This window comes from Salvelinus sp. IW2-2015, linkage group LG9 (genome assembly GCF_002910315.2).
Source record: "Salvelinus sp. IW2-2015 linkage group LG9, ASM291031v2, whole genome shotgun sequence".
In the NCBI taxonomy this organism is placed as follows: domain Eukaryota; kingdom Metazoa; phylum Chordata; class Actinopteri; order Salmoniformes; family Salmonidae; genus Salvelinus; species Salvelinus sp. IW2-2015.
Genome location: NC_036849.1, coordinates 2343883 through 2415742, shown reverse-complemented (window position 1 = coordinate 2415742; position 71860 = coordinate 2343883). Strand labels below are relative to the sequence as shown.

The window sequence follows — 71860 nt, the reverse complement described above, 5'->3', positions numbered from 1 at the left end:
AACAACCCTGACCTCGTCAGTGTCGCAACCCTGACATTTCCACCATGACCCAAAAACCTTAATTAGGGAATGGGTCGAAGCAGCTCCTAACAACTGTACTTGTCATTGTCAGGTCAGGAGGCTTCCATCCCATCCATAAATCACCCATAAGTAATCAATAAATCCAACAATGACTATTATTACTCCTGGACTATAAATAGACCTAGTGGTTTTCACAGGGTCAGAGATAGGGTAAGGGATAATCCCTCTGACCCTATGCTACATAACTAATGGAGCGGTGGGGTGCTCGGTGTGTTTGTGTGTGCACGCGTGTCCTGTTTCTGTGGGGGCGTGCACGTGAACGCACTTACGCTATGTCTTGGACAAACACAGCCGTTTTGTTGCCTGACTGTAACTTCAGTTAGAGGAGTCCATGCTGGATGATGGGAACAAGCAACACAACATAGTTAGAGACGCATGTGGGTCGTTCCACAAAAAGAATGCCTTCTAAGTAGAAATGTTGACATGTCCCTCGGTGAATCCTCTGTGACTTCTAGGGAGAGTTTAACCCCCCAAAATTCTCACACTTTTCAATGTCATCGTATGCCCTAGCTATTTTGTTGCTTTGACAAAATCATCTCTGAAGATTATTATTTATTCCATCAGTGATTAATTTATGTTTGTCCCTCATTTTAAGGTCAACACTGTTAACTGAACTCTTGTTTTAATATGGTAAAACTATTCCTTTAAAAAAAAATTTTTTTTCAAAAGAAACAGTTAACATCTAATAGTCAAATCATAGTGTAAAAGCAGATGAGCCAGTTCTACTGTTTTTGGCAATTTTCTGGAGTTTTGTGGTGGAAAACTGAGTGGGTTGAGCATAACACATCAACCCAGTTACCCATAGATTAAGCTAACATAGCAGGTGTAAAAGAAACACCTGAAATTAGATTCCCTACATTCATAAGTAAGTGGACGCCCCTTCAAATTAGTGGACTCAGCTATTTCAGCTACACCCATTGCTGACAGGTGTATAAAATCCAACACACAGCCATGCAATCTCCATAGACAAACATTGGCAGATGAATGGCCTGTACTGAAGAGCTCAGTGACTTTCAAAGTGGCACTGTCATAGATTGCCACCTTTTCAACAAGTCAGTTCGTCAAATTTCTGCCCTGCTAAAGCTGCCCCGGTCAACTGTAAATGCTGTTATTGTGAAGTGGCTCAGCCGCCATACAAGCTCACAGAACGGGACCGCCGAGTGCTGACGCGCGTTAAAATAATATGTCCTCGGTTGCAATAAATCACTACCGAGTTACAAACTGCCTCTGGAAATAAAGTCAGCACAAGAACTGTTCATCGGGAGCTTCACGAAATGGGTTTCCTTGGGCGAGCAGCCGCACACAAGCCTGAGATCACCATACGCAATACCAAGCGCCGGCTGGTGTGGTGTAAAGCTTGCCACCATTAGACTCCGGAGCAGTGGAAACGTGTTCCTGGAGTGATGAATCACGCTTCACCATCTGGCAGTCCGACAGACGAATCTGGATTTGGCAGATGCCAGGAGAACGCTACCTTCCCTAATGCATAGTGCCAACTGTAAAGTTTGGTGCATGAGGAATAATGATCTGGGGCTGTTTTTCATGGTTCAGGCCCCTTAGTTCCAATGAAGGGAAATCTTAACACAACCGAATACAATGACATTCTAGACGATTCTGTGCTTCCAACTTTGTGGCAACAGATTGGTGAAGGCCCTTTCCTGTTTCACCATGCCAATGCCCCCGTGCACAAAGCGAGGTCCATAAAGAAATGGTTTGTCAAGATTATGTGGAAGAACTCGACTGCCTGCATAGAGCCCACAGAGTTGGTTGTGCGTAAATTAGCTTTTTGGAAAGAAATGAATATATTTGTTGTCTTAAGGGGGAAGGTGTTACAGGCTTTGGTTTTTCCATTTATATTTAGAGTTTGGACGTTAGCACGTTGGGCACACCGATTGGTGTCACCTCGTTAGTCAGTATGTGTTACACTTGTGCTGGCTTGTCATCTCAGAAGGTGAACCTGCCAGCATAGTTAATATTTAAGAGCGGCTGGCCCAATGCTCCAGATGGCTTGAGAGATATGGAAGGTTAACACATTTGAGTTGGTTTCACCCTATTTTGATTTCTAAAAAAACCAATCCCTTAACTGATCTTCCCTGTTTTCATTTGCTCCACTTTTTGGTTTGCTTCCTGTCTTTAAGTTTGGTGTGGTTTTTATTTAGTTTGCCTCTTATTGGGCAAATGTAGTGGGTGCTTATGTCTTTTAGGGCCCAGTTGTTGCTAGTCAACTTTCAGTGGCCACCCTCATGAGTGTCTTTCAGAACCTCTACAAAACCCCACCTGCTTCGTTTTAGTTAGTGACTTTTTGTTAGTTCCCTCTTCTGTTTGAGTGACAATTTTTGGTTTCTTGCTGAGAGGCAACTAGAGGCTGTATGTGGGAAGAACAGTCAGCTGACTGGCCAAGAGCAGTATGACTACAATTTCTTTCAAACAGGAAACCAGCTGTGATAAAATGCGGATTAAAAACATTACAAATCTGACCTTTTTCAGTAATGATACAGTCTAAAATGACTTGCAGGGAAGTAGAGAAATTACACCAGCTTCAGTGAATGAACAAACGGTTTTCCAGAATTTAGAGTGATCACTAATAGCGCTAAGGAAGTAGTTTGTTTTAGCCTGTTTAATCGAGGCAGTGCACCTATTTCTCAAGTGACTAAATAGCCGCCAATCAGCTAACTAGCCAGTTTGTCGATGGCCATCGCTCGATTTCTTATCAAGAGGTCTGCGAGTACAGGAGAGAACCTTGGGTTAGTTTATCAGCCAGAGGTAAAAATGGATGAGAACCATGGGTTAGTTTATCAGCCAGAGGTAAAAATGGATGAGAAAATGTAGTGTCAAAACAGGGTCTGGTATGCAGCTAGTAGAAAAAAGCTCTGAATAATGTAGATCACAAAGGAACTCCTGGGGCGAGAATGTTTATACATTTCTCTTCACAATTATACTGAGGGTCAGAGTTTTTAAGTTTGGTATCTAATGTAAGCAATAGGGCAGGGGTATGGGGTCAATTTCGCGCCATATGTATTGAATTCAAAATAAAATAAATCGTGAACATGAAAAATAAAGTTGAGAATGTAAACATTATATTTTCAAGGACGGGTGAAATAATGGATGTTAAAATCAAAAAACAAACAAATGAAAGCCAAATGGATAGAATTGTAAACAAAAATAAGACAAAACAAAACCCAAAAACTTTTAAAGCGAGAGCAAAACTCTATGACAAATGATAAAAATATATATTTGAACGATTGCAAAATTCGTTTTCGGTTAAACTTTCCCAGCAACAAATCCTATTGAAGACATTTTGCCTACACTCTTGCCTGCATATACTACCTTTTGGTTACGCTACTCATATTTTTGCTTTCGATGTCTGTTTCTTTGCTTTCACTGCCAGTCTTTTCAATTGCGAGTTTTGGCATTATTTTCCCGTGAAGGGAGGCGTAGACAATGAGTCTCCATTGGTCCGCTAGTTTTGGAGTGACGGTTTGTCTTAACCCAATCAAAGAACATGATACACAGGCTTTTTTTCTATTGCCTACTTAAGAAGATGGTCTGACGTTACCTCGTTTTACGGTTTTAGCTAACGTACTTCAAAATTGTCAGTCATGGGTCAATAATGTACAGATATTAGAAGCATGTCTATCTAATACTCCTCCTCCTCCTCTGGCCGCGTCTCCTTCCAGTTCTCTGCTGCCAATGACTGGAACGAACTACAAAAATCTCTGAAACTGGAAACACTTATCTCCCTCACTAGCTTCAAGCACCAGCTGTCAGAGCAGCTCACAGATTACTGCAAATGTACATAGCCCATCTATAATTTATCCCAAACAACTACCTCTTCCCCTACTGTATTTATTTATTTTGCTCCTTTGCACCCCATTATTTCTATTTCTACTTTGCACATTCTTCCACTGCAAATCTACCATTCCAGTGTTTTACTTGCTATATTGTATTTTCTTCGCCACCATGGCCTTTTTTTGCCTTTACCTCCCTTATCTCACCTCATTTGCTCTCATTGTCTAGAGACTTGTTTTTCTACTGTATTATTGACTGTATGTTTGTTTTACTCCATGTGTAACTCTGTGTTGTTGTATGTGTTGAACTGCTTTGCTTTATCTTGGCCAGGTCACAATTGTAAATGAGAACTTGTTCTCAACTTGCCTACCTGGTTAAATGAAGGTGAAATAAAAAAATAAAATTACATTTAATGACAAACCATCTAACTACTTGGGTAAACATATTAATTACCTGTTACACAAAGTTCGGCACATGTGTTGGTAAATGGTTCGCCATACACCTGCGCCGAACGTTGTGCAAAGGGTAATTCATATGTTGGCTGTGGGCTACGCTAAATGAGTGTAGCCCACAGCCAACATATGAGGCAAAAAAAGGCCACGGTGGCGAAGAAAATACAAAATAGCAAGTAAAACACTGGAATGGTAGATTTGCAGTGGAAGACCGGGCAGTTTTTTGCATGACAATCACCGGCTGACAAAATGTAATGACCGCCACAGCCCTACTTAAGACAGATATTCTTAAACTGATCTGAGGCTTATGTAAGCCCATCTATATTTATATCTCTTATACAATGGGTTAAAGTTATGTATAGAATAATGGGTTAAAGTTATGTATAGTAAAATAGTATAGGTGTAAAACAGGATGCACCTGAGCTCAATTTCGAGTCTCATAGCAAAGGGTCTGAATACTTAGGTAAATAAGGTATTTCTGTTTTTTCTTTGTAATAAATGTACAAACATTTCTAAAAAACAGTTTTCGCTTTGTCATTATGGGGTATTGTGTGGAGATTGATGAGGAACATTTTTATTTAATCAATTTTAGACTAAGGCTGTGACGTAACAACATTTGGAAAAAGTCAAGGGGTCTGAATCCTTTCCGAATGCAATTCTATTTTACTGAGTTACAGTTCATGTAAGGAAATAAGTCAATTGACATAAATTAATTAGGCCCTAATCTCTGAATGTCTCATGACTGGTAATACAGATATGCATCTGTTGGTTACGGATACCTTAAAAAAAAGGTAAGTGTGTGGATTAGAAAACGAATGGTGTGACCACCATTAGCCTCATGCAGCACGGCACCTCTCCTTTGTATTGAGTTGATCAGACTTTCGATTGTGGCCTGTGGAATGCTGTCCCACTCCTCTTCAAAGATTGTGTGAAGTAGCTTGATATTGGCGGGAACTGGAACACGCTGTCGTACACGTCGATCCAAAGCATCCCAAACATTCTCAAATTGTGACATGTCAGGTGAGTATGCAAGCCATGGAAGAACTGGGACATTTTCAGTTTCCAGGAATTGTGTACAGACGCTTGGGACATGGTGCCGTGCATGATCATGCTGAAACATCAATTTTCTGCAAAGTTGCAAACTAGCTAGCATATGGAACAACTTTCTACATAATGTGTCCTACCTGGTCGGAAAAGTGACTAACATAACATGTGCCACCCCCTTCAACGGGCGTGTGGGGCACAGGAGGCTGCTGAGGGGTGAACGGCTCATAATAATGTCCGGAACGGCGCAAATGGAATGGCATCAAACACCTGGAAACCATGCGTTTGAGGCATTTTTTACCATTCCACCGATTCCGCTCCAGTCATTAGAAAGAGCCCGTTCTCCCCAATAACGTGCCACCAACCTCCCGGGGTTGTGGGGTGAGGGTTATCAATGGCAGCCGACCTTTCAAACCATTTTTGCAATACAAAATCCTCCAGACCCCCAAGGGAGGCGTGACAACGATGTGATTTTGGAGGTATGGCAACGTGAGACTACACCTATCCTACCTGCCACTGGTAATAGAACAGTGTGTGTACTGTATGTGTTCACAGATGCATCTATGGACCCAGCACTTGGAGACTTGATCGAGAGATAGGCACTTAACACATCCACAATGTAGGACTAAAGGTAATTACTAATAATACAGGACAGCAGAAATGCCCAGTATTTCAAACTTCCACATAGTACCTGTTTGTGTGTCAGATATCATCTATCCTTACTGCCATTGGTAATAGAACAGTGACTATGTGTGTATGGTTCACAGAAACATTATTGGAGCCAGCACGTGGAGACTTGCAAGATGATGTGTGAAGTCCAGACTGACAGACGGGCTTGATACTGATGTCTCTAAATGGAGAGAGACCTGCCACTCGGCATGACAATTTTACTAGACACAACTTTTACTTCAATTATTGAACTGATTATTGAATTGAATGGTATCGGTCAATATTGGGAGGGAGAAACCCTGTGTATTCTGCACAAGGATCAGGGAACTCCTGTTGTATACGGGACACAACACAGGAAGGTATGACCACTCTGACATGTTTGCCAAGGTGGCCCCATTACCACCACACAAAATGCAGATAGACACATTATTTGTATCTGCTGGGAATGACAATGAAAGGTGGACATTGTTATATTAGCTGAAAACTGCTTCTATGGTATTATGTAAAGTGTTGTTTATTCTGCACGGACCTGTTATTACATTTGAAAGTTATCAAAACACTTACTTTAGAATATCTAGATAAATTACACAACTGCATTCTTCTCATATTACTCTGTAGGATACTGACCTATTCAAAGCTTCCTCTGGCATCTCACCATACATCTTAATTTTTTATTTAACTAGGCAAGTCAGTTAAGAACAAATAATTTTTTACAATGACGGCCTACCCCGGCCAAACCCTAACCCGGACGACGCTGGGCCAATTGTTCGTCGCCCTTTGGGACTCCCAATCACGGTCGGTTGCGATACAGCCTGGAATCAAACTAGGGTCTGTAGTGATGCCTCTGGCACTGAGATGCAGTACCTTAGACCAATGTGCCACTCGGGAGCCCCAACTACATCTGCCTGTAGTTATTGAACTCAACCTATATCAAGCCAACTCACGTTCTATGAAAAATGACCTATAATTACTTACAATATAAGTGACATTTTATCCTTTCAAAAAAAAAATCCTTATCCTCCTCTAGACCTCTGATTGGCCAGCTCATCCTCCTCATGACATCATACTATATTAGGAAATAGCAACCATTTTTAAAATGGTCTGTTTTTGATACAAGTTTGAGGTGGGGGTTTTTATGTTTTTTCTCCAATTTATGCTTTGACCACACATACAGATGAGTCAACAACATTATTTGGGTATGAGTTAACAGAGTATTAACTTCTAAATGTTAGATTTTCACAGGACAGTTACTTTAATTATTTTTATTGAGTGAAAAACTTTTGAGATTGTGTAGCTAGCTAGCTAGCTCACTTTTGTATGCAAGTCAATTAGAACAAGATGGCATTTTGGAAGATTTAATATTTTCCATTATAAATGTTTTGGCTCTCAAATGTTTTTTTATTATTATTTTTTATACAAATGAGGGCTCATATTGAGTGTATTTACATGTGTACATATGAACCATGCTCATGATATATATTTTAGAATGCTACTTTTTATGACATTTGTATCTAATTGTCGCATGCTATTTGCTAACTGCTAGCTAGCTTACTAATAGGCGATCCATTTTGTCCTAACTAGCTATTTTTTGCTTCTGTTATTGTTAGCTGTCCATTGGTTTTTTGTTACATTTAACACACAAGCCGAAAAGGAATTTTAATCTATTTGAAAATGTATGAACGTTTGCTATTGGAAAAAATGTAAACAGATACTTTAATTGTATGGTCTGAAAGTATTAAAAACACCCAGAAAACATCAAAAATACATTATCTATACAGCTAAAAATTACAATGCCATGTCAAAACAAATTGACATTGATAAAAAAGTGTGCTTTATCAATTTACCAGATTTTGCTATCCATTACTTTGAAAAAAATCAAGATGTCAATATTCTTGTAATGCTTTTTACATTAAAAAAATATAGAATTACAGCTCAATCTGAGCAGAATTTTGTATATGCGAATAACTAACATTTTTTAACGTTTGTTAATTGAACAGTCAATATTATGAGATTGAGAGAAATGTATAATAGAAAAGAAACACTGCATTGGCCATCTTGGTTTAATGGTCAAGACATTGGCTTCTCCCATTGGAGACCCAGATTGGGTACATGGTAGGTCATGAGATGCTACGCGAGCCAGTCCAAGAGGTGGCCTTCCATGTACCCATTCAAGGGGTCTCACCTGAGCCTGCCCAAGTGGCTTACTCTGCCATGCCTATACCGCTCCTGACCAACAAGTGGTCCTAACATGAGGAGGCGGCCCACATATGCCAGCTTATCACTGTAAACGCCCACCAGGGTCGCACACCAGAAAGCCACAGAACGGGTCACTTTAGCCATTAGATTAGTCAGTAAAGTAAACGACTGCATTGAGCTTTTACCAATTAGAAATGTGCAACACACATTAGGGACGGCTGTACAAAATCCCTCCAAGTGGAGCAGAATACTGCTGAGACGGACTTGATCAAGCAAGTGGATTTCACCTGTTGACTCTCATGCAATCACACACCTGTCACTAATTATCAGGACTGCCCTGATAGGATCACCTATTGATAGAGCAAAGTCTGATGGGCTGGCTCAACTTCAGAGAGAGATGGATGAAAATGAATCTCAATGAGCACATGTGAGGAAAAGAGAGCAGAGAGGCAAAGGGATAATGGAGGAGAGAGAAGAAAGGCAAAGGGATAATGGAGGAGAGAGAGCGGTGAGAGAGATAGGAGAGCGAGAGGGCTATAGAGTGGTGAGAGAGAAGAGTTAAGCTTCAGTTATGTGGTGATGTCTCTGAATGGAATTCCACTGAATGGCTGAGTTGGTTTAGCTCAGCCTATCCAGTGAGCTGTGTGTGTGTCATAAAGTGGAAAAGTGACAAGTTATTTTGGATCTGGTTTTAACAGGCAGAGTGAAGTAGGCTGAGTTTACATCAGCAACCCAATTCTGATTTTCACCAATCACATCAGATCTTTTTCAGAGCTGATCTGATTGGTCAAAAAAAAAAAACATTAGTGGGGAAAAAGATCAGAACTGGGCTACCTGTCTAAATGCAGCCGTTCACAGACATCAAGCTCCAGTTTCAAACATTTAATAAATGAAGGCATGGTTTACATAACTGTTCTCAGAATGTGATATGTAATCTTTAGTTTTATTTTCACACATCAAACCCGACCAATAAACCTTGCATATTAAAGTCTAACCAAAACCAAAGGCACAGGAGGAGGTGGTGCAGCCTAGGAGGCAAGAGTTTGTTCCTCAAACTCACAAGCCTCCATTATACCATGCCCCCTGGAACAACCATACCTCCTTTGCACAAGCGTCACAGCTGTATGAAACAGAAAAAAAGGGGTTACATACAATACAAGTAACACAGTTAATCAATGAAATGTCTTGGGGTGTTAAAAAGGAAATTAGTCACACCTGATGTGTGTGTTTATGATGAGTAGAATTTCACCATTGTTCAATTCTGTGAGGAAAACGTACCACAAACCTTCCCATCACGCACACACAAACACGTGGCAGTTTTCAAAACGCTTCCACGATAAGGAGCTGAGATACACTTGTGCTTCTTTGGTAGGAGGAGGACACTCCTTTGTTCACCTACTAACAAATTGGCACTCTCCTCGACCACTTATCGGTTTCTGGGTCACGGAGGACGGAAGAACAAGGAGAGAACAGACTTTTGCCCAATTGGGATTATCCCTAGGAATTAGGCTAACGGCACTCAATTTTGACCCCAATGCAACCTGGGAGCAGGAAATTAGACAACGATGGTTCTCTCCCCAAGGAGCCATTATGGGGTCAGGAGGTTACGTCTCCACAGAGTAACTGATGAGTACTAGAGGACCCATCTCTCACAACCTGCAGTCCCCATGGTTATATCCGCAGGGTGGGCGGGTTTAGGGCCCTGAAATATTGTGTGGATAAAGGGCGGGTGGTTTGAGTAAAGAGAAACCAATGCATTCAAAATCCATAAATGTAATATTCTTGTGCAGTTCATACCTGTAGGATACATTGAGGTGTATCTTTTACTATCTGGCATTAGTGTGTAGCCTTAGCTTAATTTTCAGATTTGTCCTGTTTTTCAATTTTTCAGATGTGAAATTCATTTTCTAAACTACATTTTTAAGCCCACATTATATCATAATTATTTATTAAAAAGATCTGTCAGCTGTGGCCTCCTGAGTAGCGCAGTGATCTAAGGCACTGCATTGCAGTGCTAGCTGTGCCACTAGAGATTCTGGGTTCGAGTCAAGGCTCTGTCTCTGTATTGTTTACAATACAATTATTTAGCATCTGGCTACATAGATGGTTGCCCACTGTCCCGTTTTAGCCGGGATGTCCCTTATTTTGGGCTAAATTGGTTTGTCCCATACGGGACCTCCCTTGTCCCGTATATTCATCCAATCACAGTATCGCGTAAACGCTCCAATTCCTGCAAAGTAATTTCTGTTGTTTTTCGGTCGGTTTGGCACATCAAGGAAATATGGATAAACCTGCAAAAAAGAAAAGACTGTGCGGCTACAACAAACAATGGGAAGCAAAATAGACGTAGGTTAAGTCCGTCAGTGGTGACCCGATGAAAGCTTTCTGTACTTTATGCCATCGGGAATTCTCAATAGCCTTGGAGGGGAAAATGACCTAACTCAGCATGCATCCACAGAAATGCACAAGACGGCCACGCTAGCTAAAGGTGCTAGCAATATCGGTGCATTCTTCGTGACGTCTACTGCGGGAAATGATGATCTGCCCCCTACGGAAGGTGAGCCCGTGTATTTCTCAGTGATGCCTCAAACAAGGGAAATAGATGTTTCCAGTGTGCGTGAGATATTTCTGTGTCTGATGGAGTGCAGTGCAAGTTACTTAACTTTTACGAAGACAGTGATGAAACTGCAAATGGCATACATCAAGCTCTGATGAACTGTCTGGAAAAGCATGAACTGGATATGAGACACATCACAGCCTATGCAGCAGATAATGCCAATGTCAACTTTGGAAAAAAAACACTCCGTTTACCAGTTATTGAGCAGTGCCAACAATCGCATGCTGAAAGCTAATTGCCCTGCTCATAATGCCTTTCCAATTGAATATGAATATACACTGTATATGCATTCACACAACACCATACCCACACCGCCGTGGCACCGTGCACTGGCACGCCACCGTGTGTCCCTTATTTCGTAGTACGTCACGAAAACGATGTGCGCGCTTCCATGGGGCAGAAGTCAGCCTGTTGTGATTTTGGATGGCCAGATTGTGAGCAAGAATGACACTGCCATGTGGGTTATCGTAAGTGACTTCTTTCAGCATGTTTATGATTTTTCATGTCAATGCAAATATGACTAATATTCGCTAGCTAGCAAACCAACAACTGTAATGATGTACAGTACCAGTCAAAAGTTTGGACACACCTACTCATTCAATGTTTTTTCTTTATTTGTACTATTTTCTACATTGTAGAGTAATAGTGAATACATCAAAACTATGAAATAACACATGGAATCATGTAGTAACCAAAAAAGTGTTAAACAAATCTGTTTATCTAGATTTTTAGTTCCAACCACTGTATCTGTGTGACGTAGAGTAGGTGAACAGATGATCTTTGTGTCAGGTTTTGGCCAGGACTGTTCTGTTTTTTTGTCACTAGATGTCCCCATTGCACCTTTTTTGTACCTTTTGTTTTTCCCTTGCTCTATTATTGTTTGCACCTGTATGTYGTTCCCTTGTTAGTATTTAATCCCTGTGTGTTCCTTAGTTCCTTGCTCAGTGTTTGTATGTTAGCACCCAGCCCCAGCCCAAGCCTTGTTGTGAACATATATTTTTCTCTTGTTGGATTTTCCAGAGGTTCTCTGGTTTTGTTCTTTTGTATTTTTGTATTTTTTCTTTAGGTTTGTTTTTCCCTTGCTGTTTTACCACTTTGTGGATTTTCTTTGTATTTTGGAAGTTATCTATTTTTTATTAAACCACCATCTCTAGTACTGCTGTGTCTGCTCATCTTCTGTGGTTCTGCCGATTTAGTGACTTTTTCTCGCACCGGGTCCTGACAGAAACACGTAGCCATTAAAATGAACCCAGAGGCGCCAGTACCAGGACTTTTTTCCCATGCTGTCCACCACGAGGGGACTGTCCAACGTCACGAAGCTGCTCTGGTTCAGCAAGAGGCCTTAATGGCTGGACATTCTCAACTTCTGTCGGAGTGATGACTTCCATAAAGCAGATTTCTGTCAACTTTCTCCTGCAACCGCTTCTGTGCCAGTTCATCAGATTCAAGTGCCGTGGCAGTTAACCCCCTGGCTGAACCTCGTCTGCCGCCTCCCCAACGGTTCTCGGTGATCCGAGTGGTTGTAAGGGGTTTTTCACCAATGTTTCTCTCTCCTTCGAGCTGCCACCCTCGTCATTCCCACCGACCGGTCCAAGATGCATATATCATCACCCTGCTGTCGGAAAAAGCCCTAGCCTGGGCTTGCTGTGTGGGATGCCCAAATAGTCCCTGCTGTGCCAGCTCTCTACCTTTGCTGATGAATTCAAGCGGTGTTCAAGGTCCTACCAGCGGTCCTGACTCAGCCAAACAGGCTCCTGACTCTCCGCCAAGGTCGGCGCGAGTGACGGACTATGCCATCCAGTTCCGCAGCGGTGGCGCAGCGAGTGGCTGGAATGACGAGTCACAGTGTGCTTTTTGAAGTCTTTCCGACACCATCAAGATGAACTGGCCACTCGGAAACACCGGACAACCTCGAGTCCCTGATCAGTTGGCTTCACGCATAGACCAGCGTCTGAGAGAGAGAGAGCTCAACCGTAGATCTCTCACCCTAGCTCCTATCGGTCCCAGCTCGCAGTCTCCACCTTTTTCCCCGCTGACTCCACCGGAACCCCTGCAGGTTGGACGCATCTCCCAGGCTGAGAGAGACCGCGGATGAGGGAGGATGCTGTCTATATTGCCGCAAACCGGGCCATTTCCTCTCCACGTGTCCGGGCTCCAGGGAAAACGCACTCCCTGCAGGCCTGGGAGGACTGTAACGGGAAACATAACCTCCTCCATCCATCCAACTCCCGCCTGCTGCTCATTCCAGTTACCCTTTCCTGGGACAACCACGAGCTTCCCCTTCAAGCCTTGGTAGACTCTGGAGCCGCAGGTAACTTCATGTGGTGTCTGGGCGAAGGAGAATGGCGTTCCCTCTGAACCTCTAAGTGACCCCATAAGGGTTACTACGTTGGATGGAAGCCCTTTGGGATCTGGCTTGTACTCGTGTCACTACTCCCCTTGCGTCTTCAGTTTCCCAACACCAGGAAGTGATGAATTTCATCTGACCTCGTGTTTCCGATTTCCCTCTCGTCCTTGGTACCCTGGCTTCACAGCCATAACCCTCACATCGACTGGTCTGTGGGCACTATCAAGCAGTGGGGTCTACGTGCAAGCCACTTGTATCTTCCCAAGTTCCCGAGTTCCCCTCCGAGTCTCTAGATCCATCGACCTGTCCCGAGTTCCCGAGTGTTTACCATGCCTCAAACCGGTATTTAGCAAACAGAGGGCCACCAAACTACCACCCATAGACCTTACGATTGCCCCATCGACCTGTTTCCGGGCACCTGCCCCCCAGGGGTCGGTCTTTTCCCTATCTCCTCCCGAACGAGCTGCTATGGATCCTACATCAAGGACGCTCTGGCAGCAGGCCTCATGCGTCCATCCACCTCGGCGGCGGGAGCAGGGTTTTTCTTTTGTGGCCAAAAAAGACGGGGGATTACGTCCTTGCATCGACTACCGGGCTTAATGCCATAACCGTCCGTAAACGCTACCCGCTACCCCTTATGGCCACAGCCTTGAGCTGCTCCAGGAGCAGTGGTCTTCACTAAGCTTGACCTGCCGGAACGCATACCATCTTGTGCGGATCAAACCGCGGTGACGAGTGGAAGACCGCTTTCAACACGCCTACTGGTCACTACGAGTACTTGGTGATGCCCTTCGGCCTGACCAACGCCCCGGCTGTGTTCCAAGCGCTCTAAACGATGTGCTTAGGGATATGCTTAACATTTTCGTGTTTGTTTACTTGGATGACATCCTCATTCTTTTCGAGCTCCCTTCAAGAACACACTAAGCATGTCAGACAAGTGCTCAAACGCCTCCTAGACAGCCATTTGTACGTTAAGCCGGAAAAGTGTGAATTCATTCTCTCTCGAGTACAGTTCCTGGGATTTGTAGTGGAACCCGGTCGAGTCCAGATGGACCCCAAGAAGGTAGGGCGCTAGCAGATTGGCCCACCCCAAGTCCGTTAAGGAAGTTTCAGCGTTTCCTGGGCTTCACTAACTTCTACGCAAGTTCATCAAGAACTTCAGCTCGGTGGCAGCCCTCTCTCAGCTTTAACCAAGGGTGGCAACACAAGGTTTCTTGTGGGAAGAGAAGCTGAGACGGCCTTCCCAAGGACTCAAGCAGCGCATCCTCTCTGCTCCCATCCTACACTACCGAGGCGGGATGAACCTTGTGGTGGAGGTAGACGATCAAGGTTTGGTGTTGGAGCTGTCCTGTCTCAGAGGGGTGAAGACGGCTTCATCCTTGCGCCTTCTTCTCTCACGGCTACCCGGCCGAGAGAATTACGATGTGGGGGATCCGTGAACTCCTAGCGGTTAAGATGGCATTGAAGGAATGGAGACACTGGCTCGAGGGCTTCTCACCATTTCAAGTGCTTACGGACCACAAAAAATCTTGAGTATATCCAGCAGGCCGATAAGCGGTTGAACTCCAGACAAGCTCGATGTCTCTTTTTTTCTAGCCACGATTTCCAGTTTATTCTCACCTATAGAACCCGGGTCGAAGAATCTCAAAACTGGATGCTTGTCACGAGTCTACTTCTCCTTGCCATTCGAGAAGATACTGACATGACTGTTCTTCTCTCTCGCCTAAGATCGTGGCTCCGATCTCGTGCAAGTGGAGCGATACCGTGAAACAAGCTCAAGCCATCGAACCGGGCCCTGTGAGGAGTCCTGCTAATCGGTTGTTTGTTCCCAAGGCCAATTCCAAGTCCTTCTGTGGGGCGGCACTCCTCTCTCATCACTCTGTCACCGGGCGTAGGTCGCACCTTGGAGTTCATCCAGCTAAGTTCTGGTGGCACCATAAAAGAAGACGTTGCCGACTTTCGTCAAGGCCTGTTCCGTGTGGTGCCAGGGCAAATCTTCTCACCTCCGCCCTCCACGATCCTTCACCCTTTTTATCTTCCCACCGACCCTGTCCCATATCTCGCTGGACTTTATACTGGGCCTTCCTCGCGTCCCATGTAATACTACTCTAGTATCATCGACAGTTTCTCTTAAGGCGGCCAGGTTTTTCCCTTGACCAAATTACTTCTGCCAAGAACAGCTGAGTGGTGTTAACCATGTGTTCGAGTCTTTGGCACTCCCCGCAAGATATGGGTTTCCGACAGAGGTCCCCAGTTCGCCTCAAGGTTGGAAGGCTTCGTGCACTCACTTAGGGGGCCACGGCCAGTTTATCTTCAGTGGTACCATCCGGGATTCCAACGGCCAAACTGAGAGGATGAGATCAGGCTGGAAACACCCTCAGAGTTATGGTTTCCCAACAACCCCATCACGTGGTCATCCTTCATTGTTTGGCCTGAGTACGGCGCCACACCTTGTGTCCTCCCTCACTGCTATTGTATCCTGCACGAGTGTCACTTTGGCTATTTGCCCTCTATTGTTCCCGACCAGAGGCAGAAGTCAGAGTGCCTTCAGCTCGAGGTTCATCAGACGCTGTCGGCTTACGTGGAAGAAGCCCGTCTTAATCCTGTCCGTTCCTCTCCTTCCGCTACCAACGACAAGCCCAGACGTCGCCGTCCGGTCCCTACCCTTTACCCTCGGCGCAGGAGTATGGTCTCTCAACAAAAAACTTACCGCTAACGGGTGGAGTCGTCGCAAGCTGTCCCAGAGATCTCATCGGACCCTTTAAGATTGCCGGAGAGTCAATCCCGTTACGTTTTCGCCTGCACCTTACCCAGAATCCTTAAAATCAATCCACCATTTCACATTTCTTTAATTAAAACCTGTTGTTTTTTTTCTCCCTTATTCCTGCTAGGCGACGTGCTTCAATTCGATCCCGTTCCTCCGCCCCGTGCTCATCTGGACCTCAGTCGGTCGGCTATAGTACCGCGTCCATCGGATACCTGGACTCCGCCGGTGTTTTGCAGCTTGGTCCTTGGCAGTATCGTGGATGGACTGGGAAGGCTAAAGCGGGGTTCCTCAGGAGCGCTCACCTGGGTTCCCTGCCATATGACTAGAGAATGTTAGTTTTCTGGACCCTGACGACTCTTCAGTTACGTGCAGTTCAGGCGCCTCCACTCGTTAAGGCTGGTGCTCAGGAACGTCAGGAGCCTGTTCCTATGGAGGGGGGATTCTCTTGTCCAGTTCTTGGCCAGGACTGTTCTGTTTTTTTGTCACTAGATGTCCCCATTGCACCTTTTTTGTACCTTTTGTTTTTCCCTTGCTCTATTATTGTTTGCACCTGTATGTYGTTCCCTTGTTAGTATTTAATCCCTGTGTGTTCCTTAGTTCCTTGCTCAGTGTTTGTATGTTAGCACCCAGCCCCAGCCCAAGCCTTGTTGTGAACATATATTTTTCTCTTGTTGGATTTTCCAGAGGTTCTCTGGTTTTGTTCTTTTGTATTTTGTATTAGTCTTTTAGGTTTGTTTTTTCCCTTGCTGTTTTTACCACTTTGTGGATTTTCTTTGTATTTTGGAAGTTATCTATTTTTTATTAAACCACCATCTCTAGTACTGCTGTGTCTGCCTCATCTTCTGGGTTCTGCCGATTTAGTGACTGTTTCTCGCACCGGGTCCTGACACTTTGCATGTGTGGTTCCCACCGTGAAGCATGGAGGAGGAGGTGTGGGGGTGCTTTGCTGGTGACACTGTCAGTGATTTATTTAGAATTCAAGGCACACTTAACCAACATGGTTATCATTCTGCAGTGATATGTGATTTTTCAACAGGACAATGACCCAACACACCTCCAGGCTGTGTAAGGGGTATTTGACCAAGAAGGAGAGGGATGGAGTGCTGCATCAGATGACCTGGCCTCCACAATCACCCGACCTCAACCCATTTGAGATGGTTTGGGATGAGTTGGACTGCAGAGTGAAAGAAAAGCAGCCAACAAGTGCTCAGCATATGTGGGAACTCCTTCAAGACTGTTGGAAAAGCATTCCAGATGAAGCTGGTTGAGAGAATGCCAAGAGTGTGCAAAGCTGTCAAGGCAAAGAGTGGCTACTTTGAAGAATCTAAAATATATTTAGATTTGTTTAACACTTTTTTGGTTACTACATGATTCCATATGTGTTATTTCATAGTTTTGATGTCTTCACTATTTTTCTACAATATAAAAAATTAAGCACCCTTGAATGAGTAGGTGTGTCCAAACTTTTGACTGGTACTGTATTTGAAACAACAAGTGTGCACTCATCTGTTTTGCCCCATGGTTGCACGCATGTTGATTTTTGTTCCTAAAGCGAGAACACAAGTATTGTGGACAGTGAAGGGTAAGACAGTTGAATGTTATTCAGGTTTAAGATTGAGTGAACTGCTAATATCATTAAGGAACAGAAATGATCCCAGATTTGACCTTTAGCTCAATTCAGGTAAACGTGTGTGTGTGTGTGTGTGCGTGTGTATATTACTTCTGTGTGTGTTTGTCTGTTCAGAATACTCCATATTGCTACGATACTGATATTGTGCCGTCTCTGTAATAGTGTAGGAGATACAGGTAACAGAACTTCAGACTAGTGATGGGCATTCTGGCTCTTTTCAGTGAGCCGGCTCGTTCGGCTCAGCTCACCAAAAAGAGCCTGCTCTTTTGGCTCCCAAACGACTCTTTAAAAAATATATGTTTTGTATTTTTTCAAATCAAACAGTTTGTGATAGTTTGACTATGATTGGTGTTAAAACAGTTCTAATTCAATTATTACATGAAATCCTACTCTACCTTAACCACAATGTATTTAAAAATGTATTGGTTTGTTATGAAAAAGAATGCTATTAAACATATGCATTTAAAGTATAACTTTTTAATGTATATAAACAAAGTGCATATAAATGTAACAATTCAAAACGAATACAATCTGAACAACATAATAGAATATTGCACCATATCAAAGAAAAATAAGTAACAATGTGCTAAACTGCAGCATCCCACTTAAAACATTAAACTGGTCCCTCTTTTCTCTCTCCTTTATTGCCATGTTATAACCAGCAGCACACGGCAATGCTGACCATATTTTGCTTTTATGAGAGATTTGCATTCAGAAATGCAAGCTGCCTCACTTTTGAGGGGCTGATGTGGTTTCTTCTCTCAGTAATTATTTGTACGGTTTTCGAGAAGACCCTCTGAGGGAACGGATGTGGCCACTATGCAGAGTCTCCCTGTCATGACTTTAGTAAGCCGTGGGTAGACAGAGGCCTTGTTCTTCCACCAGCTCAGAGGATCTGCAGACTCCTCCAAATAGGATCGGACCTCCATTATGGCATCTGCTGAGGGATTCCTTCGTGCTGCATCCCCAGTTTCTCTCTCGTCAAACAGCATTCAAACAGCAGACGTTTGTGGCACTACTGCTGGTGCTTCTGCTCCCTCTTCTTCCTGTTGCCCTGGTGACTGAGCCAGCTGACTGCTGGGGCTGTCCCTTCCTGCTGCTGAGGTTATTCTTTGAAGAGCCTCATCAATCGCTCTGGCATCAATGAAGACTAACTTCTTAAACCTGGGGTCAAGTGCAGCGGTTTCTGATAGCACGTGATTATATTCCATTCTGTGGAACTTAGGGTGTCTGTCACATGTACTGTGGTTACATTTGCACTTGCTTCTCTCTGGCGGCTGGCTGTGATTCGCTGCAGACCCTTACACAGGAGTATCATTTTTGAGGCTGTCACATAGCTGAAAAGAGAGAACAGTAACTTATTAGTTCAGCTTCATGTTTTGTCTACTGATACTACATTCTCATATACATATATAATACTGGATTAAATAATGATGTAGTAATAACTGCTTACTGTACCTCTCTCCACTGATCTCCACAGTGACCTGCCTAAAGGGTTCCAGGACTCTGCACACCTCCACCACCTCCCATTCCTCTTGGGTCAGAACATCAACAGGAGCATTGACAATGGCCAGGGTAGAGATGATGGCATCCTTTGACTCAAGAAACTGCTTCAACATATAAAATGTTGAATTCCACCTTGTAGTGTAGTCTTGTTTAGGCCTCAGCTCAGGCATCCCCATCTGGCATTGTGTAGACTTTAGTTTTTCAGCACCTACTGTGCTCCTGTGGAAGTATTCCACAGCTGATTTCACTTTGTCCACAGTGGGCTTCATCACCTTTTAGAGCTTCTTTTACAATCAGGTTGATTGTATGGGTAAGACATGGATGATGGGTCCATTTTAAAATGTTCATGGCTTCGGTTATGTTAGCTGCATTGTCACTAACACAACAGACCACTTTTCCATCTACTTGCCATTCTCAGCAGTTCCTCTGCCAAGTTCTCTGAGGTGTGTCTGTCGCTGAACTCAAAGCAGTCCAGAAGACAGCTAGACATCGAAAAATCGTCAATGAAGTGACATGTAACCGACATGGTTACCCTTGATGTCTAGTAGTCAGTGATACGGCAAACTGCAGTAGCTTTTTGGACTCTTTCCCGCACTGAAACCTGTGTGCTCTCGTACAGTTGTGGAATAAGTGATTTTGAAAGGGTTTTCCTGCTTGGAATTGTGTACATTGGATTTAGACTATTGCTATAATTTCTAAAACCTCTGACCTCTACGATCGAAAATGGCTGGAAATCGGTGGCAATCATTTTAGCCAATGCAATATCAATTTGGCCTTGTTTTGCTACAGACATAGACTTTGGCATAAACTGGTCCACAGAAGACTGCGTTGCTGTGGGTCGCGGAGTAGGTCTACTCGACTGAGTGGATACGGTGCTGGCTCCACCACTATCACTAGCAAGCTCGCTAGTTTCTCAAAGCTCCGCTACAGCTAGCTTCACAGTTGGGTGCACAGTTTGCATATGCCTGTGTAGGTTGTGCGTAGAACTGGCTATATATGAGATTTTGTTTTGGCAAATTCCACACTGTGCTCTACATGATTAAAATGCATCCAAATGCTACCGTGCTTCTGACTCATTTTCCAGCTGTTATTTTCACAGCTGTCCTTCCTCTCTCTCCTCGGCTGCTAAGTGTGTGACTGTGAGTGAGTTGGCTCGGTCCTCCCTCACGCAGCTTTGGTTCATTGGTTGACACTGCGTGTCTGATTGACAGGAACAACAGGTGAGGCTGTTAGTCTGATCAGACAGTCAGAACAAATGTGTGTGCGCTTGAGCATTTAGGCCTAAAGTCCCCATCACTGAAGGCAATCATACAGGCCACGCTGACCATCCCAGTTAGCAGCTGTGAGAGAGATTTGACTGGAGCGCCATCCATTTTTATTTCAGAGAGATACGATTTTCTCCAGGTGTCCCGCATTAAATAACATGCAGTCCCTTAAATCCGAACAAACTGATGTAATTTGGACATTTTTAATGGGAAATCATTGGCCTTTTTGGGGGGTTGGCATATTCTCCCCGTCCCTAAGCGTCTTTTCTGCGCATATGAGAAGCATAGATGAAAAGCAAAGAGAGAACAAACTTTACCCATGTCAACTAGATTGAAGCATTCATTCTATCGATTTATGACATTACACTAGTGAGCAAGGGTATTTATTCTATCTATATATGACATTATTCTGGTGAGCAAGGGTGTATTTAGCCTAGGGCAACAAGTAATGACAGAGTAGGCTATCTAATCCTAAAATGTTAACTTTATCACTGTAGCCTATAGTTGGGCGGCTGCGGATGGGTTATTGGCAATAGCCGGCGGGTGCGTGAACAAACAGCTGACCCGCGCATCTCTAGCGTGCGCGTGTGTCTGTGCCTTTGCCTCAGTACGTGTGTGCGTGTCAGCCTCTCCCTGACAACCAATCTGGCGCTCCAGCACAGGGATCATGCTGAGATTGTCTTCTGCTCCCCGCTGTTACCCAATACTTTCATCTCTATCCTGCTCTCCATCCATCCCTCTCACCATCCTTCCATTTCTGCCTCACTCTCCCTGATTTGAGACTGAGGCCCTCTGTTTGTTCTCTCCTTCCCTTATACCACATGTTCTTATTTCCTACCTTCCTCGCCGCCTCCCTCTCTCGTTCTCCTCTGTTTGCATTACCGTCCTTTGGCCCACCACAATTCACAGAAGGAAAGAGAGGTCCAAAATATGGAAAGTGTGTGTCAGACAAACTTAATTTCCATATCAAGTGAGAGACAACAGCACTGGGAGGAAATCTGCTAGTAAGACAATATTGCCATCTAGTGGTCAAAACAAATCATTACAGTGGAACATTACAATAATGTGGTTAAACACACACGCAAACCTACACTGAGTATATCAAACATTAGGAACACCTTCCTAATATTGAGTCCCCTCACCCCTTTTGCCCTCAGAACAGCATTCATTTGGCGGGGAATGGATTCTACAAGGTGTCAAAAGGGTTCCAAAAGGATGTTGACTCCAATGCTTCCCACAGTTGTCAAGTATGCTTGATGTCCTTTGGGTGGTGGACCATTCTTGATATACATGGAACTGTTGAGCATGAAAAACCCAGCAGCGTTGCCGTTTTTGACACAAAACGGTTCGGCTGGCACCTAGCACCATACCCCGTTCAAAGGCACTTAAATATTTTGTCTTGCCCATTCACCTTCTGAATGGCACACATACACAATCCATGTCTCAATGCTTAACTATCCTTCTTTAACCCGTCTCCTTCCCTTAATCTACACTGATCGAAGTGGATTTATTAACAAGTGACATCAATAAGGGATCATAGCTTTCACCTGGATTCAGTTGGTTCATTCTATGTCATGGAGAGTGCAGGTGTTCTTAATGTTTTGTATACTCGGTATACATCGCCCTTTGGACTAATCATTGCTCCAACTCTCTGACCAAGCAGCCACACCCTACTGCACCAAGCTTTTCCAACAGAGAGAGAGACAAGTAGACTATATTTCCCAAAACAATCCATTTGTTCCAACGGGAAATTCGTATCTGTGTAGTCAAAAGAAACATTATAAATGAAGGTGAATGTTGTCATGTCAGTTATAATGATGAAAAGTAGGTATTGGACCAATGTAGTCTGCATGTGAGAATGTGTAAGTGAGCTACTGTATAGCGGCTGCTGGTTGGCGAGGATGAGCGCCCTGCGGTGCACCATTTTCTCGGTAGCGGGGGACATCCATGCTCACAATCCATGTAGAAAAGTGCAGTTCATAGGCTTACACGAGAAAGAGGGCCAGGGGGAAATTACACTACAGAACAGTAGCAGCGCAGCTGCACACACACACTCTCCCGTCGTTCCCTCCCCGACTGAGTCGTGCCTAGTCAGCTGCAGATACGTGGCATCGCCAGTATAGGGCGGAAAGAGAGCCCTTAAATTGAAATTGAGAGAATGCGAGAGACCGCACTGACCAGGACACGTCCTCTCCTCGCAAGGAGTTCCACGTGGACCCAGTCATTGACCAAAACAGATCCCGGGGGCCAGTTCGAATACTTTCAAAATACATCCTTCCCCCCATATATCGTCCACCTCTGTTGTTACGTCAGATCAGTGAACACTTAAAGGAAAGGAAGAAAAGAAGGATGTATTGAAATGATTCGACCGATGACTCGCTCTCGCCGCTGCGCAGTGCAAATATTACCGGGAGGGCTGAACGGTAGAATCTCCCGCTATGAAATCACAACCTCAACTTACAACACGACGTTAGCATGCGTTTCTCTGTCTACTCGTCAAACGGGCCATCAGGTAGGATATGGCAATGTAAGATTGCAACTATTTAAAACGATGCATCATAACTTATTTGACAGACGTTTTGAGTGAGAGATTGCTACGTTACCATTGTAGCAGCAGATGGATACAATGTTGCAGCATTAGCATCACAGCTATCTCTGTAGTAATAATGGAGATGTTTTAAATCACTAGGCCTACTGTATGTTAAGATGATACCGCTTAATAATTCAACGTTGGACACAAATGCCAAATCACTGCAATTGTAAAATAGCCTACGCTCGTCTGGCCTTCCTACGGATGCAGAACTGATGGGCTGAAAGCATAAATTATTTCTCATAGCCTACGGTTATTGCCTTAGTTACATCTTCCAGAACATAATTCAGAAATGTTTGAATAGCAAAATGAACGGCCTAAATGTTACAATACGCCTAAAATGTTTAATGTCGGAGCAGAATGACAGCCCCGGTTATTTTCGTACTTGCAGGTGCATCGTTAGAGACTGGCGCTGACATGTTGGTGACGGGTGTGCTTTTTCTGCTCCTACTCGCGCACCAGTGTGTTTCTGCGCCACAGGTGCCCGGGGACCAAAGGTGGGCCCTGACACACACGCACTCACACACACATCGAAAGTATGGGGTTTGGCCTCAAGTTTTAAATGTGAACCAAGATGGATTTTCCAGCAGGTTTAGGTTTTCTGTTGGCTTGGGTATATTTTGTCTTTCTTTCTTTTTTTGTTTATTTGGTGAGCCAGTCAGACAACATGATGTGTAGCGCCCCTGACAGCATTCAGCCATCAGCCAGCACTGAGGGACTAGCGTTGTGTAGGAGTGATGCCACCTGACGTTAAAAAAAAACAAAAAAAAAACGATGAGGTCATATAGGAATAACAGAGACAGGAAGTATGATGTGAAGGGAATTACATCACATCCTGTTCCTGGGTGGTAACAACAACAACAGAGGAGAAATAGGGATCAGAGTTCCGAGTGAGCCTGTTTATATAGTACCTCAGGTAGAGGTCAAAGGTAATCTTTCCCTGCACTCAATCCTATTAATAAAACCAACATAAAGTATTTGTTATCACAACAGTCTCTCTGTCTCTGTCTCTGTGTGTGTATTTGTCCCACAGAGTAGAGTCAGCAGGAGCCCCTCCCCCTCTCACACTTGCCAATCCCTTTGGCTCTGGAGACGAGGAGCGCAGGTGAGTGGCACCTTTTACTTCAATTATTACAGTGGTGGTCAACTCTACACAATAAAGGGTTTAATCAGGCCAACCCTCCTCCAGGAGAGCTGCTGGGTGTGCAGGGCTTTGCTCCAGCCCTAATTTAACCCTTTAATCTGACAGGGGCATGTATTATGTTAATTCACAGCATCAGCTCTGGACTTTGAGTAGGTGTTATGTGTCTCCCAGACAGATAAGATACTGTTAGTAGCTATGTTCAAACACAGGTTTATGATGCTGTTATAATGTTTGCCTTTTTTGTAAACCTGATTAGTGTTATGCTGCCAGTATGACTGCCTATTTTCACAACAATCTGGTTGAACAAACAAATGAACAAACAAATGACTGAAATAGTTTCTGCTATTACACAATTACCCCATTTAGTTGTGTTCTGTAAAAGGTCAAAGGTTGTCTAGGTGTGTGATCTGTCCAGGCCTCAATTTATATGCAGCTCACACACCGCCACTGACTAGGCCACTGACTAAATTATAATAAATTATTTCTACGAACAGCATGATGTGAAATGGAACTTTTAAAGTGATATGCCATGTCTAAATCTGTCTTGTCTACGGACTTCTCTCTGCTATCTGCATGGTCAATCATCATCACTCCGGGTGGGGACAGATGGGGCATCTCAGTATGAAGCCCAGTTCACAATGCATGTATCATCTCATCATGGTTACTTTTTTTCTTCTTGTGACAGGTAGGCCTACATGTGCTGCAGCATAGCCTATGCTACATTTAATAGGCTATAAGTACTGAATCTGCATCTAATTTACACATCACCATCTGGCTTTCAGGGGTCAGCTTTTTTCAAATGTAATTTCAGCTGCAGAGTTTTAAAACAGCATATAGCTTGAATATCGTTGCTTTTAAGTCAGTGAGCACGCGAGCGCTTTCTCTCTCGCCATTAATTCCATTCAAATTGCATCCAAAATAGATAATTATGTTCAAGATTGATACTTTTTGTATAAATAGTGTATGTGGACACCCCTTCAAATGAGCGGATTCGGGCTATTTCAGCCACACTCGTCAACGTTTCCCTTTACTGTGGCAATAGTGATCAAATCAGCGCAATATTATCCGCTTTCATTGCAACATAGCGAAACAAAACGAACTATGCAAGAGATTTCGGAGTAGGAGTCTATTGCGCACGACTCAGCCCAGACCAGTGTGGCATAACAAATCAGAGCTGCAGTAGACCTATATGCAAATGGCCCATTGCCATGTATGGCTCTTACTTGAACTGTACTGTGTTTACAGATCAAAGCCATGTAGCCATGTGTGCACATTTTGCTCATATCCTAGTTAGTGAGATATTAGCCTGGTTATAGATAACTTCTAGTCTGCAATAGGGTAGTGACTGCCTACAAGAGCACAAAATGTGTACATTTCTAGACATCTTTGAAAAGCAAGTCAGGTAAAGAGCTTTTTTTGTCATAAAGGGGCAGTGTGGTATTTTGAGGCAGGCTTGAATAAGCTAAGTAGCCAATAGGCAGAGGGCAGCATAATTTGTCTGATTCTCTGTAATAATGGTATGGGAACAATAATGCATTTGATTTTGTTTCTTGCATCAAACAACACAACAACATGTTCAGTCACCTCCTTGTCTGAAGGACAAGTGGAGAAACAGGTTCATGTCAAGCCCTGTATGTTTTTTTAAAGTCTCGTGGAATGTAGGTCTACTGTACATTGAACACCATACATTGGCTGCTACTGTAGGCTGAATGATAGAACAGCTATTTCCATGTTCATATGTCATGGGATGCATTTTCTCCATTGATTTTCATGGTAGGGCACTCTGGAAGACCTACATTATGATCAAATATCCACAGTAGCCTAGTGGGCCACTGTTAAAACTGTAACTTAAAGTGGGTACAGCCTCAGTGTTCACAGTAAACGCGCACTGGAAGTTGCACAGAACTTTCACAACATTCAAGCTTGCGCTCAGCAGACCTGAAATTTGCTCAGTGACGAAACATTTTGAGGGAACATTGGCTATAGTAGTAGGTGCCGTGCGCACCGGTTTGAGTGTGTCAAAAACTCTGCTGGGTTTTTCATGCTCAACAGTTTCCCATATGTATCAAGAATGGTCCACCACCCAAAGGACATCCAGCCAACGTCAGACCAGTGGTCGAAAACGGGTCATTGATGAAAGAGGACAAAGCTGGCTGTCACAATTTGTGCAGAGCAACAAACGGGCTACAGTTAGTCAACTGACAGTCCAGTACAACATTGGTGTCCAAAGACCAATAAAAGAATGCACAACAGGTCGTACCTTGACACGAATGGGGTATGGCAGCCGACAACCTTACAGAGTTCCACTTCTTTCAGCAAAAAACAAGAAACTGCGGTTGAAGTGGGCTAAGGAACTAAAACACTGGACACTGGAGAATTGGAAAAACATTGTCTGGTCTAATGAATCCTGGTTCCTGCTGTTTCACACTGATAGGACGACTAGGGTATGGAGAGAACCACATGAATACATCCATCATGCCTCATCTCAACATTACAGGCTGGTGGTGATGGTGTGGGGTGTGTTTTCATTCCATACATTGGGCCCTTGATAAAAGTGGAGCAACGTTTGAATCCCACGGGATATCTGATTATCATTGACAGCCGCAAATAGATTTTTTCAGCTGGATAATGCCCAATGCTACAGGGATGATTCCACAGACATGACACGTAATTGAGCTTATTGCAGTGGCCTGCCCAGCCACCAGATCTCAATCTAATTGAGCATCTGTGGGATTTTTTTTATTTTACTAGGCAAGTCAGTTATAGAACAAGTTCTTATTTTCAATGACAGCCTAGGAACAGTGGGTTAACTGCCTTGTTCAGGGGCAGAATGACAGATTTTTACCTTGTCAGCTCGGGGATTCGATCTTGCAACCTTTCAGTTACTAGTCCAACGCTCTAACCACTAGGCTACGCTGCCTCCCCAATGGGATGAGATGGAACGACCTATTTAAAGTAGAGATCCACTACCAGCCAACTTGACACAACTGTGGGAAGCATTGAAGTCAACATGGGCAAATATCCCTGTGGAACGCTTTCGACACCTTGTAGAGGCCATGCCACGACGAATTAAGGCTGTTCTGAGGGCAGAAGTATGTGCAACTCCATATTAGGAAGATTTTCCTAATGTTTTGTACACTCAGGGTACTGTGTATATAGATGTCCTAGCCTACCCTGTTTCAGGTAATACATTCAACGCAGTATTAGCCTTACATTTAGCTAATGAATGATGGGTTATGCATAAGCTTCTAACTTATAGCCTCTGTCTCTTGCACAATACGCACCTTCACTCTGCTGGCTCCTTAGCTCTTGGAGTCCCAGGAAAAGCTAGACTATAGCTTGCTGGATTTAATAAAAAAAATCTTATACTAATAGACTATTAGAAAAGGGACACAAGCTCTTGTTTGCTGACTGTTAAATACAGCAGCCAGTAGAACTCACGGCGAGTGAAAGAATAGAGAACTCGGGATGGCGGTAGATTATAGCAGTTATTTGTTCAGACACACAACCATTCAATCTTTGTTAAGAGAAGTCAAAGCCGTCTGCATCTTATTCTAGTCCTATATTATTCAAGCATGTCATCACAATGATGAAGATAAGGACAATATACAATATATTTTAAAATTTTATTCGCTAGTCTATAATTGTAACTTTGTACTAGTTACGGTATTGTACTGTATTATATGGACTGGAATTACGCACCTCGTTCAATCCATGAAGCTGGGGGAGAACATGCGATGCTGGTGCATGAAAATAAAAATATATAAAATATAAAGGAACAATTAGAAAAGGAGACTACAGTCCACACAAAGATTTAGCCTACTGGAATTGTTTCATTTATTTACCCAAGACAGTATAGGCAGGCCTACATCTATGGGCTTTTATGTTTTTCTGTCGTACATAATGTGCGGTAGCCTATATATCATAGGCTATGTATTGGATAACGACAAAATCATTTGTGCTTTTTTGGGCTTAAGGATCTTAATGTCTTTTAATGTATGGCTCATCAGGCTCAGGTTGCATCAGACTTGAATTTTCATGCTGATCAAAGCTCTAATCAGATCCTGGCATATTTCTATGCTTTATGCACTGAGTGTACAAAACAATAAGAACACCTGCTCATTCCATAGACTGACCAGGTAAATACAGGTGAACACTGATCCCTTATTGATGTCTCTTGTTAAATCCACTTCAATCACTGTAGATGAAGGAGAGGAGACAGTTAAAGAATGATTTTTAAGGCTTGAGACAATTGAGCCGTGGATTGTGTATGTGTGCCATTCAGAGGGTGAGTGAAGACAAAAGATTTAAGTGCCTTTGAACGGGGTATGGTAGTAGGTACCAGGTGCACCGGTTTGTGTCAAGAACTGCAACAATGCTGGGTTTTTCCATGCTCAACCGTTTCCCGTGTGACAACTGGGGGAAGCATTTTAGTCAACATGGGCCAGCATCCCTGTGGAACGCTTTTCACACCTTGTAGAGTCCATGCCCTGATGATTTGATGCTGTTCTGAGGGCAAGAGGAGGGGGCGGGGGGGGTGCAGCTCAATATTAGGAAGGTGTTCGTAATGTTTTAACATGACACTTCCGGTTTGGGTGGGAAAATACCTGCTTACATGGGAGAAAAGTGATTTATTCTCAGGATTAAACATTTGAAAAATACAGGGAAGATATGTAACCCTACTGTACACAGAACACACCAGCGAGGGAACAGAGAGCTTGTTTGTAAAACCTTGAGACGTGTTGAGACTAGATTACAGTGGTACTTTCTGTACAGTGAGGTAACGTGCTACCCAGTCAGGTGGGCCTGAGGTTGAACCTTCTATCCCGAGCCCTAACCTCTGTGAACTGTAACTGTAACTAACCTCTGTGTATGTGTTAGGCTGCTGCAGAGCTACATCAAGGCCAACCTGAAGGAGGGACAGGGAGGACCAGATAGCACCTGGGAACAAGGTAAACACATCACACACACACAATCACTGACATAAATAATGAATCAACATCTTCCTATTTCCTGCTGGTCAGAGGTGTTTTTCCTGTTCAGTCTCCATGACTATGACCGCAGCGGTGACATGGATGGCCTGGAGATGATGAAGCTGCTCTCTGAATACAACTCCCACAATACACCTGGAGAACAGTCAGCTGAGCCGGTGAGAGGGTGTGTGTGGAACATCTGTAGAAAAGATCTTCAGTGTTCTGGTTAGGACATACTTTATTGTACTGACTGATTTTGTAACTTTGTCTTGATCTTAGTCAGTTTGGCCAACTAGCTAGCAGGACATAATATAAGGGTTGTGTATCAGGATTCAAATAGATAATGTAGCCTGTACTGTTGTCGGTATGAAGATGTTACTGTTGGACTCACTTTACCTGTAAGTGAATCTCCACTAACGCTGAAGTTGACTGTACAGTGTTTGTTAGTGAATATGTACACTAAGCCAATGTTTTTTTGTTGTGTGTGTGCGTCCCAGGTGGTGGACATGGTAGACTTTCTCCTGCAAACTCAGGATCTAAACATGGACGGTCTAATAGCTCCCCCTGAGCTACTCTCTCCCCCCAAACTACAACAACCAGACTCCTACTCCCAGGGTGCACCTGAACAGGGAGGGCGTGTGGCCCAGGAGCAGGTAGAGGTCCAAGTGGAAGTCAAAGTTGATGAGGAACCAAAACAAGAAAAGGCAGTGCAGAAAGAGGAGAGGAATGTAGAGAAACAGCCCAAGGAAGAAGAGTCAAAGCCAGGAGTTGTGGGACAGGAAGTTAAGACCAATGAACATCCTATACAGGCAGAGGAGACAGGACTGCATATCCCAGAGGCCCCTGCTGCTGATCATGAGCAAAATAGGCCTGCTCCTGTTCATCAGGGGCAGCCTGAAATGTAAACACACACACAATAACACGCAAACAGCACTCCAACACAACTACAATACTTCCGTCCAGACCGAGGGGGTCAGTCAATAGCAGGAGCCCTTTGACTGACAGCAGAGTTAGCAAATCACAGCCCCTCATCTACCTTGGGGGAGGGGCTTGTTTCACATGGAGGAATTTGTCTTTGGTACAGAAGAATTGTAAACAAATGTCAGCCATATTGTTTAAGCTGCTGTTATATTTCAACACATTGCACTTCCGAACAAGATCAAGTGAGAATATAATTCAGTATTAAATGTATTTTGCCAAAATATACACCTTACACTGCTAAATAGTACAGTTTGACCTTCAGTTTATTGATTTTGGGGTAAATAGTTGCTTTATCTGTTGAAGCTATGAAAATGAAGCCATATGTTGGAATGGACAATCTGATAAGTTAGACTGCATGTATGAACGTGTCAAACGCAATGCCTTTAAATGATATTTGGAGGAAAAGTATTCCCCTCCAGTGCAATATTAAGAAACATTGTTCACTCCCCCTCATGGATGCAAAAGGAGTGGTTTGGTGTAAGAAATTCAGTGGAAAAAGCCCTCTAACTCATGGAATTGGGCGCTCTTGTCACAGCAGCTGTTGACTAGATACTCCCCTTTTCCAGGTCAAAAACCCCAGGCCTTTTTCAATTGAGACCTATAAACTAAGTGCCATCTGGTGATTTGCACAAATGATATTTTTTTGCTTTGCTGCCTGCTCAGCCACAGTAATACTAGAGCCCAATTTAGTCTCACTCTTCTAGAAGTGTGCACTTGTTCCTTTAAAATCCATGAGGGGAGTAAACAAATATACAGTTCGGGGAGAAGTGTAATCAAACAATGATTTAGGAACATGGGATGAATATTTGGTTTGCTGTAAATTTCATTAATTGGAAGGTTTGTATATTTATGACAAAAAATATATATAAGCCAACATGACTGCCACCTTTGTAGTGTCTATCTCAGTGGTCACTAGGTACTGATTGCACCTTGTTTGTTTAAAAGGGGAATGTCCACTCACTTTTTTGCTTCTACATTTCCACTCAGGGATTCCTATGCCAAAACACTGGCCAAATCTCAATTGGGCCCCTAAGCACTTGGGAGAGCCAAGAGGATTTGACAGCTGTTAAGCAATATGGTCATATTCACCACCTTGCCATCTAAGCTACCAGTATGTGGAAGTTTCACCATGTTGCTTACACTATTAAAAATCCTCAAGTGCTTAGGGGTCCATACCTACGAATGACAATTCAGTCACCAGATGGGTCAAAGTAAAACAAAGAATGCAGAGGCATTCATGTGTAGAACGTTAGGTGGCTGTTTAGAAAAACAAGTCCTGGGTGGTGAGAAGAAAAGGATCCACTAAACAAGGACATGACAGTTTGAGGCCAAGTCAAACATGTTAACTTCTATTTATTTCATCATGTAACTCAAGCATCTCAAAACACTTTTGATCAGAGTAGGGAGAGAACCATTAGAAGAAAAAGCATTCGAATCACAACCCATCAGTACAAAAAGACTAATCCACATTTCTCAATGATGACCCAAGTTAGAACACAAAATGTGCACAACTGATCACGTCGAATGAAAAATATTTTCTAAAAAAAGTGTTTAACACTTTAAAAAGCATAATTAAGTGCAAACCGGGACAGAAGTATTTTAGCACAGCTAGTGACCTTGCCATCACTGGCAACATCATACAAACCATACTCACTCACTGAGGGCGGTCTCAATAGTCTATAGTGGATTATTCTCCCTGCACTGACAACACACAACTGGACAGGTGAAAGCATATACTTCACAGTGATCCTCCATATTGCCTTCACCCATCCTGTGTTGTCAGATACAAGGAGAGGAAGCCACTACAGAGACACCCGGTGTGACAGACCCAGAGCCAACCGGTCATACATGTAACATGAGCCATAGGTAAAACACAGACATTAGCAGTGTTCTGTCCTGTAGTTCGAGAAAAGTAATAAACATTGAACTAAAAACAGACTAAGCCATGGTCCAAATAGAACCCTAGCCACTACTCAGATCTGATAGGCAAATCAGAATAGGACAGGTATGAGCAATATGGTAGTAGCTCCATCTTTCCCTCTGATAGGGTGGAGTTCTCTTAAATTATTTTGGAACTACAGAGTTGCCTGGGGGAGGGGGTCGCCATCTAGTGGACAGGAAACTGGCCCATCTGCAGCCACCTCTCATCACATCCCGTTACCGGTGTCATGGTTACAAAGGGATGCCAGCCACCATCTCAGACTCGATGCCACAGTGGTCCTCACCTCGCACGATCTTGAAGAAACCTGAGACACAGGAGAGAAAACACACATTAGATACCAGAAAAAGCCATCAACAATAGGTGAGGTCTTATTTGACCAGAGTTAACAGATAGCGTCTCACCATTCTCTCCCCAGTCAGTGTTCCAGGAGTTAGCAGCCAGCCAGTAAGGAGTCCCCCCCTCCTCTCCCCAGCCCAGAACCTTAATGGCATGACCTCCTACTGGACTGCCAGAGACATGCCGGTACACACCTATAGAGAGATAAGTGTTCGGGTGTGAGAAATAGGAAAATGTTTGATATGGTGGAAAGTGAGTGGGTAAAGGAGAGCGAAAGAGTGGAAAATGAGTGCATGACCTCACCAGACTTGTAGAGCATGAAGTCTTCATAGACAGTGAAAGCACCCTCTACAGGCCCATTCTTGTAAAGCTCCTTCATTATTTCCTTCTCGTCAGAGGGCACACTGTACGAACGCTTACCTAGAGGACAGGAGAGAGGGCATGTGCATCTCCGTGGGCCAGAGCATTGCTTGAATACACCAACAGTACAGATTAAAAATCACTCATTTTCAAAGTAATACATAAAGCAGGTGTCTTTACCGAAGTGCTTGTCCTGCTTGTAGCCAGGTGTGTATCCGGGCTCACACTGGTTGGTACATTGTGGGGTGTCACCCTCCTCTCCTTTACAGGGGGGTCGTGTGCCGTTGACATGGTGCTCACAGGGAGGGATTGAGTAGGGCCTGCAACCTGAGAGGAGACCAGACAGAGAAGAGTAAGTGTGTTTCACATGATGCTCAGAGGATGGAGTAGGGAGGACTGTGTGAAAGCAGTGAGAAAGTATGCGCGCTACTCACCGCCGTGAGAGTCATAGAGTCCTCCAGAGACCAGACCCTCTTTAGTCCAGAAGTCCCACGCAGCAGAGGGGTAACCACCATTACATCTAAGAACACACAGTTAGCAATGCAAGCGCACAAATCCCACCAACCTCTTGATTCCTTGCGCAACCCCAAGGCACAGAGCAGGGGAACGAGAAACACTTGTATGCACATACCCCATGCCACAACTTTCACAACAGCTGAGCAGGTCTTCAGCGGAGATCTCCACGCTGACTTTGGCGTTGCTATGGATACACACGCGGTCTGAGATGGCCTCCGCAGCGCCAAACGCCTTCAGAGGAACAAGCGCGTCAAACACGCACGCAACTTCACGGATCAGTCACAGGAATGTCCGTGTGTGTACTTACCCAGCAGCTGCCACAGGAGCCCTGGTCCCTGACCTCCTTCAGAGTGGGGCAGTTGGGCCACTGCAGTCTGGGGTCAAAGTTTTTAGGCAGCTCCATGTCCCCTGTATATTGCACCCTACAGAGGAGAGAACAAGACAGTCATTAACCCTCCAGAGAGACAGCCATGGAGAAAGAGGGAGAGAATAACAGGAGGACCAAGACTGAACATGTGTACTGTTACGGTGTAGTGTTGGCGGAATCAACCTGAAGTTGATCCATTTTCACTACCTTCTTGCAGTCTCTCGATTCAGCACAAACACACTAGCTAGTACATTCCCTCAATACAACCCACACACAGCTGACACTCACATGGTGGAGAGTTTGGGTCCTTTGAGCAGGGTGCCACACAGCCTCTTGACGTAGCTGTAGTCCACATTATGAAAGTTGTGGCCAGCCTTCCATGTAGTGTTGGCCTCGTTGATGTAGTTAACCATCTCGTGGGAGAGCGGAGGTAGGCGGGGCCGGGCCCAGCTGATTGACAGCCCAGACACCAGCACCAGGAACACCACACACAACATCACTTCCTGTAAGGACATAAAGGCATCATGGGAACTGGAGTGCAAACACTAAAGAAGAGTAAGGCAATGTAGTTTTGGACATTTGCGTGCCCAGATGAAGTCAACCCAGTATCTAGACACCCACAGGTGGAAATTAGACTCAACTAAATGTGGTCTGTGGCACATTTAGAGATGTGAACGGGAATTGTCCCACCAACTGTTGAAAGAGACTAGTCTCTCCATGTGATCCTTGTAACGGTGAAGGCTAGGCCCTAATCAACACAAGTTTGGTGCGTAATCGCCTGGTTAATAACAAAGCTAATACCACATGTAGACCTACCACCTGCAGACTGGCGTCAGGTAGTCACAAGTGTTGTGACGTGAGCATGCAGTCATGCAGGGACACAAAGACTTGAGCTGAACTAAAGCAGCTCTTAAAAGAGCAAGGCCACAGAACAGACCGCTCAGGACAATCAGATCAAGAGGACAGAAAGAAGATGTCTTCCGTTTAACTGGAGGGGAAAAAATAAATTAACTTGGTTCAGGCCCACAGATCAATACCAGGGCAGAGAGGGTGTGTGCATGATTCAGATACTGCAGTCATTCTTGGTAAGGAGGGGGGGCTGTGCAATATTGAAGTCACATGGCAGGCATGAGTCAGCAGAAAAATCATGTAGAAAATGGTAAGTAGTTCAACAGGAAATCCCCCCCAACAACACGACTGCCTATGACTCCTCTCATCTCAGCATAGACAAGATTCAGCCAGGCAGGCAGCCAATTACTACTTCCCTAAAGATGGTTGCCTCTACTCAATAGGCAGGGATAACTTCTCTAAAGCACAGGACCACTGGTCATATGGTAGAGGAACATATGAAATCACCAATACTTTCAGATTTCATTTTTTGACTTGATGAAAGTTAGGGGTATTGCTACATGCCTATAAGACATTGTTTTTCCATCCTGTCTGAGACTGGTGCAACAAGCTATCCCACTGGCAATTGATAAAGCAGCACCATGTCTTCCATCAGTAGGTCAAGGATAGGGTAACTCCAACCACGTCTAAACTTGTCTCAAAAGGAGATAAACAGGGCAACGTTTAGTAAGGGGAAAACAGGGCAACGTTTAGTAAGGGGAAAACCTGAACTTCTAACTGGTCAGAACAGGCATTCATGAAGGGTGGAACGTTCTAATAGGAATCTGTTCCAAAAACTTCGTAATGGACAAGGATGCCAACAAACAAGGCATACAAAGTAGAATGATCAATTCACCTAGCTAACTAGCTGCCGAATAGGCATCTACTCACCACGTAGTTTATTTTTAAATTGTTTTTCCATTGGCTACCAGTGTGAGGTCATACATTTTTTCGGAATAAACGTGGTGAGTGAAAACGTGATTAAATAGCCCACTCCCTACCCGGTATCTTATTCTGCCGCTATACAACTTTGTATGCTGTTGTTTGTTACCAACCTTGTTATTTACGAAGATTTTTAGAACAGATTCCTGTTGGAACATACCACAAATTGTACCCACAGAGTAAATGGAAAGAGTATTTCTCAGCAGTGACTTATTGTTCTGTTTTGACATGAATCACTAACCTCACCACATGGAAAATTAACTGACAAACGTTGGTTGGTCGGTCGGTCTGCAGCAACCGCATAGATAGAACCTGTAAGTACAGGATTTCGCTCTGGCTAAACACCAACACTCACGATTGAGCTACCTATTCAATCAAATAACCATCAAGACATTAAGTTAGTTGGTTGAATTAGGTATTTGGCTAGTAGACTTGGACAAATGCCTGTACACAGGGTGACCAGGACAGGAGTGAAGAACACTGCATATGAAATGGGGTTGGCCCAGGTACTTCAGATCACTGGACTTCCGACACCACAAGAGTAACTTTGAGATTCAATTACTAAGGGACTGTCTGGCTTTCAAGTTCTTATCCAGGGCTATCAGACTTGTTTACAATGAAACCAGGATTTCCGTTACATACCAGCCCAGACATGTTGCTTACATAGGGTAGGGAACTTATCCGAGCCCTTTCAGAAAATACCTTTAGATAACTCAAGACCTTTCTCAGTCATTGCAGATTGTCATTGCACAATTCATAGCACGCACACGCGTATATCGAAAACAAGTTGTGAGACAAGAATAGCATCAGGTTGCCATCAACCAATTTCAGAACTGTCACTTTGAAAGTAACGTAGCTGGCTGACAGACACACCGCCCAAAACACCGCCGCGTTTTAAACTGCATAACGTTAGTCAGTCTAAGTAACATTAATATCGATCTGTGTGTCACAACAAAATGTATATCAGAAAATAAATACTAACGTTATCTATCCATTGTTGTCTTATCCAAGAGCACAATCTTGCTAGCTTGCGAATTAACGTTAGTGTAGCTATTGTTGCCGACAGTAGTTAACGTAAACTACCTAACGCTGTTGCATGTTCCTGTAGCTACATTAACGTTCCTCAAGTTGTGAAATTAGATACGTTACCTGTTGTCTGCTTGTCAGGTGTACCGAAGAACAATTACACCACACATGCACCTTTCTTAATTAAACTGCTTTCGAGTTCCGAGTCTGACGTTTAAATCCGGTGAATCACGTGACTTGTCATGAGCCTCTTGCGTTCATGTCCCTCGTGATTCTTGCAGATGCACATTAGATTTGGTAACGAGTAAATTGATGCAATAGGCCCATGATGTAACTGCTATAGGCCTATTTATTTATAACAACTATGATGAGTAGGGGGTATATTCAGGTGAGATGAAATGTGCACCATTTCAGACAGAAATTATTGCTACATGACAGACTGTTCGAGCCCAATAATGTTTGTACCATGTTGGCTGTTGCCATGTTGTTGCTACCGTACTATGTTGTTGTCTTAGGTCTCTCTTTATTACATTTACATTTAAGTCATTTAGCAGACGCTCTTATCCAGAGCGACTTACTTTATGTCGTGTTGTGTTGTCTCTCTTTTCGTGATGTGTGTTTTGGCCTATATTTTAATTTAATTTATTTTTATTCTCAGTCCCTGTCCCTCCAAGAGGCCTTTTGGTAGGCTGTCATTGTAAATAAGAATTTGTTCTTAATTAACTGACTTGCCTAGTTAAATAAAGGTAAAATACAAATAAATACACTGTCCTCCTGAACAGGCCCCGATGCAGGTAAAGCAGAAACGTAGGCCTATAGGATTTGCATTTACTAACACACATCAGGATACGTCTAAAGGATCATCTACACAAAAGACTGCGTTTTTCAAGAACAACTTGTGACTGCAAAACAAGCAAAGTCATCATATAAAACAAAGCATCAGAGGGCGAAAGACATAAACCACAGCAAAGCTATTGTGTAACTAATGAATGATCTGTCTTCTTCCTGTTCCTCTGTTCGTTTAACTCAGCTGACAAACAACTTATTAGATAATCGTGAAGAAACAGAATAAAGAAGGTGTGACAGATTGGGCTTGAACCCTGGTCGTCTGCGTGACTAGATAACCAATAGAAACACAGCATCCTTCCTTCCTGGTGACGCTAGTGTTTATTCAGGTGTACTTTATACAATTATTAATAACCATTATATTATTTGAATAATGACATTACGATGAAGCAATCAGATGCATCACATTCACCTGGTGTAACAATAATAACAACAACAACAAGATCTTGTTAATACATTGTCAGGTACAGATACAAAACTTTACCGAGTCAAAACACAGTGCATCACACTACTGTACACATTTCATACAGTAAATGTGGGCAAAAAAATAAATAATGATGTATACAATGCAAGAAACTGGAAATTGAAGTGCACCATTCCATTCATTGTGATGAGCGTATACAGATAAGGCAATGAGACTGACAGCCATTGCAGCTGATGCTGTCGTTTCTACAAGGCAAGCGCTGATTATTTCATTATCAAGCCAGGCATTGAGATAGCGTTCTAAAGCGTGTTGGTGCACCAAGATACATTTAAAAGTCCATACTGATATTAGTAGGCTATATTAGCTAGTATATTAACTCTGCATAGACATACATTCTAAAAGCTGGTTAATGCAATGTGTGTGTAAGTGATTTCTCTTTTCACATCTATCATTAGATACAGTACACTGTCTTTGTCAGGCTGTATAAAAATAAGGACGAGCATGCAGTAGTACCATTTTCCTCAGCTCTAGGTAGCTCACACATTCCCTTTATATCAACAGAGATAAAACAATAGTTCTGAACTGATCTAGTCCCGAGCTGGCTCTCTCTCTCTCTTGAGCCTGGGGACAAAGTTAGTTCTGAAGTCACTATAAACACAATCAAACAAAAATAAAAAGACAGTAAAAAACAATGTAAAAAAACACAACATTCTGATAACACCGACCTCCAAACATCCATAGCAGCACATGGCCTAGATAGGCCTAGCTCTATTTCTCTCCCTAGCCCCTTCTAGGAACAAAGGGCCCCCTTAGGGACTAAGGTAAGGGACAGGGATAGGAATAGGACCAGGCTGTAGAGGATCCGGAAGCTCATCAATACTACTAGCAGCTTGTTTCAGGCACTTCCACACTGATAGATACAGTCTGCTTTGATGCCTCGTGAATAGATACGATTAGTTGGATCTTTCTCCTGTCTCACAGAAGTAGAAAGGATTTCTCCCTACAATGGTTCACAAAGATCTTATATCTTCACCATTTGAGGTAAATTCGAGACTTAGAAATAGCACCTATACTGACCGAAATGAATTGAACACGGAACACATTTGAATCATTTTGTATATATTTAAATACTAGTACCTATCAGACTTAAAGGTCTGCTTGACATGTCGGGACTAGCTGTAAACAAATTGTAAATAAGAGTAAGAATATCGGTTAAAATTTCACATAATGAAAGTATTTACGTACATGACCTATTATTGTTAGGTTACCTTTAGATTAAATATCACATTTGAATACTATAATAATGAATGTATATACAGTAGCCTATAATAGTGTAGTAAAACCTAACATGTGATCAGAGCGTCTCCATGGACTAACTATTAGCACCCCTTCAATTATCCCAATCATATCATAATACCTCATAAAAGTGCAAACTGCCTCAAATGATTGCAGTTATATACAAGAAAGAAACAAACAAAGACAAACATATACTCTCTCTTCTCTGACAAACCATAATAAACCACAACTTAAGCTATTATCGCCCAGTGGTGAATCATAACGCTTTACGATGGCACTAATTCAATCCACAGCACAAAGTAAACCACACTGAGGGTTCACTCACAATTTTTATGCCATAGAAATATAATCTAGTTTTAGATTCTAGTTTTTAGATTATATTTCTACGGTATATCCTCTAGCAGAGGCGTTAACCATGTATCTGACACACCACACACGCTATTACTCTCACGGACATTATCATTCAATGTCAACATGAAACCGCATCTGTTATTAAAATAATACTGCATGGACATTCTGAGTATACTCACAGTGCAGTTTTCTTTATCTGTGATTGATTGAATCGGGGCCTAAGAGCAAAAGGACATCCCACTGTTCCTTCACTAAAGACTACTTCCAGTGCAGTTTCTATGTTAGTGTGTCTGTGTGTGATAGATACATGTGGATTCACAACCTCACACTGGCTAATTCAAATGGATACTCAAGACAAGCTATTGTTATTTAGTGTGAAACACGTCTGGCTAACCTGGGGGCCGAGCTGGTTCTAATTTAGTCAACAGGCCCTTGGCTAGTAATAGATTAGTTGTCTGGCATGACAACGACGTTGTAATAGCACTGTTGAATACAGAACCAGCCTTACACTCAGGCTAACGTCATATATCTTGTAACATACTCTCTATATTTTGTGTTCTATATCATCTCTAGACCTGGGTCAAATACAATAATGTTAAATACTTTTAAATACTTTAGGCACACTTGATTTAGCTTGGAATGGAATGGAACAGTGGTACAATGGAACCAATTAAATAGTCCCGAAAGTGTAAACCTCACCCACCCAGCTGCACACTGGTCAAGCTAAATCAAATACACCTCAATAAGTATTTGAGAGTATTTTACATGTATTTGATCTCACGTCACCCATTGTCCCCCTTTAGATCAATTTTTCTCTATGGTCTACAAACTGGACCAGTTGTTTTCTAGCATGCGTGGTGGTGGTGGCGGTGGTAGAGGGGCTAGGACCTGGTTCCTCTGGAACAGCACGAGGCTCCTGTCTGGGGGTGGAGGTGAAGAGGGGCTCCCTGATGCGGTAGGGGCTCCGGTAGGTGGAGATGGGCGACAGCTCAGAGCCCCAGCCCAGGTAACTGCCACTGGATGGGGAGACTGCTGCAGTGCTGAAGTACAAGGCGGTGCCAGACTCCGTGGGGTTAAAGTTCCGCTGGGGGCTTCCCATTCCCAACAGCAGGGACGGTGATCTCTCTGGAGACGAATCACGTCTGACATCCAGTGACCCTGCAGAAGATGACCCTTCGGTGTTCGAGGTGACCACGTTGCTGTCGATGTGGCGGTAGTCTGGGTACTTGGGAGAAGAGGGTGTGGGGGAGCAGTAGGCTGCGCTCTGGAAGTCTTCGTCATCTCGTTCTTCAGAGGGAGGGGGGCTGGAGTGAGGGGGGCTGGAGTCGTCTTGCGAGTTGGAGGGCTCAGAGAGGTGACCTCTGACGTCCTCAACTAGGACCTCCACCAGCGGCGGGTTGACTTCCTGGATGGGAGATGGTGAGGGCAGCACATGTCTCACCTCCCCCTGTCTCACTGCCTGTCTCACCTCACTGATGATGTCTCTGGCTGGGGCTGCCTTTATAACCTAGGAAGAAGAAGGACAGCTATGGTGAATGATATTCTATAATAATAATAATTTGGTCGGTGCTTATATTTGTCCTGTTTTCACAACCAGGAAATAGATAACTTATCAGAGAACATCCAACAGTAGTAGAGAATAGCAAATAAATCCGCACCCTGCTCTGTTTTAAGACAAACAACGCTTCAACCACATGAAAACAGAACATTCAAAAGCAGATACCAGAGTGTGGGTTTATTTGGAAAAGATAGGAGTTCTGAACATGACAGAGGAGCTTGACAAAAACAACAACCTGTCAAGGGTACACTTCAAGGAGAAGGGGAACAAATGGAATTGGCTGCTCATCTCACCTCCTCCACCTGTCTGACCTGGTCAACCTGGGGAACGATGGGAGAAGATTGTGGAACGTTGGGGGAATGTTGTGGAACGTTGAGAGAATGTTGCGGAATGTCTGGGGACCTTGGCAGAGTCTCTTCCTCTAGTCCCAGCAGCCCGACCAATCCCCCTTCACCATAGGCATGGCTTATTCTAGCCACATCACCTGTCTTCATGGCTAGGCGAATCAGCAACCAGTGGTGGTGCTTCCAGCCCTGCCATTGGCTAGGGAGCTCCAGCAGATTCCCGCCACCCACAAGTTGACCGTGGCGATGGCTCTTCTCTTCCAATGAGAGAGAAGAGCCCCGGTCTGCACAAGCTCTGCCCATTCCATGGTGACGTATGCTCTGGAGGATCTCAAAGGACTTAGGGTGGAGGAACCGGTAGTACAGGACTAAGGCTATCACTCCTGTAATAACACAGACCACCATATGAGTGTGTGAGTATGAGTACAAGGTTAGCTGTACAAGATTGTGTGTTTGTTGTGATTGTGTGTGGTGTTGTGTGTGTGTGTGTGTGTGTGTGTGTGTGTGTTGTGTGTGTGTGTGTGTGTGTGTGTGTGGTGTGTGTAGTGTGGTGTGTGTGTGTGTTCTCACCCAATGAGGAACTACAGAACACGGCGGCTGGGATAACCCATGCTATCCCATGATGCAACACTGAAGAAGTCGGAACCTGCAGGCAGAAGAAGAGCGTTCTCGATAAACATGGCCTGCCAGGAGAAGAGTAGAGAGAGTTACATACACGCACGCACGCACGCACGCACACACACACACACACACACACCACACACACACGCAACACACACACACACACACACACAACACACACCACACGAACACAACACACACACCACACACCAAGTAGAAGCCGGGCCATTGCGGGCCATCGGAGGGCTCCGGTCTTTGACGTTTGAGGAAGAGGAAGATGTGTGAACAGCTCCCAGAACCAGGTTGAACAGACGCCAGCGCAATGGCGTCTTAATGATGTCACTCTGCTGCGACACCAACCAGAACGTAGCACCCAACCAGTGAAGACCTGAGACACACAGGAGCAGGACACTGAATGTTCACACACACACACACACATATATCTATCTACAAACGCACACTAAAAGAGACACACACACACACACATATATATACACACACTCACCAATAACTCCAAGTACCCACTGTCGGAACAGGCGTGTGAAGAGCGTGAGGGTGGCGAGGCGTGCTCCCAACATACTGACCTAAACACAATACAATAAGTCTGTTACTATCACACACACATTCCCACACACACAAACACACACCCAGCCAGCCCTCCTACCCTCCAGAGCAGTCTACAGGTGATAGCAGCAGGGGTCATGGGGAGATGTCCAGGTCTGATGAGGGAACAGGCTCTGGCATACAACACTAAGGCCCAGGCCAGGGAGAGCAGGCACACCGCAAAACACACTGACACTGAAGAGAGAGAGAGAAAGAGGTTGGGGAGAGAGAGAGGGAAGGGGGAGAGAGGTGGAGGGAGAGATAATATCAATACTCTGTAGGGTGATTGTATCAAACACACACACAGACACACAGACAATCACACACACGTGTAGTACCTGGTGAAGAGAGTCCTACATCGGTACAGATGAGGACATATGTCTGCAAGACAGTCTGTGGCAGAGTTACCACCAGCGCCTCCAACAGGCGGAGAGCTGAAACATCAGCCTGCTGCATTATCTCACTACACCGATCCTCTCCAGTGGATGTCATAGTCTCCCATAACCTGGAACACACACACACACACAACACAGAGTTAGAGGGAGTGAGACCCTTCAAAACAGAGTTCAGCTCAGTTTGTTTCATCACTGACCTCTCACCTCTGACCCCTAACCCTAAAGAGGTACTACAGTAGCACACAGCAAAATTTGCAGTGTTAAATCAACACTTAAATAGTTAATTTTAACACTATCTCTGAGTGTAAAAAGTGCTCTGATTATAGTGTTAATGTAACACTCCGTAGTGTAGAAAATGTACACTGCATATACAGTGGGGAGAACAAGTATTTGATACACTGCCGATTTTGCAGGTTTTCCTACTTACAAAGCATGTAGAGGTCTGTAATTCTTTACTCATAGGTACACTTCAACTGTGAGAGGAACGGAATCTAAAACAAAATATCCCGAAAATCACATTGTATGATATTTTAAGTAATTAATTAGCATTTATTGCAAGACATAAGATATTTTACATCAAGAAAAGCAGAACTTAATATATTGGTAGCAATCACATTTCCTCATCTCAGTTTGCCTGACATTAATCAAGTCCTCTACATAAACTGTGTTCCTGCTATAGTTTTTTAAAACCCACAGGGTATGTCGACCACTGCAGCAGGATTTTGGCCCACTCCTCCATACAACTCTTCCTCCAGATCCTTCAGGTTTCGGGGCTGTCGCTGGATCCAATACGGACTCTTCAACTCCCTCCAAGATTTTTTATTGGGTTCAGGTGTCTGGAGACTGGCTGGCCACTCCAGGACCTTGAGTTACTTCTTACGGAGCCACTCCTTAGTTGCCCTGGCTGTGCTGTTTCGTGGGTTTTGCAATGCTGAAGACCCAGCCACGACCCCGATCATCCAATGCTCTTACTGAGGAAGGAGGTGTTGGGGCTAAGGATCTCGCGATACATGGCCCCATCCATCCTCCCTCAATACGTGGCAAGTCGTCTCCTGTCCCCTTTGCAGAAAAAGCATCCCCAAAGAATGATGTTTCCACCTCCATGCTTCACGGTTTGGGATGGTGTCTTGGGGTTGTACTCATCCTTCTTCTTCCTCCCAAACACGGCGAGTGGAGTTTAGACCAAAAAGCTCTATTTTTGAATCATCAGACCACATGACCTTCTCCATTCCTCCTCGTGGATCATCCAGATGGTCATGGCAAACTTTCGCAGCGGCCTGGACATGCGCCTGCTTGAGCAGGGGACCTTGTGTGCGCTGCAGGATTTTAATCCATGACCGCGTTAGTGTTGTTACTAAAGGTTTTCTTTGAGACTGTGGTCCCAGCTCTCTTCAGGTCATTGACCAGGTCCTGCCGTGTATTCTGGGCTGATCCCTCACCTTCCTCATGATCATTGATGCCCCACGAGGTGAGATCTTGCATGGAGCCCCAGACCGAGGGTGATTGACCATCATCTTGAACTTCTTCTATTTTCTTCTATTTTCTAATAATTGCGCCAACAGGTCGTTGCCTTCTCACCAAGCTGCTTGCCTATTGTCCTGTAGCCCATCCCAGCCTTGTGCAGGTCTACATTTTATCCTTGATGCCTTACACAGCTCTCTGGTCTTGGCCATTGTGGAGAGGTTGGAGTCTGTTTGATTGAGTGTTGGGACAGGTGTCTTTTATACAGGTAACGAGTTCAAACAGGTGCAGTTAATACAGGTAATGAGTGGAGAACAGAGGGCCTTCTTAAAGAGAAAAACTAACAGGTCTGTGAGAGCCGGAATTCTTACTGGTTGGTAGGTGATCAAATACTTATGTCATGCAATAAATGCAAATAAATTACTTAAAAATCATACAATGTGATTTTCTGGATTTTTGTTTTAGATTCCGTCTCTCACAGTTTGAAGTGTACCCTATGATAAAAATTACAGACCTCTACATGCTTTGTAAGTAGGAAAACCTGCAAAATCGGCAGTGTATCAAATACTTGTTCTCCCCACTGTATATACTTGCCAGTGTTACTCAAATTTAACACTATGGGGTAATTAATACTCACACTTATTTATATTCAATCCTAGTGTTGAACCACTATTAGTGTTAAACAAAAACACTGTTACAGTAAGTAATTTTGGGTGTTGTTTTAACACTGTATGGCAGGGATCATCAACTAGATTCAGCCGTGGCCCAATTTTTTCTTGAGAGGATGATCAGGGGGCCGGAACATAATTAAAATAATTTGTAGACCGCAAAAAAACCAAACAGATATAATATTTGACTAAAACATAATCATTTCAAACCTTGCTTACATTTTTATACGATCACATATATCTCTCTATTATTTGTGGGAATACTTTAGAACAGATTTCCAAATTAAAATCACTGAGCTGATTTGCCTGTGTTTTTACAGTGTTTTATGTCCCCAAAAATAAATATATATAGTCATGGCCAAAAGTTTTGAGAATGACACAAATATAAATTTTCACAAAGTCCGCTGCCTCAGTATCTTTAGATATTTTTGTCAGATGTAACTATGGAATACTGAAGTATAATTACAAGCATTTCATAAGTGTCAAAGGCTTTTATTGAATGATGCAAAGAGTCAATATTTTCAGTGTTGACCGTTCTTTTTCAAGACCTCTGCAATCCGCCCTGGCATGCTGTCAATTAACTTCTGGGCCACATCCTGACTGATGGCATCCCATTCTTGCATAATCAACGCTTGGACTTTGTCAGAATTTGTGGGTTTTTGTTTGTCCACCCGCCTCTTGAGGATTGACCACAAGTTCTCAATGGGATTAAGGTCTGGGCAGTTTTCGGGCCATGGACCCAAAATATTGATGTTTTGTTCCCCGAGCCATTTAGTTATCACTTTTGCCTAATGGCAAGGTGCTCCATCATGCTGGAAAAGGCATTGTTCGTCACCAAACTGTTCCTGGATGAACTGTTTCAGAGGGGAAGGATGCGGACGCCTTAACACAGTGGTGTTAGGAAACTCCAGGTTTACAGGCCACATCAAGCGTGCAAGTCACATTATGCTAGTGTAACGGATGTGAAATGGCTAGCTAGTTAGCGGGTACGCGCTAGTAGCGTTTCAATCAGTTACGTCACTTGCTCTGAAACCAATATGTAGGGTTTCCCCTTGCTCTGCAAGGGCCGCGGCCTTTGTGGAGCGATGGGTAACGATGCTTCGTGGGCGACCGTTGTTGATGTGTGCAGAGGGTCCCTGGTTCACGCCCGGGTCGGGGCGAGGGGACGCCATAAAGCTATACTGTTACATTGATGCTGTTGACCCGGATCACTGGTTGCTGCGGAAAAGGAGGAGGTTGAAAGGGGGGTGAGTGTAACGGATGTGAAATGGCTAGCTAGTTAGCGGGTACGCGCTASTAGCGTTTCAATCAGTTACGTCACTTGCTCTGAAACCWAKAWGTAGKGTTKCMCCTTGCTCTGCAAGGGCCGCGGCTTTTGTGGAGCGATGGGTAACGACGCTTCGTGGGTGACTGTTGTCGATGTGTGCAGAGGGTCCCTGGTTCGCGCCCGTGTCAGGGCGAGGGGACGGTTTAAAGTTTATACTGTTACACTGGCTTGCAAAGTGATGTGTAATTCCTATTGAAATCCAGAGTTAGGATATCCAACAGTTTTTATTCACCCGCAAACTGCATTCAGAATGGTTGTCAGGGTTAGAAAACTTGATAAAAAATATGACCTAAAGACGTAAACCATTTAAATCAGTAACGGGTGCAGTAAATCTAACTAACTGATTGGATTTGTTTTGAAAAATGTTTATTTTCCTTAGCGTATAAGATGAATCAATGTACATGCAAATACAGATATTAAAAACAATCCTAAAGATTCTACCTACAGTAGAGCATGCTGGGAAATATAATGATGTGTTTGGGACTGTTTTACTCTCCACAGTGTAAAACAATAACTCTGTCTATTAACACCAACACTGGGAGCTCTTTTATGCCACTGAGTGTTAATTTCACACTTGCAGCGTGAATTTAACTCCTGAATCAACACCAGAAATGTTACACTGAAAAATCAACACTGCTCAATTTGCTGTGTAGTACATTACCTTCTAAAGATACCCAGGTGCAGGATGTGAGTCCATTTGAGATCTTTGCTGCATATACGTCCATCTGCCTGGTACCACAGCCAACTTAGCAACTGGGGGCCCCATCCAGGGAGGAGAAACAAGGCTGTAAGCCCCGCCCAGTGGCCATAGCAGTAGTTATGCCCCACCCACAGGTAGTACACAAAACAGTAGATCACTGTGGAGACACATGCACAGGTAATTGATTAGAGATGACACACATGCACTTTTTCTTGTAGTCTAATTGCTGATGGTGTTTATGTACAAATGTGAACGGGCAAAATGTCATCAATATGTAATTAACATCGAACTAATGTGTAATTAATATCCTAATTAATATCTGTTCTGACTCGAGACCACAAACGTGTGCTAAGCATTTGAACAAGGGCAGTTTCAGCATAGTGTGTGTGTGTGTGTGTGTGCGACCTCCATCACGACTATAGGCTGAGCCCAGGGTAGGGTCTGGGAGATTCTGCGCTGTTTCCGTATCTCTAATTGGCTAAAAAATAATTGGCTACAAAATGCACGCTCCTCATGTCTGGGAGAACCACTGAACGAACGATGCAGTGCTCTCTCCCTTCAGATCTGCATTTTCTTTCTCCCTCTCCTGTCCCAGTAATATGAACCATCTGCCGGACCAGATGGACGTTATTGGAGAGAAGGTAGAGTAGGGTCCCTCCAATCCGCTATCCATTCATGGCACCCAGAAAAAGGCGCTCGAATATGACAAAAATGCGCAATTTTTCTATTAGCATAACTAAAGTTACTGCTGCATGGTTTCATAACCACCTGGGTAAATATAGAAAAACACCACCAGTGATGCACGCACCTATAAAGATTCGAATGTATCTGCAAATGCAGATGAACATTTTTATACTTTAGGAAATACGAATTAATTCAACCTTTATGCATGCAGCCTTTCGTGGTATAACACTGTACTGATATGATTTGACGTGTAGCTTAGGTGTGGTGAGAGATATAACAGGCCTATCTCCATCACCGGAGGGGTGTGTTTCGGTCGTTCTCGGTAACCGCAGTGCTAAACTTACGCGCAGTCCGCTCAGCCACAATGAGAAATGCAGTAAACGCGAAAACGCAAACTTGGCAGCAGGCCACGCAGGAGCCTCCCCTGTCCCGGGAATTGGTGTATTGTCTCATCACGGATATGTAGAATCTTTAACTGTTGTGTTGTTATTGTGATGAGTCCCAGGCAGCATAATCCGGTCCAAGGAAGGGAGGGTACCCGGCTCTCTGCTCGGATCCGTAGTCCTTTGAAGATGGCTTCTGACGTCATGGCCCGTCATGGCCCATTAAAAAGTAAATCTGCAGTTGCTGCATCTATTTTGGGACGTATAAATTAATGATATGTACCCATTGATTCTTGAAGAATATACCTTATAAATATCATGAGTTTAGTACAACTGTCTTTCCCCATCAGAATCCAAAATATTTGATTTTTTGAAATTCCAATACTTGTAAACAAACATTATATAGCCTCAAAACATGCTTACAATTATAATGTTCATATCATGGATGGTCAGTCCTTGCATTCATAGCTCTGTGTATGAATTTGAGAGCAGTTACACCTATCCAGTCCCATCCCTCAGCTTTTTACCGAAAGGGGAGGGGTGTGGCTTTGCTATTGTTTCAATTACTGATTGCCCCTTTAAAAGGCAAAGTCTCAGATTTTTTTCATTTCAACCAATGAATAACAATGGTAAAGCATGACTTTTATAATAAAAAGTTAATACAGTATTTAGTGTCCTGTATTAGATAGTTAATACAATATTTTTCTCGTGATGGCATTTGTTACCAAATAACTAAGAATTTTACCAAATATTTGGAAAGGAAGCCCCTGCATCCATCCCATCTAGTTTTGGAGGGATTGAACAAGTGGTGGAGTACATTACAGTTAACATAGGATGGTAGTATTATCCCACAGGACAGACCAAAACAGGCAGACCATTTGTTTCCAACGGGTTTTATTATTCAAGAAAAGGTCCGTGTGTTGGAGTGATCCTTCAATGCAATGTTTATTTCCTTCTTTTCTCCCTTCCTTGAGGAAATCCCTGATCTGTATTGACTGGAGAAGTGAGAACAAGGCCTCGATCCTACTGTTTTCACCTGTACACCTCTCTCAGATCTGTGATTACCTCAAGGAAGGGAGGAAGGAAGGATGCATACCAGAACCTCTCTCTCTCAGACAGACTTTTCACTTCACAGGCAGCTTTTCTAATACAGACGACAAGCTAGGGGGAAACACCCAGAAACACTGCAGAGATAATAACACTGTTGTGTTGCGCCATTGACCCGATTACAAACATCACACGGTAGCGTTGCACCAACCCCGCGTCACTCCAAAAGCAACACATATAGTAGAGACTCCAGCTACCTCTTCAGTGTTTCACATCTGAAGGGAAAAGATAGGTGTTAGCAATATGGTGGTGGCTTCTTTAAGGGCTGTACGGGGACTGTATTGCACTTGTTGTTATCTGAAGGGCACTGTTCGGGAGCTGACTGAATTGGAGCAGTCGTGACGACGTTCAAGGCACACAGCCGTGCTAGTTACCTAACGAGTGCACACTCCTGCTGACGAACCAAACCCGACGCAGTTTTATAGTCACAGTCTCTCTAAGGAATGATTGTTGCATCATCTTCAAAATACAAAACATGTCCCCAACGACAACCCTTAAAAGCATCCCTGAGACAAACTAAGAAAGTGTTGCTATTTTATAAAAAAAGGAATTCATCCACAAAGTACAACAGTGAATCAATTCAATACACATGAAGATTGAGTGAAGGCAAAAAATAAATGTCATTCCAGTTGACAGGTTTTCTCTGTGGTCCTTGTCCTCGTAGTGAACTGTGCTGTGTAAGTCAGTACCAGTCTGGAACCAAGTACAAAAACCAGAACGTTCAGCCAGGAAAACAGAGATTTCCATAGATGTGAATTGTGGGCCCGTTGTCAACGGTGACGGTGAGGACGTCAGGAAGGTCACAGTTTACACACGGGTTGATGACAACATCCACCTCAGGTCTCGGGCGGGGGCTGACTCCAGAGGAACCATCCTGGGCAGCTATTAGGCTGCTGCATCCTCATTACCTACTTCTTTCCTCTAGTGTGAAGTGTGCACTTTCTCCCTCCCCATCACAGCTCCCAGAAGGCTTAGATTGGCGTAAGCCTGGTGTCATGTCTGACCAGTGGTGTGGTGGAGGGCGAACGCACGTAAAAGACGTTCACGGACCTTTTTTATTTTTGCGCAATTTTTGTGGGAAAATGCATTGAAAGTATAAGGAACGTTACTTTACTCACCGCGAAGGTGATCAGCGTATACCCACCTATTTCTTTACCACTATATCACTCTGCCAGACACACCCTAAACCTCATGGTTCTGTGCCCAGTGTCAGAGGGATGGAGGTCATTGTCCTCTCCCTCGTCCATTCCCATTTGTCTCTATCCACAACTACTGAACACAAGCATTTCGCTACACCCGCAATAACATCTGCTAAATATGTGTATGTGACCAATACTATTTGATTTGATTTGGAGGCTTCACGCACCCTTCAATGCGACATTGTCTAAAATTGCATCATTTCCCTATCCTTAATTTTTCTCTTCTTCCATCCGTATGTGTATCCATCACTCTCTTCCTCTCGTTCTCCGTTCCTGTCAGTAGTATCTGTTGAGGCTGCGTGTGACGGTGTTGACGTCAGGCTGTCCATTCATCCAGATCTCTCCCATGATCCTCTCTCTCTCCTCAACCCTCTGAGCTCGCTCCAACTCTACAGAACAAAACAACAACACAACCATCTTGATTTCAACTGCTTCCAGAACATTTGAATAATAAACGGTACACTTAACAAAACGACAAAACACTTACAAATGTTTCCACAGTGTGTGTGTGTTACCTTCTGCGGAGGTGAAAACGCTGGTTTGCAGCAGCGTTCTCTCAAATCGCCTTCGTCGTCGAGCCGTGAGGTCAGAGTTCCTGTCGTCCCAGTCCTCTGATTCGCTGTCTTCACTCGTCTCCGTGGTTACGCCAGGGTTGCCTGTGTTAGGGTTGCCAGGTTGGTGATGGTGGTGACAGTGATGGTCCCCATGGTGATGGTGGTGAGTCCTGTTTCTGGGCTGATGGTGATGTCGCCGTCGGTTACTGTAGTGACAGTCGGTGCGACAGTGTATCTGGACCACCAGGGCACAGAGGGTGAGAAGGAGACCCACACACACACCACTAACAAACACAAGAGCTGCTCGCTCCGGCTGGTCTGAGACAAGAGAGAGAGGGAGAGCGAAAGAGAGACAAACAAAGAGCATGAGAGCAGAAAATATATATTTTAAATGTAACCATTATTTAACTAGGCAAGTCAGTTAAGAACAAATCCTTATTTACAATGATGGCCTACCAGGGACCAGTGGGTTAACTGCCTTGTTCAGGGGCAGAACAACAGCATACCAGAATTACCTTGTCAGCTCAGGGATTCGATCCAGCAACCTTTCGGTTACTAGTCCAACACTCTTACCACTAAGCTACCTGCCGAGATTAATAAGAGTAATCCTCTTTATATATGCAACACTGACAGCTCCTGAGTGGCGCGGCGGTCTAAGGCACTGCATCTCAGTGTTAGAGGCATCACTACAGACCCTGGTTCGATTCCAAGCTGTATCACAACCGGCCGTGATTGGGAGTCCCATAGGGCGGCTCACAGTTGTCCGGGTTAGGGTTTGGCCGGGGTAGACCATCATTGTAAATACGAACTGACTTGTCTAGTTAAATAAAGGTAAAAAAGTATATGTTTTTCAATCATCATTTGTAACAAAAATATATTCCAAACAATAGCAATAACACCTGTACAATCCAAGAGGCTGGTTTTATTGTATGTAATGTTCAAGTCATGTGTCGGTGTGCAACGGGTTTTGTACCCACTTCTATTATTTGTTGTATATTTAGTTTTTTGAGTTTAATGAGCACTTATTAAACGACTCCGTTTATACCAAGTTCGTTTTCCTGCGCCTGACTTCCCTGCCACCGACACGCACCCATTACAGAATCTCCGACCATAACTATGGAGTCAGCAGGAGAGGGTACCCCGGGCCATTGAGGTGGAGGAGCGCATCCAGGAGCATGCAGTTATGCTCTACCATCTTGGCGCCGCCATGAATTGCGTTGTCCAGAAAATGGACCGCTGGGAGAGACAGGGAGTTCTTCCAGCGCCTCTACCAGAACAACCGGGGTCTCCCCTGAGCGCCCCTTTCCCGTCTGAACCCAGTGGGATCCGTCTCTCTTTGCCCTAGGAGTACGACGGGAGGGCTGCGAACTGCCAGGAGTTCTTGTTGCACCTCTATCTGGCCACTGTCCACCCGGCTCCATCGGACCGTGAGAGGGTGTCCACTCTCGTCTCGTGCCTCACCGAGAGAGCCCGAGGGTAGAGCGGTGGGTGAGCGCCTCTACCATCTGAGGCAGGAGACGAGGAGCGCCCAGGAGTAGGCCCTGGAGTTTAGTACCCTGGCTGCCGGCGCGGGATGGAACAACAGGGCCCTTATCGACCATTAACGCTGCAGTCTGCGCGAGGACGTCCGTCGGGAGCTGGCCTGCAGAGACACCACCCTCACGTTTGACCAGCTGGTGGACCTGTCCATCCGGCTGGACAACCTGCTGGCTACTCGCGGACGTTCAGATTGGGGTCTGGTGGTTCCATCCTCCCGCACTCCCTCTCCGATTCCCATGGAGCTGGGAGGGGCGGTGCGCAGGGAGACCGGAGGGGGTTCACACTCGTGTACTATCTGTGGCCGCAGAGGTCACACTGCCGGTCGGTGCCGGGTTGGTTCCTCTGAGAAGCGAGGCAGCAGGCAGGGCGCTCTGGCGTCACCCCAGGTGAGCCGGCGCCACTCTCACCCAGAGTCCTCTGTTGTTCATATGTTTCTGTCTGTCACGTTCCCTGAGTTTTCCCCGCATTCCCAGCATAAGGCGCTCGACGATTCAGGCGCGGCTGGGAATTTTATTGATAGAGATTTAGCCTATAGTTTAGGGATCCCCATCGTTCCCGTGGATGTGCCCTTCCCCGTTCACGCCTTAGATAGTCGACCATTAGGGTCAGGGTTGATTAGGGAGGTCACCGCGCCTTTGGGCATGGCGACGCAGGGGGGTCATACGGAGAGAATTAGTTTCTTCCTCATTGACTCTCCTCCGTTTCCCGTGGTGCTGGGCCTACCCTGGTTAGCTTGTCATAACCCACTGTTTCTGGGCCACAGAGGGCTCTCACGGGGTGGTCGCGAGAGTACTCAGGTAGGTGTTTAGGGGTTTCCGTTGGTGCTACAACGGTGGAGAGTCCAGACCAGGTCTCCACCATGCGCATTCCCCCTGAATATGCCGATTTGGCTCTCGCCTTCTCCAAAAAGAAGGCGACTCAATTACCACCTCATCGACGGGGCGATTGTGCGATAGACCTCCTGGTAGACGCTGCACTTCCCAGGAGTCACGTGTATCCCCTCTCACAGGCGGAGACAGAAGCGAATCCCTGCGTCAGGGGTACATTCGGTCCCCCACTTCATGCGCCTCCTCAAGTTTATTCTTTGTGAAGAGGAAGGAGGGGGGTCTGCGCCCGTGTATTGACTATCGGGGCTGAATCAGATCACTGTGAGGTATAGTTACCCGCTACCGCTCATAGCCACAGCGATAGAGTCAATGCACTTCTTCACCAAACTAGATCTCAGGAGCGCTGACAACCTGGTGCGTATCCGAGAGGGAGACGAGTGGAAGACGGCTTTCAGTACCACCTCTGGGCACTATGAGTACCTCGTCATGCCGTACGGGTTGATGAATGCGCCATCAGTCTTCCAAGCCTTTGTAGACAAGATTTTCAGGGACCTGCACAGGCAGGGTGTAGTGGTGTATATTGATGACATTTTGATATACTCCGCTACACGCGCTGAGCATGTGTCCCTGGTGCGCAGAGTGCTTGGTCACCTGTTGGAGCATGACCTGTACGTCAAGGCTGAGAAATGCCTGTTCTTCCAACAGTCCGTCTCCTTCCTAGGGTACCGCATTTCCACTTCAGGGGTGGAGAGTGACCACATTGCAGCCGTGCGTAATTGGCCGACTCCCACCACGGTAAAGGAGGTGCAGCGGTTCTTAGGGTTTGCCAACTACTACCGGAGGTTAATCCGGGGTTTTGGTCAGGTGGCGGCACCCATTACCTCACTGCTGAAGGGGGGCCCGGTGCGCTTGCAGTGGTCAGCTGAGGCGGACAGGGCTTTTAGTCACCTGAGGGCTCTGTTTACCGCGGCTCCCGTGTTGGCCCATCCGGATCCCTCTTTGGCATTCATAGTGGAGGTGGACGCGTCCGAGGCTGGGATAGGAGCGGTGCTCTCTCAGTGCTCGGGTACGCCACCGAAGCTCCGCCCCTGTGCCTTTTTCTCGAAGAAGCTCAGCCCGGCGGAACGGAACTATGATGTGGGGGAACGGGAGCTGTTGGCTGTCGTCAAGGCCTTGAAGGCGTGGAGACATTGGCTTGAGGGGGCTAAACACCCTTTTCTCATCTGGACTGACCACTGCAATCTGGAGTACATCCGGGCGGCAAGGAGACTGAACCCTCGCCAGGCAAGGCGGGCCATGTTTTTCACCCGTTTTGTATTTACCCTTTCCTACAGACCAGGCTCTCAGAACGTTAAGGCAGACGCATTATCCCGGCTGTATGACACAGAGGAGCGGCCCATGGATCCCACTCCCATACTCCCGGCCTCTTGCCTGGTAGCACCCGTAGTATGGGAGCTGGACGCGGACATTGAGCAGGCGTTGCGTACAGAGCCCGCTCCCCTTCAGTGTCCGGCTGAGCGTCTGTACGTTCCGTCTGCTGTCCGCGACCGGCTAATCTATTGGGCCCATACGTCACCCTCCTCTGGTCATCCTGGTATCGGTCGGACGGTGCTCTGTCTTAGTGGGAAGTACTGGTGGCCCACTTTAGCTAAGGACGTGAGGGTTTATGTTACCTCCTGCTCGGTGTGCGCCCAGTGCAAGGCTCCTAGACACCTGCCCAGAGGTAAGTTACAACCCTTACCCGTTCCACAACGGCCATGGTCGCACCTGTCGGTGGATTTCCTGACTGATCTTCCTCCTTCACAGGGTAACACCACGATCCTGGTCGCTGTGGATCGTTTTTCTAAGTCCTGTCGTCTCCTCCCTTTGCCCGGTTAACCAGGATGTGGGTAGGTTTCTGAGGTCTTATTGCCAGGACTGGCCGGGGGAGTGGGCAGCGTTCGTGCCCTGAGCAGAGATGGCCCAGAACTCGCTCAGCCACTCCTCCACTAACCTTTCTCCCTTCCAGTGTGTATTGGGGTATCAGCCGGTTCTGGCTCCTTGGGCATCAGAGTCAGACCGAGGCTCCTGCGGTGGACGACTGGTTCCGGCGCGCGGAGGAAACATAGGATGCCGCCCATGTCGTCACCGCATTGAGACCGGATCTGGCTCTCGACCCGAAACCTGCCCCTCCGCCTGCCCTGTCGGAAGCTGGGTCCGCGGTTTGTGGGGCAATTTAAAGTCCTGAGGAGAGTGAACGAGGTATGTTACAGGTTACAGCTTCCCCCCGATTACCGCATTAACCCCTCGTTCCATGTGTCTCTCCTCAGGCCGGTGGTGGCTGGCCCGCTCCAGGAGTCTGAGGTGCGGGGTGTTCCTCCGCCCCCTCTGGACATTGAGGGGGCCCCGGCGTACTCCGTTCGTTCCATATTGGATTCGAGACGTCGGGTGAGGGGCCTTCAGTACCTCGTGAACTGGGAGGGGTATGGTCCGGAGGAGAGATGCTGGGTTCCGGTGGAGGACGTGTTGGATCCTTCTATTCTGCGAGATTTCCACCGTCTCCATCCGGATCGCCCCCTGCCTCGCCCTCCGGGTCGTCCCCGAGGTCGGTGCTGGAGCCGCGCGTCGGGGGGGGGGGGGGGGGGGGGGGGGGGGCGGGGGGGGGGSGGGGGGGGGGGGGGGGGGGGGGGGGGTACTGTCATGACTTCCGCCGAAGTCGGTCCCTCTCCTTGTTCGAGCGGTGTTCGGCGGTCGACGTCACCGACCTTCTGGCCATCACTGATCCATTTTTCATTTTCCATTGGTTTTGTCTTGTCTTCCTTCACACCTGGTTCCAATCCCATCAATTACATGTTGGGTATTTAACCCTTTGTTTCCCCTCATGTCCTTGTCGGAGATTGTTTTATTGTATGTTATGTGCAAGTCATGTGTCGGTGTGCGACGGGTTTTGTACCCACTTCTATTATTTTTTGTATATTTCGTTTTTTTGAGTTTTATGAGCACTTATTAAACGACTCCGTTTATACCAAGTTCGTTTTCCTGCCACCGACACGCACCCATTACACATAGTAATGGCTGGAACGGAATCAATGGAACGGTATCGAACACTTCAAACATGTGGTTTCCATGTGTTTGATACCATTCCATTCACTCAATTCCAGCCATTGTTTTGAGCCTTCCCCCACTCAGCACCCTCCTGTGCTGTACAACTGTTGTATCAGTCAATATTTACCTGCTATGAAGGTGTAGGCCGCCAGGGCGTTGCTAAACAACGCCATCTCCTGGGAGACCACCTTCACCTCCATATTTGGGCTGGGACTTCCTGTGGGCGGGGCATTCATGATGACGTCACTAACTGTGTCTTTGGCCTCTCTGGTCTAGGCTAGTATCTTCTGTCTATAAGTCAGACTCGGCTGACTCTGGTCTTTAATCCTATATGGTTTTATGGAAACAATATTTGAACCCTTAGGGCATCATCAGGTCTTCTGGCTACCCCCTTCCATAAAGTCTGAACTGAATTCTCTCCTGCCCTCAGCTGAGAACAGCACAGCAGTCTTCTCTGTCGATGTAGGCTTCAAATAGGGGTGAGGGAGAGAAGGAGGGAAGGAGAGTAGTGAGTGACAAAGTAAGATAATTTTAATTGATCGCATAATTATTGCATGATTTACAAGAAAGTCTGAGAAATGTCCCTATCCTGGTATCTCCTCATTAGCCACATGTTAAATAAAAGTGTCACAAAAACATTGAGCAAGCGATGAACCCTGTCTCAAACTCTGATGGCTCTGGATGATTGTGGGTCTGTCTGACGAGTCTAGAGAAAATTACAGAGCCTGAGACAATCATTGGTTTCCACTTTCCCCCCTTGTAAACATGCCATTGCAGTTATGTGTTCGCAGTGTATCAAATACTTGTTCTCCCCACTGTATATGGGTATGTGTATGTATGTATATGTATGTATTTAGATAGATATATTTACCCCAAAAATATATAGGGGATTGGAAATTATGCAGACAATTACATCGATGGAATCAACAATCTATCCGCAATATTAAAGCTGATACACCCCTTAAATTTTTTTTTTACATTTTTATTAAGCCTTGTTCCTTGGGTTACGGTTTTCCAAGGAGAGGGAGAGAGGAGAGAAAGAAAAAGAGCGAAAGAGAGAGAGAGTGAAGGTGTGGGAATATAGGGTCCATGAGTTCATTGTCTGATCAGAATAGCAGACCTGCAACCCTGAAGAAAACACCCTTCTCTTCCATTTCTCCTCTCCCCTTCCCTTCTACCCACTTTCTCCTTCTCTCTCTTTCCTCCGCTCCCCCTCTCATTCTCTTACCTCCTACACACATAGGACTCATATTCCAGGCAGAAAATAAAGTTGCATTGGTATGTCTTCTCTCCTTTTCTCACATAAACTCATGCAATCGCCCAGGCAGGCACAAGCACACACATGCACACACATTTAACAGAAGAAGGAAATAAATAACTTAAATAAGGGAGAAAGCCCGGTGTAAATTTGTGACAGGTACATATTCATCTATCTTCCTTGGAGATGATTTGGACAATACTGAAAATGAGGAACTGGGAACTGTAAACTACACAGTATCACAGCTGGTTGTGTGTGTGTGTGTGTTGGTGTGTGTGTGTGTGTGTGTGTGTGTGTGTGTGTGTGTGTGTGTGTGTGTGTGTGTGTGTGTGTGTGTGTGTGTGTGTGTGTGTGTGTGTGTGTGTGTGTGTGTGTGTGTGTGTGTGTGTGTGTGTGTGTGATTTTTGTGTGCGTGTGCGCATGCATGGTGTTTGCGTGTGAACTGAGCAGAGTGTGGACTCGAGTCACATGACTTGGACTCGAGTCACATGACTTGGACTCGAGTCACATGACTTGGACCCGAGTCACATGACTTGGACCCGAGTCACATGACTTGGACTCGAGTCACATGACATGGACTCGAGTCACATGACTTGGACTCGAGTCACATGACTTGGACTCGAGTCACATGACTTGGACTCGAGTCACATGACTTGGACTCGAGTCAGACTCGAGTCACAAATATGATGGCTTGCAACTCGACTTTGACTTTAACACCAATGACTCGTGACTTAACTTGGACTTGAGCCTTATGACTCAACCTGACTTGATACCCTCCCCAAGCCCAAATATAAAAAATGATGCTATTAAAAAAAGTGTGCAGCGCATCAACTCTTCATTTAACGGATTATAGTTTGAATCGGACAGCAGCCAATCAAATTGTGCCAGCTGAGAAAAAGTTGTGCGTGGCAGTGCAGAGGAACGTCGGCGGGTGAATTCAGATGGAGCCCTTGGAGAGATGATACCCAAAATTATTATTTTCGGATATATAGACGACGCTGTATCAACAAAACTTGCAAAACATGCAGGAAGAAAATTACAGACAGAGGCGCAACAATTTCCAACTTTGTTCGACATTTGAAGCTGCACAAATAACGGTAAGTCGTGGCTAATATAGCCGACAGCTATATATTTTATTACTTTACTGGTGTATCATGTAGGCTAACGTAACGTTAAATCAATGAGCCTCCACACAGTCAGTGCGGGAACGTGATCATTGCACCCAAGATTGAGCTACAACTGGCTAGGCAGTTGGTAGTCTAAATCCTGACTGATGTTACTGCTGTTCCTAAAACCATTGACATACGTTAGCCTACTGTAACCATACAGAGAGAGAGAGAGTGTGTGTGTGTGTGTGTGTGTGTGTATGTGTTAAGGTTGGGCGATTGTGTACAAGCCTACATCGCCCGATTGCGCCCCATAGCGATCTTCGATAGTCGGTCACTATTGGGGTGTGTCTTTCTCATGGCTACCCATGTATTTCCATGGAAATATAGTTTATTTGGAAAGTAATAAATATATAGATATTTTTAAAAGCATTCATGATTTGCGTGAATGTAATATACCATTACTCTTGTTAAAAATATGAAATGGTATTACATTTGGTGAAGAGCACAGTATGACTTGTTGAGGACTCTAAACTCAAAGTTCAGGACTTGAGACTTGACTTGATACTTGACGGTCTTGACATGAGACTTGACTCGGACTTGCCTGTCTTGACTTGGGACTTGAGTGCTAAGACTTGAGACTTACTTGTGACTTGTAAAACAACGACTTGGTCCCACCTCTGGAACTCAGACTGAGTTTAGTTGACCGTCAGTGAAACGATCCATGAAGGCTGCTTTGTGATGGACGGGGAGAGAGAAACAAAGAGAAAAAGAGGGGAACAGACCAGGTCAGCTAAAGGTGAAATGAAATCTATTATGATGTCCTTATCAAACAGACTAAGCTGATAATGATAGGTGAGTTTTATAAGAGTCAGACTTGGCTCACACACAGCTCGTTAAAACTGGTTACAGCTCGTTAGACCTCATTAGAACACTCAACTCAACGGATTACAGTCTAATACAGTTAGAATGACTCGACTAAACACAGTTCATGAACTCTCCTTTTTAGCCTCTCCTTTCCTCTCTCGTTCTCCCCTCTTCCTCCTTTCCATCCGTATGTCTCCTTCTTCTCTCCTTTTTCCTCTTCTTCTACTCTGTTTCTGTGAGACTGCAGGTGCAGACGAAAACCTATTTCTTGGTGATAGACACAGACGTGTACAGACAGAGACAGACAGACAGTCTTACAGCACAATAGTCCATTGTAGTGCAGAGTCCCTGTGCTGTTTTAAACTGGGCTCCTATTTCTCTCCTATAATGCTCAACTCCTACCCCACTTTGGCATGACTCCGACCTGTGTGTGCAGAATTCTGCCTCCCCCCCACACACACACACACAGCTCTGGCCATTAATATTCCAGAGAAGCCATGCCTCCAGCTTTCAGACCAAATTTAGCCAAAAAAGCGTGCATGTGCATGTGTGTGTTGACTCTGAGACGATTGCAGAGTGACACTGGACTTTCCTCCCTGTCTGCTTTTAACATACAACCATCTCATTAACCTGCTTAAAGAGCAAATGGGAATACAGACAGACAGACAGACAGACAGACAGACAGACAGACAGACAGACAGACAGACAGACAGACAGACAGACAGACAGACAGACAGACAGACAGACAGACAGACAGAACAGACAGACAGACAGACAGACAGACAGACAGACAGACAGACAGACAGACAGACAGACAGACAGACAGACAGACAGACAGACAGACAGACAGACAGACAGACAGACAGACAGACAGACAGACAGACAGACAGACAGACAGACAGACAGACAGACAGACAGACAGACAGACAGACAGACAGACAGACAGACAGACCAGACAGACAGACAGACAGACAGACAGACAGACAGACAGACAGACAGACACAGACAGACAGACAGACAGACAGACAGACAGACAGACAGACAGACAGACAGACAGACAGACAGACAGACAGACAGACAGACAGACAGACAGACAGACAGACAGACAGACAGACAGACAGACAGACACAGACAGACAGACACAGACAGACAGACAGCACACGACAGACAGACAGACAGACAGACAGAACCAGACAGACCAGACAGACAGACAGACAGAAGCAGCCAGACAGACAGACACAGACAGACAGACAGACCAGACAAGACAGACAGACAGACGACAGAAGACAGACAGACAGACAGACAGACAGACAGACAGACAGACAGACAGACAGACAGACAGACAGACAGACAAAGACCTATAGAAACAGAGAGAGGATATTGTAGTTGGAACATGCTACAGTCCAAACACATCAATACTACAGGCCACCAGTTTTTTCAAAGCAAATATAGATCACACCTTTGGAATGAACGAGAGGGCGAGACAGTTGGCGAGGAAGATGGAGAGGGAGAGCAAGAAAGAGAAAGAGTCTGCACCCCTCACAACCACACTGTAGGAGCCCCCCATTCATAAATCAACTCAACAACTCTCTGCTGGTGCCAGTGTGTGTGTGTGTGTGTGTGTGTGTGTGTGTATGTGTGTGTGTGTGTGTGTGTGTGTGTGTTTTCCCTACACACATACAATCATACGCATCCTGTAGCCAAACCCACAGACCAGCAGTGGAGTCACAATGTGACACACCAGATTATTATGCTTCTCTAAATGCCACACATTATCCAACACACACACACACACACACCAACACACAACTTCATACACACACAAAGACACGTACTATATGTTCCACTCATCAATCAGAAACGTTAAGGGAACATTAACGTCAACAAATAGGCTACTGTTCATACCTACACATCCATGATCCAGACTATTAATCCATTCTGTTGACACACTTTTTACATTTCTTGTTCTCCTTTCTTCATCTGCCCTCTTCTTTTTTCTCCTCCCGTCCTGTTTTTGAGCCGTGGTAAGTGCGGCACCAGTGAAACCACTATCCAAAGCCCAGAGACCCAGCAGCAGAATCAGAGGAAGTGGAGAGTAGAGAGAATCCCTCCTTCAACAGATGAGTATTTTCCGAGCGAGACCAGCAACAGTTCAAAGTCACAGAGAGGTACAGGTTTTCAGAGGTTTTACAATCACACAGTTTCCCAAGAATGATTTTTCAAAGTTTTCCAGGTCCGTTTCCCGGTATACAGGGGTCGATCCCTGGAAGCTGGAATGTGACACGCGAGCAGCTCACCCCCACGGACACTCACACACACACACTCACAAACACACTACCCTCACTCACATATACACACACTCTCTTGCCCCACACCCGTCTTCCTATAACCCCCTCACACTCTTCTTCCTAAAAAACCCTCACACTCTCATCTCCCACACTCAGTAAGACCCTCAGTCTCTGCCATACATTCCCCCTCCTACCACTCAACCTGACTATACTGAACAGAGAGAGAGCAACTCTGGGGCACAAAGAAAGACAGAGAGAAACAGAGAGAGAGAGAGAAGCCAGGGGAGAGGGGGGAGAGAGAGAAAGAGAGAGCGAGAGGGAGGGAGGAGTGAGTGTGACATGGGAATTTCATTCAGCTTTGACTGGGAATTTGCCTGCTGAATTTTTCCAGAGAACATTCCCTGGGGACATCAGATGCTATAACACACACATACACACACAAACACACACTAATCTAGTAGACAAAATAGTTATTCCAGATGTCTTGCCCATGTCTGCTTAAAACCCCGACATGATCTGTTGTTGTCACTTGATCCAGTGGGCCGAACACCCACCCCCACTGCCCCGACCACACACACCTGGGAGCAGACCTACTTTGACCTCTAACCCTTGTGAACCTTGTTAATATGCCGTGAAAAACTCTCATACTGAGATACCTGTGTGTGTGTGTTTGAGCTGCAACAATGATCGAAGAATCTGAAAGAGCCATTCAAATGCAATCAGTGTTAGATGATAAGGAAAACATGACATCTGTCTTTCGCTCTGTTGAACGAAAAGGCTGTTGACTGCATCATTTATTCTACCAGACCGTAGTAATGCACAACATACCAATACAACTTTTTCCCTAGGGAACAACAATATACACAACTTTGACCAATAACGCACCATTGCTCACAACTCTCACACAATCTTTAAGAGAACAACACAACCACCATACAACCTACACACAACCCCCTTTCACCTACCTATTGACCTGCCAACAGGGCAGCCATTCAGTCCTCTGTGTGAGAACAGCTATTGTGTGCCTCTATGATTGTCCTCTCTCTTTCTCTCTCTCTGTGTATGTGTGTGAGTGTGTGTGTGTGTGTGTGTGTGTCTCAACTTTATATATACTGTATATATTATATATATTTATATATTTCTTAATTCCATTATTTTACTTTGAGATGTGTGTGTAATGTTGTGAATTGTTAGGTACTATTGCACTGTTGGAGCTAGGAACACAATTCTGGATATTGTAGTTTCCTTACAACCAGGAAATGTAGATGGCCCGTGTCTACCGGTGAGATGCAGAAATGCTCATTTTAATGACACATATTACATGTTAATAACATATTCATGACTAGGTTAGGAGAGGGACTCACAGAAAGAGAGAGGGAAAGCCGGAGAGAGAAATCTGGATAGAGAGGAGAGGAGAGGAAGAGGCAGATTGGGCCTCTGCTCCAGCTGACTCGGTCATGGGAATGATTCGATTAGCACTGTGCATGAGCACGACTTACGTAACATACACACAAACATCTCAAAAAATAATGAAGGGACTGTCTCTGAGCCAAACACACAAACCGACCAAGACTGGCATTCAGATAGAGGTCACGTCAGGGAAAATACACGCACGCACACACCCACACACACAGACAATCGTACACACACACGTAAGTCAGGAAAAATACACCTCCCTTTTTCTCCAACACATACAGTATACTGTATAAAAACACTCTTAGCAGTGTTAATACAAAAAATGACATGAACATGTCGCAATGGCAGTTGGTGGCACGACTCAAGACTGTGTGAGCCCACTGAGCTAAAAGTGTGAGCCCACTGAGCTCAAGTTACAGGCAAGGGTAGCCCTGCTCATTAGGGAATTGACAGATGTGTTAGTGCAGGGGTGGAGAAAACCCCTGTTCCAGTGAGAAGCTTCACATTAGATTTATATAGAGACAGTATACTGCACAATGGAGATGGAGTGCTCTCAAAAGTAAACACTTCTCTGATAAGTGGGTCACGGAGTGCACTTGAGAGTTGTTACTGTGCAGACATAGCGGCGTACAGGACACTTCAGAGTCGTTAGTGCGCACGGCTGCCCCTCACTTACCCACAACCCTCTGTGCCTCTATCTCATTGGAGGATCATTACGTAACCTTTCAGCCATCGTCTCTCTGTGCTGAAAGAATTTCCTCCACTAACCCTAAGAAATAATCTGCCTTCAGGTTACAAAGATCTTTGTTTCTGTGAGTTGTGTTGACAATGCTTGCTCTCTACAGACGTGATGTTGTTCTCCAACCGTGTGTGCGTGCGAGGGGGCGTGTGCATGTGTTTGTGTGTGAAACAACACGGACGTGTGGAGAGATTCTCTCAGACTGCCCGTCCTCCATTTTTAAAGGTTTCAACCAGAACTGAGCAACAAACGTAACACATCTTTAAGAGCACTTCGGTCCTAACCGCATGTGACGAGAGAGCAGCAGCAGAGTGTGTATGTTTGTGTACTGCCGTGCGTTCCTGTTAGTCTCTCTGCCTTGTGTGTGTTGGCCAGTGAACAGACAGAGATTGGTTAACAAACACACTGGATTACACAGCCTGTCATCCACTGGCTCCTCTCTAATGTTACACTGTCATATCGGCTTTGCTGAGGGTTTGACCTCAGGGCCAGGTTAGGAATGATAAAAGTCATGTGTTTGTGTGGGTGTGTGTGTGTAATATTGGCTTTATTGTGGGTTTAAACTCAGTGCCAGACAGGATTCATTCAGCCTACATCAGAGTTCAGTTGAGCTGATAGTTGCACTCAGATATAGATTTCTTTCATGAGTAAATTCATTTACACAGCTTCAGCTCTAAAACACTCAGGGTGTGTGTGTGTGTGTGTGTGTGTGTGTGTGTGTGTGTGTGTGTGTGTGTGTGTGTGTGTGGGTGTGGTGTTGGTGCGCACCATGTGTGTCTGCAATCACATACAGTGAGGTCCATTTGGACAGTGACAAATGTTTTGTTGTTTTGGCTCTGCACTTGAAATTATACAATGACGATGAGGTTAAAGTGCAAACCGTCAATTTCATCTGATGGTTTTTTCATTCATTTTGGGTGAACATTTAGAAATTACAGTACCTTTTGTATAGAGTCGCCCCATTTTAGGAACCAAAAGTATTTGGACAAATTAACTTAGAATGTGTATTAAAGGATCATTTTTTACAACCAAATTCTATTTTTGATTGTGTTTCAGATTATTTTGTGTCCAACAGAAAATAATGGCAAATAATGTATACGTTTCTGAACACTTCTACGTTAATGTGGATGCTACCATGATTACGGATAATCCTGATGAATCGTGAATACTGATGACTGAAAAAGATGCAGAGGAACAAAGATCATACCCCCAAGTCATGTTAACCTTTTACCATTACCAATAACAGGGGAGGTTAGCGTGTCTTGGGGTATGATATTTGTGCATCTGTAACGTCCTCACTCATCGATATTCACGATTCATTCAGGATTATCCATAGCATCAAACATTAATGTAGAAGTGTTTAGAAACATATTAATATCTTATTTACAATAAAAGTCATCTAAAATGACACAATACATTATTTACCATTCATTTCTATTGGGTACAAAATCATCTGAAACACGACCAAAACAAACTTCAAATGCTTCCAACAAGTTTGGAGAGTCACAAGCCTAATGTAGTTACTACATGCTTGGAATATGGGACCAAATACTAAACTTTTAACTACTTTAATACACATATACAGTTGAAGTCGGAAGTTTACATACACCTTAGCCAATAAATTTAAACTCTGTTTTTCACAATTCCTGACATTTAATCCTAGTAAAAATTCCCTATTTTAGGTCAGTTAGGATCACACTTTATCTTAAGAATGTGAAATGTCAGAATAATATGGAGAGAATGATTTATTTCAGCTTTTATTTCTTTCATCACATTCCCAGTGGGTCAAGTTTACATACACTCATTAGTATTTGGTAGGATTGCCTTAAATTGTTTAACTTGGGTCAAACGTTTCAGGTAGCCTTCCAAAGCTCTCCACAATAAGTTGGGTGAATTTTGGCCCATTCCTCCTGACAGAGGTGGTGTAACTGAGTCAGGTTTGTAGGCCTCCTTCGCTCACACACGCTTTTTCAGTTCTGCCACACATTTCCATAGGATTGAGGTCAGGGCTTTGTGAGCCACACACCTACTTGATTCGTGGTCTTAAGCCATTTTGCCAACCGGAAGTATGCTTGGGGTCATTGTGCATTGTGGAAGACCCATTTGCGACCAATACTTTAACTCCTTGATGATTGTCTTGAGATGTTGCTTGCCTATATTATCCATAATTTGCCTCATGATGCCATCTATTTTGTGATGTGCAACCAGTCCCTCCTGCAGCAAAGCACCCCCACAACATGATGCTGGCACCCCCGTGCTTCACGGTTGAGATGGTGTTCTTCGGCTTGCAAGCCTCCTCCTTTTTCCTCCAAACATAACGATGGTCATTATGGCCAAACAGTTCTATTTTTGTTTCTTCAGACTAGAGGACATTCCTCCAATAAGTACGATGTTGTCCCCATGTGCAGTTGCAAACTGTAGTCTGGCTTTTTATGGCGGTTTTTGAGCAGTGGCTTCTTCCTTGCTGAGCGGCCTTTCAGGTTATGTCGATTATAGGACTCGTTTTACTGTGGATATAGATACTTTGTACCTGTTGCCTCCAGCATCTTCACAAGGTCCTTTGCTGTTTGTCTGGGATTGATTTGCATTTTTCACACCAAAGTACGTTCATCTCTAGGAGACAGAACGCGTCTCCTTCCTGAGCGGTATGACGGCTGCGTGGTCCCATGGTGTTTATACTTGCGTACTATTGTTTGTACAGATGAACGTGGTACCTTCAGGCATTTGGAAATTGCTCCCAAGGATGAACCAGACTTGTGGAAGTCTACAATATTTTTCCTGAGGTCTTGACTGATTTCTTTTTATTTTCCCATTATGTCAACGCAAAGAGGCACTGAGTTTGAAGGTCGGCCTTGAAATACATCCACAGTGTCCTCCAGTTGACTCAAATGATGTCAATTAGCCTATCAGAAGCTTCTAAAGCCATGACATAATTTTCTGGAATTTTCCAAGCTGTTTAAAGCACAGTCAACTTAGTGTATGTAAACTTCTGACCCATGGAATTGTGTACAGTGAATATAAAGTGAAATATTCGGTCTGTAAACAATTGTTGGAAAAATTACTTGTGTCATGCACAAGTAGATGTCCTAACCGATATGCCAAAACTATAGTTTGTTAACAAGAATTTGTGGATGGGATGAAAAACAAGTTTAATGACTCCAACCTAAGTGTATGTAAACTTCCGACTTCAACTGTACATATACAAACCAGAGCCATGGATTACAGGCAACATCCGCATCGAGCTAAAAGGTAGAGCTGACGCTTTCAAGGAGCGGAGACTAATCAGACGCTTATAAGAAATCCCGCTATGCCCTCAGACGATCCATCAAACAGCGTCAATACAGGATTAAGATTGAATCCTACTACACTGGCTCTGACGGCTCGTCGGATGTGGCAGGGCTTGAAAAACTATTACGGTCTACAAAGGGAAACCAGACACGAGCTGCCCAGTGACGTGAGCCTACAGACGAGCAACACTGAACGCATGCCGAGAGCACCAGCTGTCCTGGATGACTGTGTGATAACGCTTTCGGTAGCCGATGTGAACAAAACCTTCAAACAGGTCAACATTCACAAAGCCGCTGGGCCAGACGGATTACCAGGACGTGTACTCAAAGCATGCGCGGACCAACTGTCAAGTGTCTTTACTGACATTTTCAACCTCTCCCTGACCGAGTCTGTAATACCTACATGTTTCGAGCAGACCACCATAGTCCCTGTGACCAAGACACTAACGTAACCTGCCTAAATGACTACCAACCCGTAGCACTCCATCTGTAGTCATGAAGTGCTTTGAAAGGCTGGTCATGGCTCACATCAACACCATTATCCCAGAAACCCTAGACCCACTCCAATTTGCATACTGGCCCAACAAATCCCCAGATGATGCAATCTCTATTGCACTCACACTGCCCTTTCCCACCTGGACAAAAGGAACACTTATGTGAGAATGCTATTCATTGACTACAGCTCAGCGTTCAACACCACAGTATCTTCAAAGCTCATCACTAAGCTAAGGACCCTGGACTAGACAACTCCCTCTGCAACTGGATCCTGACTTCCTGAGGGCCGCCCCAGGTTGTAAGGGTAGGTAACAACACATTACATTTACATTTACATTTAAGTCATTTAGCAGACGCTCTTATCAGAGCGACTTTACAAATTGGTGCATTCACCTTATGATATCCAGTGGAACAACCACTTTACAATAGTGCATCTAACTCTTTTAAGGGGGGGGGTTAGAAGGATTACTTTATCCTATCCTAGGTATTCCTTAAAGAGGTGGGGTTTCAGGTGTCTCCGGAAGGTGGTGATTGACTCCGCTGACCTGGCGTCGTGAGGAGTTTGTTCCACATTGGGGTGCCAGAGCAGCGAACAGTTTTGACTGGGCTGAGCGGGAACTGTACTTCCTCAGAGGTAGGGAGGCGAGCAGGCCAAGGGTGGATGACGCAGTGCCCTTGTTTGGGTGTAGGGCCTGATCAGAGCCTGAAGGTACGGAGGTGCCGTTCCCCTCACAGCTCCGTAGGCAAGCACCATGGTCTTGTAGCGGATGCGAGCTCAACTGGAAGCCAGTGGAGAGAGCGGAGGAGCGGGGTGACTGAGAGAACTTGGGAAAGTTGAACACCAGACGGGCTGCGGCGTTCTGGATGAGTTGTAGGGGTTTAATGGCACAGGCAGGGAGCCCAGCCAACAGCGAGTTGCAGTAATCCAGACGGGAGATGACAAGTGCCTGGATTAGGACCTGCGCCGCTTCCTGCGTGAGGCAGGGTCGTACTCTGCGAATGTTGTAGAGCATGAACCTACAGGAACGGGTCACCGCCTTGATGTTAGTTGAGAACGACAGGGTGTTGTCCAGGATCACGCCAAGGTTCTTAGCACTCTGGGAGGAGGACACAATGGAGTTGTCAACCGTTGTCAACACATCCACCAAGCTGATCCTCAACACGGGGGCCCTCAGGGGTGCGTGCTCAGTCCCCTCCTGTATTCCCTGTTCACTCATGACTGCATGGCCAGGCACGACTCCAACACCATCAAGTTTGCCGATGACACAACAGTGGTACATGTAGGCCTGATCACAGACAACGATGAGACAGCCTAAAGGAAGGATGTCAGAGACCTGACCGTGTGGTGCCAGGATTACAACCTCTCCCTCAACGTGATCAAGACAAAGGAGATGATTGTGGATTAAAGGAAAAGGAGGACCGAGCACGCCCCCATTCTCATCGACGGGGCTGTAGTGGAGCAGGTTGAGAGCTTCAAGTTCCTTGGTGTCCACATCACCAACTAACTATCATGGTCAAAACACACTAAGACAGTCGCGAAGAGGGCACGACAAAGCCTATTCCCCCTCAGGAGACTGAAAATATTTGGGATGGGTCCTCAAAAGGTTCTACAGCTGCACCATCGAGAGCATCCTCACTGGTTGCATCACTGCCTGCTCGGCCTCCGACCGCAAGGCACTACAGAGGGTAGTGTGTACGGCCCAGTACATCACTGGGGCCAAAGCTTCCTGCCATCCAGGACCTCTATACCAGGCGGTGTCAGAGGATGGCCCTAAAAATTGTTAAAGACTCCAGCCACCCTAGTCATAGACTGTTCTCTCGGCTACCGCGCGGCAAGCGGTACCGGTGTGCCAAGTCTATGTCCAAAAGGCTTCTTAATTAACAGCTTCTACCCACAAGCCATAAGACTCTTGAACAGCTAATCAAGGGGCTTCCCAGACTATTTGCATTGCCCCCCCACTTATCTTGTTTTTAACTTAACACTTATTTATCTTAACTGCATTGTTGGTTAAGGGCTTGTAAGTAAGAATTTCACTGTAAGGTTGCATTCGACGCATGTGACAAATAGAATTTGATTTGATTTATTTCCCTTTATAGTTTATTTGCCTTAGCATGACTTTCATACACATACAATTTTTTTTACAAACTGTTTTTTGTGTGTCAGCAATTAGACATTGTTCTTAGGGGGGGCTAGTTACCCCTTAGTACCCTAATTGTGCCTGGATCCACTTTAGATCTAATATCCCTAGCGAATTGATGTTGATCATCTGTTGTCTGCTTGATATAGAGCAGGGTTGAGTTCGATTTAACAGAGAAAGCATCAAGGTAATGAGTCCATGTTTTTTTGCGTCGGATTGGACACCGACTTTAATGGGCACAATTGTGTAGGACAGAATACTGCACAACACCCAACGCTATTCCTTTTAATTATTCTGGATACAATGACAACAAATGACATAGCCTAGTGGGCTATTTACACTATGATCTGGTCATGAAATAACATACATTTTGTTTTCCATGTTACACCTTCGATTTTTTTGGGGAGGGGGGCACAGGGGAGGGTAGTTCGTTTTTCCATTGTTTACATTTGCTCTTCTGCTTGTATTTTTCCTATAAACAATGGCTTGACTTACTTTTGATATTACCACAATAAAGTTTACCGGAAGAAAGAGACCTGCATACTGTCAAAAAAAGGAATAGATCCAAAACTGAGACTTGAATGCAAGATAAAGATGTTTATTGCAACATCATGGTGCCCAAAGAATATATCATAGTGCAAGAAAGTACATAAATGAAAAGTAAAAACAAACGTTTCAGCCTCAGGCCATCATCAGTGTAAATTATCAGCACACACACCTGGTTTCTATTGCAATGATAATTGCATATGTCACATGATCGGGCAAGAAAATACATCAGAAAATCTATAAAGCAGTACCTAGTACAATAGAAGGCATAATCTACATTATATACAAAATATACAAAAGCTGACAGCGAGACATCAAAATTCCTGCTTCTACATATACTGTCCCATGTGAACATTTCCTCATAAGAAGTAACACAGGATTTAAAGAGTAGGAAGCTAGAGACACCACTAGATGGGGGTATAAAACACAGAGGCAATATACCAGTTACAGAAAACACTTCAATAACAATTATTCATTCAAGCCTGATGGGTGTAGAAGTTTTAAATAGAACATCCACCTGCATTCTATCTGGAGGAGACTTCATTGAAGATGGACACCCCTTCGTGAACGTTTTATCTGCTGTTTAACACAGAAGGATATGGAAGAGACAGGGTGACCGCCCTCTGAGAAATGACGCGCGATAGGGGATTTAGTGTCATTTCTCCTTACAGCACTCTTGTGTTCTATAATACGTGTTCTTATCGGTCTGGTTTTGCCCACATATTGCTTATTGCATGGACAAGAGATAAGGTTATGACATTAAAAGAGCTGCAAGTGAGGAACTGTTTGATAATGTATTGTTAGCCAGTGGCAGAGATGCTGAATACGTTCACTTTTTTTTTTTTTTTACAGGAATACCTACATGCCGCACAACTGCGACAGGGGTAGAAGTCACCTCATCTAGACCACCGTCATTTCTTATAGGGGAGACATGAGTGTCAGCCCGAGCAATGAAGTCCCTGATATTCCTGCCCTGCAGCGTGAAAGGAGGGGGGGTCAGATAATTTTTTTGGGCAAGCAGGATCAACCATAAGCACATTTCAATGTTTCTTAACAGCTCCCTTGATGTCATCGCTCAAAGGACAATATGTAGTGGTATAGATACAATCTTTTATTTTATTACTTTTATCCCTTCTGGTAGAGGTCTCATCAATGGTACGTACTTTACTGAGAGCATCACCAAGCCATTATTTCGTGTATGAGCGGGCCTCAAACAGTCCATACATTTTCATAGCCTCGTTTTCAAAGTCTGTTTTACTAGTACAAATGCGTTTCAGTCTCAGAAATTGTGTGTACGGTAATCCCTTTTTTCAGAAATGTG

General features: G+C 44.7%; 3 protein-coding genes, 1 long non-coding RNA gene and 1 pseudogene across 5 annotated transcripts in view; 2 read left to right on the top strand and 3 right to left on the bottom strand.

Annotated features, from left to right (window-relative positions):
• Positions 1–7965, top strand: part of LOC111968424 (uncharacterized) — a 14095-nt gene extending 6130 nt beyond the window's left edge. The window contains exons 3-4 of the long non-coding RNA XR_002877890.3: positions 5922–5997; positions 6134–7965. This is a non-coding gene — a long non-coding RNA (uncharacterized lncRNA). The remainder of the gene's footprint in view (positions 1–5921; positions 5998–6133) is intronic.
• A 14552-nt stretch (positions 7966–22517) lies between these two features.
• Positions 22518–30076, top strand: LOC111968423 (cell growth regulator with EF hand domain protein 1-like). Of its 2 annotated transcripts, none has more exons than XM_023993949.2 (6): positions 22518–22875; positions 23345–23450; positions 23987–24058; positions 28979–29049; positions 29122–29246; positions 29568–30076. In XM_023993949.2, exons 1-6 carry the CDS (start codon positions 22839–22841, stop codon positions 29973–29975), a joined length of 819 nt encoding a protein of 272 aa, XP_023849717.1. In that variant the 5' UTR covers positions 22518–22838; the 3' UTR covers positions 29976–30076. The 2 variants fall into 2 exon arrangements, with proteins under 2 accessions (XP_023849717.1, XP_023849716.1); XM_023993948.2 differs by having other exon boundaries at positions 22688–22890.
• Positions 30077–31592: 1516 nt separating this feature from the next.
• LOC111968422 (cathepsin B) lies at positions 31593–36640 on the bottom strand. Its single transcript, XM_023993946.2, has 9 exons — positions 36552–36640; positions 33861–34075; positions 33513–33627; positions 33321–33436; positions 33124–33209; positions 32870–33016; positions 32633–32749; positions 32395–32523; positions 31593–32297 (listed from the first exon to the last, which is right to left on the bottom strand). Exons 2-9 carry the CDS (start codon positions 34067–34069, stop codon positions 32224–32226), a joined length of 993 nt encoding a protein of 330 aa, XP_023849714.1. The 5' UTR covers positions 34070–34075; positions 36552–36640; the 3' UTR covers positions 31593–32223.
• Positions 36641–37576: 936 nt separating this feature from the next.
• On the bottom strand, positions 37577–48272 carry LOC111968972 (XK-related protein 5-like; annotated as a pseudogene).
• Positions 48273–50046: 1774 nt separating this feature from the next.
• On the bottom strand, positions 50047–61681 carry LOC111968421 (protein eva-1 homolog A). Its single transcript, XM_070445079.1, has 5 exons — positions 61540–61681; positions 59410–59494; positions 56527–56866; positions 50911–51267; positions 50047–50784 (listed from the first exon to the last, which is right to left on the bottom strand). Exons 3-5 carry the CDS (start codon positions 56633–56635, stop codon positions 50672–50674), a joined length of 579 nt encoding a protein of 192 aa, XP_070301180.1. The 5' UTR covers positions 56636–56866; positions 59410–59494; positions 61540–61681; the 3' UTR covers positions 50047–50671.
• Positions 61682–71860: the final 10179 nt, after the last annotated feature.

Coding starts and splice junctions, on each gene's coding strand:
- LOC111968421 (XM_070445079.1), bottom strand. CDS start 56,635: ATGAATGCCCCGCCCACAGGAAGTCCCAGCCCAAATATGGAGGTGAAG. Junction 51,268..56,526: donor GGCCTACACCTTCATAGCAG/GTAAATATTGAC, acceptor CTCTTGTCTCAG/ACCAGCCGGAGCGAGCAGCT. Junction 50,785..50,910: donor CGTTTTCACCTCCGCAGAAG/GTAACACACACA, acceptor TTTGTTCTGTAG/AGTTGGAGCGAGCTCAGAGG.
- LOC111968423 (XM_023993948.2), top strand. CDS start 22,839: ATGCGTTTCTCTGTCTACTCGTCAAACGGGCCATCAGGTAGGATATGG. Junction 23,451..23,986: donor CAGGTGCCCGGGGACCAAAG/GTGGGCCCTGAC, acceptor TTTGTCCCACAG/AGTAGAGTCAGCAGGAGCCC. Junction 24,059..28,978: donor TCTGGAGACGAGGAGCGCAG/GTGAGTGGCACC, acceptor TGTATGTGTTAG/GCTGCTGCAGAGCTACATCA.
- LOC111968422 (XM_023993946.2), bottom strand. CDS start 34,069: ATGTTGTGTGTGGTGTTCCTGGTGCTGGTGTCTGGGCTGTCAATCAGC. Junction 33,210..33,320: donor TGTGAAAGTTGTGGCATGGG/GTATGTGCATAC, acceptor GTGTGTTCTTAG/ATGTAATGGTGGTTACCCCT. Junction 32,750..32,869: donor CAAGCAGGACAAGCACTTCG/GTAAAGACACCT, acceptor CCTGTCCTCTAG/GTAAGCGTTCGTACAGTGTG.